Here is a 72,089-nt window from a genome sequence, read left to right on the forward strand (position 1 = left end):
CAAGCAGCAACAGGACTTTGAAGTTCTATAACACTGTCATTACATACATTGACAAGTGGTTTGATTTCTCACCAGAAAATGTAACGTTGAAACTGAAACCAATCGGCCTCTATGAGGAGCTCTCCTTCACTGACCTGGAGCAGGTGGTGGTTGCCCTGAAAATGACAGACAGTCAGTATGGACCAACTCTATGAAGAGTTTTGTGCTAGCCGGGAGGAAATACAGAAAGACAGACAGGATACCACAAAATCCACCAGTGAGAAGTAGGTGGCAGTTTTCCAAAACCTAGATAAAGCCAACTTGATCAACATGTTCAGGATTGTCTCATTTGTCCTCAGTGTGCCAGGCTCAAATGCCTTTGTAGAGAGGATTTTCTCTCTGATGACCATTAAATGGTCAGACTCAAGAAACGGATGCAGCACAGAGCTGATCAAAAATGAACTTCAAATATCTGTGAACTGTGACTTGTCATGTAAGGACTTCTCTCTGGCTATGCAAAAGGGCAAAGGATTGCTTGAAACAGTCGAGCAGAAAAAAGTATCCATGGAAAAAAGTAGACTTGGTGAGTGACTCATGCCCCTCTTTTCCTCTTGCATTTGAAATGTTTAAAACATTTTTTTTTTGCTGTTAAGGGCCAAATTGTGATTTCTTTGATCATTTATTTGGAGGTTTATTCACATACGTTTACATGATGATACAGTTTTAGTAGTTATAGACTAAATGGAATATAAAAATGTTTTGCCTTTCCAATTTAATAAGAATATACACTGTATTCATTCCCACAACACCATACCCACACCGCAGCGGCACCGTGCAATGGCACGCCACCTTTTGTCCCTTATTTGGTAGTGAGAAAGTTGGAAACCCTACTGGTGACACAGCCTATTTCGCTCTAAAAAATATTGGACCAATTAAAAGTGCAATGTCAAATCAAATTCAAACGTTATTTTAAATTGCATTTAAATATGTATTTGCTACAATACTCTTGCATGTTCTGATGGGACAGGAAGCTTGTTACTTTTATGTAAAGTTACAGTAATTAGGCAGCTGAAATCTCATAGCATATCAATTGTCATTTTTCATGAATTGGTTGTTCATAGAGAATGAAACTTGAAAATTAAATCTAAAATGTTTATTTTTTCATTCTATTTACTAGAGCAGTGTGTGCTAGTGCAAAAAGTTAATACAAATAATAAATACCCCCAAAAAGCAACAAAGCCGCTTTCTAACAGTATAAGGCATTACTAGGTACTGTTCATGGTCCTCTCATGAAGATATGTTTAATACAGCCATCCACTTCACATTCAACAGGTTAACAAGTATAAATTCATCATAATTAACGGTATTTAATCTACCTATAAACTCTTCATGCTTTTCCACGTTGTGGTGGTTGTACAACATAACATACCATCGCGTGACCCCAAGTGTACTTCGATATGATGGTTATTATATCAATATTTGCGCTTAAATGCGTTTCTGCCACAATTGTCACATAATCTATTTCGCAGACCCCAGAAATTACTATTTTAAAGATTTTCTTGTCACACGAAATGCATACTCACTCAAAATACATTTCTCCCAGAGCCGCAGATAACATATTTAGGCCTCTACATGGAAGTAAAATGATACCACCACAATGTCAAAAATATAGAAATTAAGAACTTCGTCAACCATCTGCGGATGACTTCGTCAACCATTTTGAAAAGAAGGTTGACGACATCCGATCCTCGTTTGCTAAGTCAAACGACACTGCTGGTCCTGCTCACACTGCCCTACCCTGTGCTTTGACCTCTTTCTCCCCTCTCTCTCCAGATGAAATCTCGCGTCTTGTGACGGCCGGCCGCCCAACAACCTGCCCACTTGACCCTATCCCCTCCTCTCTTCTCCAGACCATTTCCGGAGACCTTCTCCCCTACCTCACCTCGCTCATCAACTCATCCTTGACCGCTGGCTACGTCCCTTCCGTCTTCAAGAGAGCGAGAGTCGCACCCCTTCTGAAAAAAACCTACACTCGATCCCTCCGATGTCAACAACTACAGACCAGTATCCCTTCTTTCCTTTCTCTCCAAAACTCTTGAACGCGCCGTCCTTGGCCAGCTCTCTTGCTATCTCTCTCAGAATGACCTTCTTGATCCTAATCAGTCAGGTTTCAAGACTGGGCATTCAACTGAGACTGCTCTTCTCTGTGTCACGGAGGCTCTCTGCACTGCTAAAGCTAACTCTCTCTCCTCTGCTCTCATCCTTCTAGACCTATCTGCTGCCTTTGATACCGTGAACCATCAGATCCTCCTCTCCACCCTCTCCGAGCTGGGCATCTCCGGCGCCGCCCACGCTTGGATTGCGTCCTACCTGACAGGTCGCTCCTACCAGGTGGCGTGGCGAGAATCTGTCTCCGCACCACGTGCTCTCACCACTGGTGTCCCCCAGGGCTCTGTTCTTGGCCCACTCCTATTCTCGCTATACACCAAGTCACTTGGCTCTGTCATATTCTCACATGGTCTCTCATATCATTGCTATGCAGATGACACACAATTAATCTTCTCCTTTCCCCCTTCTGACAACCAGGTGGCGAATCGCATCTCTGCATGTCTGGCAGACATATCAGTGTGGATGACGGATCACCACCTCAAGCTGAACCTCGGCAAGACGGAGCTGCTCTTCCTCCCGGGGAAGGACTGCCCGTTCCATGATCTCGCCATCACGGTTGACAACTCCCTTGTGTCCTCCTCCCAGAGTGCTAAGAGCCTTGGCGTGACCCTGGACAACACCCTGTCGTTCTCCACCAACATCAAGGCGGTGACCCGATCCTGTAGGTTCATGCTCTACAACATTCGCAGAGTACGACCCTGCCTCACACAGGAAGCGGCGCAGGTCCTAATCCAGGCACTTGTCATCTCCCGTCTGGATTATTGCAACTCGCTGTTGGCTGGGCTCCCTGCCTGTGCCATTAAACCCCTACAACTCATCCAGAACGCCGCAGCCCGTCTGGTGTTCAACCTTCCCAAGTTCTCTCACGTCACCCCGCTCCTCCGCTCTCTCCACTGGCTTCCAGTCGAAGCTCGCATCCGCTACAAGACCATGGTGCTTGCCTACGGAGCTGTGAGGGGAACGGCACCTCCGTACCTTCAGGCTCTGATCAGGCCCTACACCCAAACAAGGGCACTCCGTTCATCCACCTCTGGCCTGCTCGCCTCCCTACCTCTGAGGAAGCACAGTTCCCGCTCAGCCCAGTCAAAACTGTTCGCTGCTCTGGCACCCCAATGGTGGAACAAGCTCCCTCACGACGCCAGGACAGCAGAGTCAATCACCACCTTCCGGAGACACCTGAAACCCCACCTCTTCAAGGAATACCTGGGATAGGATAAAGTAATCCTTCTAACCCCCCCCTTAAAAGATTTAGATGCACTATTGTAAAGTGGTTGTTCCACTGGATTTGTGAGTCGCTCTGGATAAGAGCGTCTGCTAAATGACTTAAATGTAAATCTAAATGTAAATTCCAATCTTATACTACAGGGCTCACTAACTAATCTCTTAATACTCATTCTATTTTTGAATTGCATGTTGTTGGAGGTTCCAGAGGTAGTCGTTGGCAAAGTTCATAATCTGAGTCATGGCGTTCAGTATCAGGATATCCATGTCGTTATCCAGCATCCCCTCCTCGTGGTAGTTCTTCACCGGCAGGATGCAGTTCATGGGAAGGCCTAGCTCATTACTGCAGATCTGCATCTGAAAAACATTGGAGACAAAAAGGGCTGGATCAGTTTTGCTTGAGTGATGATCATTGAATCATGTCAGCACAACCAAGATTTAATGGCTGACTACATTGCAGACATTGTGTCAACCGATGGTTGCGTGCCACATCATCAACTGTGCAGTTGGGCATCAGATTGCCTCATCATATTATATGGTTAGTTGACATGTTAAACACTTGTCCAGGCAATGTGACATTTGTTCAGGTCTGAGGTCATGTGATTTACCTTCTCTTTGATCGCCTTGCTGTAGTAGATTCTCTTCACATCCTTGTTCACCAGCTCACAAGCCTTGTCTGGCATGGTCATGACAAGAACCTGAGGGATTTCTGCCATAGAAATGAATATTTAATGAATAGAAGGACTGGCATAAGTAACACTGTGTCATGTAATAGTGAAAAGTCAAGCGCTACAGCTGAAAGGTGACAACTGATCGCCAGACATAGTTGTAGTTACCATTGAGAAACAGAGTTTAAAGAGCTTACTTACTCAGTCTGCTGGCTGCTGCCCTGACGTTCTTCATCTTGTCTATGACATCCACTGACATGCGAGAGATTTTGTCCGCTGACACAATACTCACCAGGATGTGAGTTTTGTCACTTAAGCTGGGATTCTGAATGAATTCCTTTTTTTGATCCGATAATGGGTGGAAAGGATTGAACTGGCCAAAAAAATATAAGATTTGTTAGTGTGTGTGTGTGTGTGTGTGTGTGTGTGTGTGTGTGTGTGTGTGTGTGTGTGTGACATCTGCATTACCTCATAGCCCTCTGGTAGATGGCCCTTCAGAGCATTGATGATGTCATCAGGGTGCAACCCATTTTTTTGTGTTTCCAGACCCATGACATCATTGAATGCAAAGGGAAGACGTTTTTCTCCTGAACAGCCTTGAATGTAGTGTGTGTCATACTGAAAATAAATGTTTTATTTAATAACATGTATCTTTTTTTTCTATGGAAAGGATAAATACCCTCACACTCAGAAACATGAAAAGCATCCCAAACTGAGGCTCAGAATCAACAAATATATATATATACAGTGTACAAAATATTAGGAACACCTGATCTTTCACCTGAACTCTACCTACAGTACATGTACATATTACCTCGATTACCTCGACTAACTGGTGCCCGCGCACATTGACTCTGTACTGGTACCCCCCTGTAAATAGCCTCGCTATCGTTATTTTACTGCTGCTCTTTAATTATTTGTTACTTTAATTTGTACTTTTTTATTTATCAATTTTTTTCCTTAACACTTATTTTTTCTTAACTGCATTGTTGGTTAAGGGCTTGTAAGTTAGCATTTCACTGTAATGTGACAAATACAATTTGATTTGATCTTTCCATGACATACAGTAGACTGACCAGGTGAAAGGTATGATCCCTTATTCATGTCACTTGTTAAATCCACTTCAAGCAGTGTAGATGAAGGGGAGGAGACAGGTTAAAGAATATTTTTAAGCCTTGAGACAATTGAGACATGGATTGTGTATGTGTGCCATTCAAAGGGTGAATGGGCAAGACACAATATTTAAGTGCCTTTGAACGGGTTCTGGTAGTAGGTGCCAGGCCTACAGGTTTGTGTCAAAAACTGCAACGCTGCTGGGTTTTTCACGCTCAACAATTTCCCGTGTGTATCAAGAATGGTCCATTACCCAAAGGACATCCAGCCATCTTAGAACAACTGTGGGAAGCATTGGAGTCAACATGGGCCAGCGTCCCTGTGCAATGCCTTGTGGAAAATGCCCTGACTGTTTTGAAGGCTGTTTTGAGGGCAAAAAGGGGTGCAACTCTGGTTGATTGTGGAGGCTGGTTGATTGTGGAGGCCAGGTCATCTGATGCAGCACTCAATCACTCTCCTTGGTCAAATAGCCCTTACACAGCTTGGAGGTGTGTTTTGGGTCATTGTCCTGTTGAAAAACAAATGATAGTCCCACTAAGCGCAAACCAGATGGGATGGCGTAGTGCTGCAGAATGCTGTGGTAGCCATGCTGGTTAAGTGTGCCTTGAATTCTAAATAAATCAGCAAAGCACCATCACACCTCCTCCTCCATGCTTCACGGTGAGAACCACACATGCGGTAATCATCCGCTCACCTACTCTGCGTCTCAGAAAGACACGATGGTTGGAACAAAAAATCTCAAATTTACCAAAAGACAGATTTCCACCGGTCTAATGTCCATTGCTCCTGTTTCTTGGTCCAAGCAAGTCTCTTCTTGGTGTCCTTTAATAGTGGTTTCTTTGCACACAATTCGACCATGAAGGCCTGATTCACGCAGTCTCCTCTGAACAGTTGATGTTGAGATGTGTCTGTAACTTGGATTTTGTGAAGCATTTATTTGGGCTGCAATCTGAGGTGCGGTTAACTCAAATGAAGCAGAGGTAATTCTGGGTCTTCCTTTTCTGTGGCGGTCCTCATGAGAGCCAGTTTCATCATAGCACTTGATGGTTTTTGCGACTGCACTTGAAGAAACTTTCAAAGTTCTTGAAATGTTCCGGATTGACTGACCTTCATGTCTTAAAGTAATGATGAACTGTCATTTCTGTTTGCTGATTTGAGCTGTTCTTGCCATAATATGGACTTGGTCTTTTACCAAATAAGGCTATCATCTGTATATCAACCCTACCTTGTCACAACCCAATTGATTAGCTCAAACGCATTAAGAAGGAAAGAAATTCTACAAATTAACTTTTAACAAGGCACACCTGTTAATTGAAATGCATTCCAGGTGACTACCTCATGAAGCTGGTTGAGAGAATGCTGTCATCAAGGCAAAGGGCGACTACTTTGAAGAATCTGAAATATAAAATATGTTTTGATTTGTTGAACACTTTTTGGTTACTACATGATTCCATGTGTTTCATAGTTTGTCTTCATTATTATTTTACAATGTAGAAAATAGTAAAAATAAAGAAAAACCCTTGAATGAGTAGGTGTATCCAAACTTTTGACTGGTACTGTAAGTTTTCAGACCCTTTACATAAAATTGATTTAGGGCACAATACCCCGAAATGTGCATAAAGTAAAAATGCAAGACCAACGTTTCGTTTTTTAACTCAAAGGATATAACTAAGCAGTAGAATACGTATTATAAACTGGGTGGTTCGAGCTCTGAATGCTGATTGGCTGACATCCGTGGTATATCAGACCGTATACCATGGGTATGTCAAAACATTTATTTTTACTGTTCTAATTATCTTGGTAATTTATTATAGCAATAAGGCACCTCAGGGGTTTGTGATATATGGCCAATATACCAGGTCTAAGAGCTGCGTCCAGGCACTCTGTGATGCGTCGTGCCTAAGAACAGCCCTTAGCCGTGGTATATTGGTCATATACCATACCTCCTCGGGCCTTATTGCTTAAATATAACATTTCTACTGTGTACATTTCTACTTTGTATTCTACTGTGTAGTTACATGCTTTGCATTTATCTAGTCTTGATAATGTACCTTTTCACATAAAAATATGTAAATGATATACATTTATGCATCTGAGTCTCCATATTTTATTTGAAGTTTCCAACAGTCTGAGTGTATTTATTCTTTCCATGGTCCTACTTATGCAAACCTACACCCCTGTGATTGACTACATTTTGCATTTAAAACAGCGCAGACAACCTCTCTTTGTTCCTGTATGTCCCTCTTCATGTCTCTGTTCTGCCTGTGTGTAGCTCATGAAATACTGTGTCTTAGTGTACCAGGATATATTAGGGAGCCATATTCCATACCTGCATTGTGTCTGTGTTAAATGTATTAGGTACTGCAGCTTACTGTCATGGTGAAGCTTGTGCCAGAGGTAGAAGCTACCAGGGCACCACCTGTTATCCGATTTTGGAAGACATTGTTGACTGAGTTGATGAAGCTGGACTTTCCTGCACCGACTGGTCCATATAGCAGGCATCTGAGCTGGCCCACGTCAGGATCACTCAGTTTAAAGCTCCTCAGTTCATCCACCATGTGGTCTCTGTCTCCTTTACTGTGAGAGACAATGAAGAGTACCTGTTACTTCTTGCTTTGTTAAACTGGCCACTGTTTCCAAATGCTAACCCTTTTAGCATTTGTCGGACGGGTTCAATGCAAATCAGTGGTACCGATATTAGCATGTTTTTGCATGATTGTGGATTTGTGCCACAAATGCTTAACATTTTGCATTTTGAAACAGTGGCCATAGACTGCTTATAATTATATACAGGGAAATTGTATCAAGATAACACCAAGACTAATTTAAGATGGTGGGAAAACTGATATCAGCAATTTAGTATAGCACACCATTCACACAACCCATGATAGTGATTGTAATTATAACCTAAACGTTTGTTTTACTTTCTCTCTTTCTCCTTCATATCGGTCAGTCAGTACAGTACTTACCTCCAACATGTTTTCCTCCATTGTTGGTCAAATTCTGTGTGACATACATGGAACACATTTTGATTAAATGAGTTCATTACTGTTTTCCACATTCCAACACCCCCCCATCTCTTACTTTCAAAAGAATTTGAAGATTTTGATTACAATGACACAATTAATGAGAGTAGGCTACAGTCAATGATACAGGGTATGTACTATATATGTAATGCCTTGGGGCTGTGGTCAATGCATGCGCTAAAATGGTGTCTGCAGGTTCCCAGAACAAGTAAAAAGAATTGGGACCGATGCACTGTGCTTGAACAGAATTTTTACTCACACCTGATATTCACTATCAGGGGTTGACTGTATTTTACAGATATGTCATATCTCTCTTACCCTTTGGTGGGGGTGGTGGTGGGGGTGGTGTTGGTGTTGGGGGTGGTGGTGGTGATGGTTTTGATTCTTCTCCACCCATGTTTGCTTTTCTGAGGGGGAATATAACAGTGTTGGGGTCAATTCCAATTTAATTATTGAATTCACTCATGAAGTGGAGAATTTATATTGAATTAAATTAGAATTTCAACAATCTTTCAAGTTATTGAATTGGAATTAGGCTGCATTGACTTTTATTGGAATTTAAACGGAATTGTAAAACATTTAATCTGTGGAATTGAATTAAATTGGAATTCAGTATTATTACATTTCCCAGTTAATGCAATGTATCAAACATTGACTGCAGGATTGGTATTTCTATAGTTCCAGTATAGTTAGGCTGTCTGAACAGTCACATGATAAGTCTGAAAGCCTGAGGGAATTGAATTTGAATTTGTGGAATTGTGACGTAATATTGAATTGGGAATTGAATTCTTGGAATTGACCTAACATTGGAATGGAGAGAAATGTAGTTCTCTGAGTTCAAAGACTGACCTGGAATTTTAATTGAATTAAATCAAATTTCCAGATATAATTTAATTATTTCTAATTGAATTTGTGGAATTAGAGGCCCAGTGCAGTCAAAAATGTGATTTTCCTGTGTGTTATATATACTTCCACACTATGAGGTTGGAATAATACTGTGAAATTGTGAAAATGATAATATCCTTTTAGTGTAAGAGCTGTTTTAAAAGACCGCTTGAAATTTCAGCCTGTTTTGGTGGGATGGAGTGTTGGCCTCCTTGGTGACATCCCCCAGGAGGTAAATTAGTCAGTAGACCAATAAGAAATAGCGTTCCAAACCTTTCTGCCAATAACAGATAGTTTTCACCTCTCCACTCAGTCCACTTCCAGACAGTCCTATCAACATTTTTGCTTGAGAAATTGCTCTTTGCTAAGAAGCTGTGTTAGTTTAAACATTTCAATTGATAAATCACAGAAAGGTACTTAATTTTTAGCCAAAAATGATTTGCTAGTGAGATAAAAACGGCTGCATTGGACCTTTACCTCAACCCTGGAACATAAAAATACTATTTGGGTTGAATAGTATGTCATGTCTGCACTGCAGCTATTAAGGCTAGGTGGATACCAGTATTACAATATGTTTTCCAATGCAAAAATGAAAATACGAAGCAGACCAAACTCTTTGGTCCTTTAAATACCTGCTGTATGTAAGATAGTGTGCTACAGCTTGAAAAATAGATACATGTGACTCTGGATGGCAACATTATGATGTTTGTTTCCAACATTAGGGCTGTTTTCAAAAATAAGTTTAATCCACTTCATGTTTTGTTTCCTTGCCACGATACTAAGGAATATTGTGATATTGGTATCGTCAAGGCCCTAGTAGCTACACTACATGGCCAGATGTATGTGGACACCCCTTCAAATTAGTGGATTCAGCTATTTCAGCCACACCCATTGCTGACAGGTGTATAAAATTGAGCACACCGCCATGCAATCTCCATAGACAAACATTGGCAGTAGAATGGCCCATACTGAAGAGACAAGTGACTTTCAACGTGGCACCGTCATAGGATTCCTCCTTTCCAACAAGTCAGTTTGTAACATTTCTGCCCTGCTATAGCTGCCCTGGGCAACTGTAAGTGCTGTTATTGGGAAGTGGAAACGTTTAGGAGCAACAACGGCTCAGCCGCGAACTGGTAGTCCACACAACCTCACAGAATGGGACCACAAGTGCTGAAGCTTGTAAAAATCATCTGTCCTCGGTTGCAACACTCACTACTGAGTTCCAAACTGCCTCTGGAAGCAACATCAGCAGAAAAACGGTTAATTGCGACCTTGATGAAATGGTTTTCCATGGCCGAACAGCCGCGCACAAGCCTATGATCACCATGTGCAATGCCAAGCGTCGGCTGGAGCAGTGGAAACAAATTCTCTGGAGTGATCAATTACCCTTCACCATCTAGCAGTCCAACGGATGAATCTGGGTTTGACGGATGCCAGGAGAACGCTACCTGCCACAATGCATAATGCCAACTGTAAAGTTTGGTGAGGGAGGAATAATGGTCTGGGGCTGTTTTTCATGGTTCGGGCTAGGCCCCTTAGTTCTTGTGAAGGGAAATCTTAATGCTACAGCATAAAATGACATTCTAGACGATTCTGTGCTTCCAGCTTTGTGGCAACAATTTGAGGAAGGCCCTTTCCTGTTTCAGCATGATAATGCCCCCATGCACAAAGCGAGGTCCATGCAGAAATGGGTTATCGAGATCGGTGTAGAAGAACTTGACTTGCCTGCACAGAGCCCTGACCTCAACCCCATCGAACACCTTTGGGATGAATTGGAATGCCAACTGCGAGCCAGGCCTAATCGCCCAACATCAGTGCTCGACCTCACTAATGCTCTTGTGGCTGAATGGAAACAAGTCCCCACAGCAATGTTCCAACATCTAGTGGAAAACCTTCCCAGAAGAGGGGAGGCTGTTATAGCTGCAAAGGGGTACGCCATATTAATGCCCATGATTTTGGAATGAAATGTTCGACAAGTAGGTGTCCACATACTCAAGGATCGTAAACTGTTGCAAATGATGTTAAATGCAGTAATACAATCAGTACATGTACAACATACGTGGAACTGTCCTTTAACTGCACTCATTGATGTCTGTTTTTTTACTCTTTTTGCAGTTCTACAATGAGAAAAGAAGGCAGTTCAGCCTGGTAAAGAGTTCTCCTTATGAGATGGTGGAAAAGGTAGCTTCAGACATCGAGAAGCTACTGGCCAAGAAACGCAAAGCACTTGATGTAAGTCAACAATTTGACTTCTATTTATTTCACAAAAAACATAACATTTAGTGTCAGTTTGACAGACACAGATTTAGCTCGGTCCTGGGCTAAAAAGCAGTGAATCTCCATTGAAAATGCTTCTTAATCCAGGATTCCCTACTGGATATTTCACACAAAATGAACACATTGCGTTCGCAATACTAACATATTCCATGGCAAATGAAATTACTTGATAACCTGTTTCCAATACTTTTTGTATCTATACTGAACAAAAATATAAATGCAACATGCAACAATTTCAAAGATTTTACTGAGTTACATTTCATATAAGGAAATCAGTCATTTGAAATATATTTTAGGGCCTAATCTATGTATTTTACATGACTGGGCAGGGGCACACCCACTGGGGAGCTAGGCCCAGCCAATCAGTTTTTCCACACAAAAGTGCTTTATTACAGACAGAAATACTCCTCAGTGTCATCAGCTGTCCGGGTGGCTGGTCTCAGACTCAGACAATCCCGCAGGTGAAGAAGCCGGATGTGGAGGTCCTGGGCTGGCATGGTAACACCTGTTTTGCGGTTGTGAGGCTGGTTGGACGCATTGCCAAATTCTCTAAAACAACTTTGGAGGTGACTTATGGTAGAGAAATTAACATTCAATTCTCTGGCAACAGCTCTGGTGGACATTCCTGCAGTCAGCATGCCAATTGCACGCTCCCTCAAAACTTATGGCGTTGTGTGACAAACTTCACATTTTAGAGTGGCATTTTGTTGTCCCCAGCACAAGGTGCACCTGTGTAATGATCATGCTGTTTAATCAGCTTTTCGATATGCCACACCTGTCAGGTGGATGGATTATCTTGGCAAAGGAGAAATGCTCACTAACAGGAATGTAAACAAATCTGTGCACAAAATGTGACCGAAATAAGCTTTTTGTGCATATGGAACAATTCTGTGATCTTTTATTTCAGCTCATGAAACATGGGACCAACACTTTACATGTTGCGTTTATATTTTTGTTCAGTATATTTAGGAACAAAAAATGCACCCCAAACTAGCTTTTCAGGTGTTTGTGAAAGCAAAGACGGGTGGAATGCATTTTTAACAAGTTATAATTCAATTTGTGTTACAGTAAACATTTGTTATTGTATAATTATTGTATAGTTTTAATATATGTCCAGGGAACTGCCCCATAATGTAGAAGATGTATAGGAACAATAGAAGACAATGTTACAGATTTCCTTTGTGCACAAATTATAGGCAGCTTCTACAAACATTGCAGTATAGCAATTCGATTTTTCCTTTTGCAATGCAAATATTGTACTGTATATCGATCAGGTCCTCTAGCAATTTCTCCTATCAGCAGAATAAATTGTTTTGTATTGTTTATAAAAGATAAAATACAAAATGTGAATAGACTTACCTTGTTGGTACTAGTTCCTCCTGAGGCTGAGATTCTGATATAGTTCTGAAGAAAGGATTTCACCAGCACCTATTTATACCTGCACAGTAGAAAGTGAAATTCAAGTGAGGAGGACTGTCTAGCTCTTCTATTTCTCTAGCAATTTCTTGTAAATGGGGCCATTATAGTAATTGAGGGACCATAGTTTTACTTTCAATATAACTCTTTCACTTTTTGTTTACAAATAAGAGCATCAGGTGGTTATGTGGTTTAGACAGAAAGACAAACACCCAGCTCTTATAGTCTTCTAAACCCATTACATTTCTATGAAGTCAGGCTGTTTATGAACACAATTGTTTATCTTTTATCAATGACATTACAAGTGAGAGGAGGTCAGTGAACTATTAACAAATATTTACAGTATTATATTATGCAAACTGCTGTCATAATATGCTTATGTTTCTCATAATACTTGTGTGGTTAATTTGTCCTGAAACTCCCAGTACGTATAGAGTTCATCCAGGCTACTTTAGAAATGGGCTTCTGAGGTGAAATAGAACCAGAACCACCATTGTCCTCCGTCCTCCGCGAGCACTATGAGGTAAAATAGAGCTAGCAACCAGTATAGCAACCAGCATAGCAATAGATGCTTTGGTTCATTGTGTAGGCCGGTCAGGATTTGACAGGTTCTAGTAACGGCCCTAGCAACAGACGCTAACAGCTAATTGAATCCCGTTGTGACCCAGGGGTGGAAACCATTTGGCAGTGGACACTATTTCACATAGCAGGCCTTGTTATAAATAATGTGAATATCATTTTTTAGATATCCCTCCCATTCAACTTGGCCTATTGAAAATAAAGGGCAGGACCTTTGTTTTCTCTGTTCTCTAACCTGAACTCTTGAACTTGCAGAGGCTGGCCAGTGAAGCAGAATGTGTCCAGCGAGACCATCCCTGGCACGACAGCGTCAAGGTAACACTACTGTAACACACCCTACCAGCAGACTGTCTGCATTTGTAATGTATAAAAGATTCAGCAGGGGGTCATGATACTAAGCACATCCCCTATTGATGTAATGATTATATCAACAGTAAATGTTCACCCCACCATCATCATGCACTCCTCTAAGTCATCAATGACCTCACCGCTGCTAGTACTGGTGCCCTCAACATCCTGATTCTCCTTGATCTTAGTGCCACCTTTGACACTATGAGCCATCATATCCTACTCAGCAAGCTGGAGGGTCTGGGTGTTGAGGGCACTGTAGTCTCCTGGCTACAATCCTACCTCACCAACCGGACCTCCTACATCTCCCTCAATGGCCACATCTCAGACTCACTGCAGTTACACTGGGTGTCCCCCAAGGCTCTGTGCTGGGCCTCTTACTCTTCACCATCTACATCCCCCTTTGGTCAGATCCTCCGTCACTTCAACCTTAACATTCACTACTACGCTGATGTCACACAGATCTACCTAGGCACCAATTCCGTCCTCAACCCACCTCTGACCCACATTGAATCATGCCTCTGCAATAAAAACCTGGATGCAACAAAACTTACTATCTCAACAGTGCTAAAACGGAACTCCTCCTCATAGGCACCAAATCCATCCTCATTAATGTGCCGGAGTTAGGGAGCAGGAGTAGTCGTGACAGCTGGCTTCTGCAGATTCTGCTGTTACGATCCTTGATTTGCCGGTAGGTAATAGGCTACACCAGGGGTAGGCAACCTTTTCCATTTGGAGTGCCAATTTATCTTACCATTTCTACCGATCTGCATGGCAGTTATAATTTTCATATGCACATTTTTGTGGAACAGTTTCATTTAATTTATAGTAAAGTCTTTGTATCTCAAAATCATTAACATGTGGTTAATCAAAATTCTAAAAGTAACTTCTATGGCCATTGACAACTATGTAAAAATAGCCTACATAAAGATAACAAATAAAAACCTTGCAGCCTGCAGGTAGAAAATATCCTGATAAAAGAAAATATCATAAGTTACATTCGCTTCGCATGGCTTGTCTGCAAGGAACTTGAAACATTGTATCAACTATTAACTTGGGTCCAGCATGAAGCTCACACTAGTAACTTGCAACATTGGATTAAGTATTCTGGGCCCTCTATTTGCGTCAGGGATAAGAAGTAATCAGGTAGGCCTATTTTATGACATTTCCACCAGAGCATTACTATTTTTTCACATTCAGGCTAAGTGGTTATCAAAAGAGAGCTGGAAAGATTTTTCAAATAGGCTACGTTGAAGACCTATTGTCATTCTCAATGGATCTAAAAACAGACTTTGTTTACTTGCTATTTGAGGTGAAGAAAAAAATTACTTTGAGAAGCTCCACTGTGGTGGTAAGTTTAAAAAAAGTATATATATTTCACCTTTATTTAACCAGGTAGACAAGTTGAGAACAAGTTCTCATTTACAACTGCGACCTGGCTAAGATAAATCGGTCGACCTCTATAAGAGGAATGGTAGATTAATTAGGGCCGATTTCAAGTTTTCATAACAATCGGTAATCGGTATTTTTGGCCGCCGATTTAAAAATTAAATAAAAAAGGAATAAAAAAGGAATAAAAAAAAAACATATATATATTTTTTTTAATGCACCTTTATTTATCTAGGCAAGTCAGATTAAGAACACATTCTTATTTTCAATGACGGCCTAGGAACGGGGGTTAACTGCCTTGTTCAGGGGCAGAATAACAGATTTTTACCTTGTCACCTCTGGGAATAGTTTTTGCAACCTTCCAGTTACTAGTCCAACGCTCTAACCACCTGCCTTACATTGCACTCCATGAGGAGCCTGCGTGGCAGGCTGACTACCTGTTACGCGAGGGCAGCAAGAAGCCAAGGTAAGTTGCTAGCTAGCATTAAACTTATCTTATAAAAAACTATCAATCTTAACATAATCACTAGTTAACTACACATGGTTGATGATATTACTAGTTTATCTAACGTGTCCTGCGTTGCATATAATCGATGCGGTGCCTGTTAATTTCTCATCGAATCACAGCCTACTTTGACAAACGGGTGATGATTTAACAAGCGCATTTGCGAAAAAAGCACTGTCGTTGCACCAATGTACCTAACCATAAACATCAATGCCTTTCTTTAAAATCAATTCACAAGTATATATATTGCCTGCTAACATGAATTTCTTATAACTAGGGAAGTTGTGTCACTTCTCTTGCGTTCCGTGCAAGCAGTCAGGGTATATACAGCAGTTTGGGCCGCCTGGCTCATTGCGAACTGTGTGAAGTCCATTTATTCCTAACAAAGGCCGTAATTAATTTGCCAGAATTGTACATAATTATGACATAACATTTGAAGGTTGTGCAATGTAACAGGAATATTTAGACTTAGGGATGCCACCCGTTAGATAAAATACGGAACGGTTCCGTATTTCACTGAAATAATAAACGTTTCGTTTTCGAAATTATAGGTTCCGGATTCAACCATATTAATGGTCACTAGGCAAAAATGGTAGACATAAATGCAAAAGAGCTTGCCTATGCAGAGTAAGATGATGGCAAGGTTTTGCAAATCAGCCTCAACCACCTGAAAATTGATATTCATTCGATGTTTCTTCACAGTGGGATAATTTGTAGAATCAAATGTCACATGGACATATTCAAACCCACAGGATTTGGGAAACATAGATCAGTGGTGGCTAACCGTCTTGGAGAGCTACCTCTAGTCAGGATTTTCTACGGTCCTATTTTAAAGGAATAGTTAATGTTTGTTTCTTATGGACAAGGAGAGACTGCAGTCCATCCTATGGCTAGCCACTGCCACCAACCGTTAATATGTGAAACGGCAGTCGTATATAGGGGAACCAAGGCGCGGCGTGTTGAGTGCTCATGATTATTATTTAATGAAAAAATGAAGCACTTTACAAAGGAACAAAAACGACAGCAAACAGTTCCGTCAGGCAACAACCGCAAAACGGAAAACAACTACCCACAAAAAAACATAGAAAAACCCCAACTTAAATATGATCTCCAATTAGAGACAACACGAACCAGCTGCCTCTAATTGGAGATCATCCCTAAACTCAACATAGAAATAGAAAAACAACTAAACATAGAAACAACAAACATAGACTGCCCACCCATATCACACCCTGACCTAACTACACAGAGAAAAAACAGCTCTCATAGGTCAGAGCGTGACAATATGAGCATAAAATAAAAATGTAATTCAATGTTCCCCAGTTAGAATACTCTAAATTTCATGCCCAAATAATCTCAAAGTATCTTCTAACCAAGTGGTAAAATGTTGAGTGTGTATTCAACTTCAAAAAGAATCCTGAATACATCTGACAGGGATGCACCGATATGACATTTTTGGCCAATACCGATATTTTCCTTGCCAAAATAAAAACAACACCAATAACAGATATAAAAAAAATAGCAGCCTTTTAAGCATTCTAGTACAGTTAAATAGTTGAAACACACAAACTGATCAAAAGGTTATTTTGTTGGCATTTCCGTATGTCCCCATCAGTAAAACATAATCAAACCTATTTATTTCACTTACTTGCTGTGCCGTTTCATTGTTCATTTGTTCAGTAATTTCATTCTCAACCAGGATTTCATCATACATGTCAAGCAGTAAAGTTTCAGCTCTGTCTGTCCGTGGCCTCTTCTGTCGTGGGTCCTCTTCCTCAGTGTGCACTGTCACTGTGTCCATTTCCATCTTGTCCAGCTGTGTCTGTAACAATTCACGTAAACTCTTTGACCCTATGATCAATCGGCTACACAGCTGATGCCCCCTGGACTGTTTCAATAACACGGTACCTCATTTTGTTTACCTGTCGGCCCCAGCCTCGAACTCAGGTCCTGTATGTACCTAACTGACCCGCTCTGCCCATTCATTGACATTTACCTGTTGTTGTCTTAGCTCTCCTGATCAACACCTGTGATTGCTTTATGCCTCTCTCTAATGTCAATATGCCTATGTCTACTGATGTCTTGGCTAGTTTTATATTGTTTTATTTCACTGTAGAGCACTCAGTCCCGCTCAAAAGGCCTTAGATAGCTCTTTCGTCCCACCCCACACACATGCGGAGACCTCACCTACGTTAATTGATGCCTCGAGACGAAACCTCTCATCTCTCAACGCATAGGTTTACCTCCACTGTACTCACATCCTACCATACTTTGTCTGTACATTATACCTTGAATCTATTCGCCCAGAAATCTGCTCCTTTTATTCTCTGTCCCCAACGCACTAGACGACCAGTTCTTATAGCCTTTAGCCGTACCCTTACCCTACTCCTTCTCTGTTCCTCGGTGATGTAGAGGTTAACCCAGGCCCTGTAGCCCCCAGTTCCACTCCTATTGCCCAGGCGCTATCATTTGTTGACTTCTGTAACCGTAAAAGCCTTGGCTTCATGCATGTTAACATCAGAAGCCTCTTCCCTAAGTTATTTTTTTTTACTGCTTTAAGCACACTCCACCAATCCTGATGTCCTAGCCGTGTCTGAATCCTGGCTTAGGAAGGCCACCAAAAATTCTGAAATATCCATCCCCAACTACAACATTTTCCTCCAAGATAGAACTGCCAAAGGGTGTGGAGTTGCAATCTACTGCAGAGAGACAGCCTACAGAGTTCTGTCATGCTATCCAAGTCTGTGCCCAAACAGTTCGAGCTTCTACTTTTAAAAATCCACCTTTCCAGAAATAAGTATCTCACTGTTGTCGCTTGTTACAGCCCCCCTCAGCCCCCAGCTGCGCCCTGGACACCATATGTGAATTAATTGCTCCCCCATTTATCTTCAGAGTTTGTACTGTTAGGTGACCTAAACTGGGATATGCTTAACACCCCGGCCGTCCTACAATCTAAACTTGATGCCCTCAATCTCACCCAAATTATCATGAAACCTACCAGGTACAACCCCAAATCCATAAACACGGGCACCCTCATAGATATCATCCTGACCAACCTGCCCTCTAAATACACCTCTGCTGTCTTCAACCAGGATCTCAGCGATCACTGCCTCATTGCCTGCGTCCGTAATGGGTCCTCCCTAATCTTACCTCATTTGCACACACTGTATATAGACATTTCTATTGTGTTATTGACTGTACGTTTGTTTATTACATGTGTAACTCTGTGTTGTTTGTGTCGCACTGCTTTGCTTTATCTTGGCCAGGTCGCAGTCGTAAATGAGAACTTGTTCTCAACTGGCCTAACTTGTTAAATAAAGGTGAACTAAAAAATAAAAAAATGTTACGTGTATTATCACGTAGCACTTTGTTCTTGGGGATTTTCCCGTTTCAAACATGTTCTCAAATGCCATTGAAATGGCAGCAGCGGTATGAGAACCAGCACATTCTTGAGCATGCAATACGGCTTTCCTCAGTACGAAATCCTCGTCGACCCACTGTGCTGTCAGACTCAGCATGCTCATGGGGCTGACATCGCTGGTCCAAATGTCAGTCATGAAGCTAATAGCAGTGACGCCCATAGCAAGTAGCTCATGGATGTGCGTTTCAACAATACCGTGTAACTCCGGTAGGGCAACATTTGAAAAATAGCGCCTACTTGGTAGTGTGTACCGGAACTCGAGGTGCTCATCCACGACAGAGAACGGTTGATTGTCAAGGGCAATTGTTGTGTATTGATATTCTAGTTTTGTCTTCCTTCTTCCTGTGAAACGCATTAAACAATGCCCACGTTGATTTCTACTCCCGTCTCATGTCCTGTCCTTATATTAGTTGTATAAGTCAATCAGTGTGCTATACAACATCAATGAATTCCATTATTTTGGCCTTAAAGGATTTCGCCTTTGAATTGTCTCGCTGAAATTCTTACTCTTTCAAATGACTGCTTGACTTGAACTTGTTTAGTTGTTGGAAGTGTGCACTTAGATTTTTCAGCTTTTGTTCTACATAGTGTCATGACGTTGGCCTCTTTTGGTACAGGGAGGACAGTTGACTCCCCCCCAATCCACCCCTTGTGTAAAGGGTTGTAAAAACTCTAAAATTCCACGAGAGTCTCTGGCCACATGGCCCATAGAGAGACACAGGAAATTCTTCTAACTCATAGAATTGGAGAGCCAAACGACATTTTGTGTTCTGGACAATATAGCCATATTACCATAAAACTGTTTATATAATAGCATCATAATGGTTGTATAGAATGTATTAATAAGGATAAAGCTTTTGTAAGACATTGAGATGCTATGTACTGATGTAATGTGATAGAATTGTATTTCTGTAACCAAATCTAACTCAGTCATAGGCACGCCCCAGGGACACATACAGGACCAGGCGTCATTTGACAAGCCTGTTCGATGGGCACTATAAAACACCCCCTGATTTACATTTCTTGAGACCAGGCCTACACTCTATGGCCAGAGGTTTGACCATCCAAGTACTCTACTGAAAGTGAACCATACCACGTGGTTAACTTTTAGACTATTGATACCGACAGAATAAGAACAAGTCTTTGATATTAATTATTAGTCTGCAGCTAAGTAAATTATATCATCGAACGCGAAGACCAACGAAACAACCATTCTATGACGACATTAATGAATGTCGCTCTGAAAGATCCATTCTAACCAAGAGAGAGAGAGAGAGAGAGAACGCGGACAAAACTCCCCAACAGAACAGAACTCTCGAACAAGGATCACGACGACACATGAGCGTAAATATGTATTGATTGCAATTGTTCCCGAATGAGTGAGCCTTCAATTGTCAATTGTTAATATTAATGAACTCTGTGTAACTTCTCAGCTGACCGTTTATGACCCATTGTTCAACAGGCCGACCTGCCTGTTTAGCCCACAAGTGCACATTCCTCTACCAATCCTTTGTGACGATAATTACTGTTGGTATGTTTTCTGTTAATTACTTAGTGTAGTAAATAAATGATTTTAAGACAATTGATGTATGGATGATTTTAGTAAAGACTGGGTTCGTGCAGATACAACAATTTACGACGTTTGGAATGAGACTGGACTCGAGGTAAAATACACCATTTAAACCAGAAGATAATCGGCCTATACTATAATAGAATATAATATTATAGTACAGGAAAGTTATATTAGGAAAATTATAGCTTTGTAATCTGAATATTCTCCTTGGTGCCCCGATCTCCTAGTTAATTACAATTAAACGATTAATCAGTTTAATCGCGTGATAATAATTACAGGGAGCTAATTGATAAACATATCTTCCGTTTAATGGTACCCCAAAGACACGACAATAGTCACTGAACGTCTGGGGGTGATGCACTTTTCTAATGAATAATTAGGTTTGTGGTATTGAAAGATTTCATTTACATTTTAGTCATTTAGCAGACGCTCTTATCCAGAGTGACTTACAGTAGTGAATACATTTCATACATTTTTTTTTCTTTTCGTACTGGTCCCCCGTGGGAATCGAACCCACAACCCTGGCGTTGCAAACACCATGCTCTCCCAACTGAGCCACACGGGCTTCTCCCCTCCTCTGGAAATAATTGTCACACCTGCTCCCGCTCTCCCTCCCTGGTGCTTGAGGGTGCCAGGCTGCCTTTCATTACTCACACCTGTCACCATCATTGGACTCACCTGGACTCCTTCACGTTTTGATTGCCTTCCCTATATCTGTCTGTTTCATCCGTGTCAGCATTATTGTCTTTTCCATTTCCCCTGTCCAAACACTGTCTGTATTCTCTTCATGTCCGTGGTTATTAAATATTCACTCCCTGTACCTGCTTCTCATCTCCAGCGTGGATCCTTAAAATAATAGCAGCTCAAACGTTGCATATGGCCTTTTTGTTATCTTCCTTTGAAACTTAAATAGATCCACACAGCAGACATTGTGGGCTAGGTTAGAAATGCTGTGTTGTACGTGTAACGCTGTATTTTTCGTTGCGTCATTACGTCATCTACCTAAGTTATACAGGTATGAACGTCAGCTTTGACATCGGTTTTGCACATTGGTGTTAAACTATACAGTGGCAAGAAAAAATGGGAACTCTGGAAATACCTGGATTTCTGAATAAATTGGTCATAAAATTTGATCTGAACTTCATCTAGGTCACAACAATAGACAAACACAGTCTGCTTAAACTGAAAACACAAACAATTATATGTTTTCATGTCTTTATTGAACACATCGTGTAAACATTCACAGTGCAGGGTGGAAAAAGCATGTGATCCCTTGGATTTAATAACTGGTTGTCCCTTTTGGCAGCAATAACTTCAACCAAACGTTTTCTGTAGTTGCGGATCAGACTTGCACAACAGTCAGAAGGAATTTTGGACCATTCCTCGTTACAAAACTGTTTCAGTTCAGCAATATTCATGGAATGTCTGGTGTGAACTGCTCTCTTGAGGTCATGCCACAGCATCTCAATCGGGTTGAGGTCAGGACTCTGACTGGGCCACTCCAGAAGACGTATTTTCTTCTCTTGAAGCCATTCTGTTGATTTACTTCTGTGTTTTGGGTCGTTGTCCTGTTGCATCACCCAACTTCTGTTGAGCTTCAATTGGCGGACAGAGTCTAACATTCTCCTGCAAAATGTCTTGATAAACTTAGGAATTCATTTTTCCATCGACGATAGTGTTGGATTCTGGGTGAAACTTTGAACATTGTTATACTCAGAAGTATTTGAACATTAGTTAAAAAGAGACAAGAAACCGTTGAAGGCTCATATCACTTAGCTCCCTGCTTAGCAATAATTATGCAATGTTTAGCGATAAGGAGGAGACTCCACCCAAAGTGGGGTATGAATACTACCACGGGGGAAGCCATATCTGTGTTTGAAATACAGCTGTATCGACCTTTTGGGAAGAATTAAACTTGGTTAAGCTTTTCTAGTGTCTGTGAGTTATTTACTCTGAAAATTAGAACCTGCAAGCTGTCCAAGGCCCTGAGGCAGCAAAGCAGCCCCAAACCATGATGCTTCCTCCACCATACTTTACAGTTGGGATGAGGTTTTGATGTTGCCAGTAGCGCTGTGGAACCTTCAGGTGCACTTTTGCAAACTGCAGACGTGCAGCAATGTTTTCTTGGACAGCAGTGGTTTCTTCCGTGGTGTCCTCCCATGAACACCATTCTTGTTTAGTGTTTTTACGTATCGTAGACTCGTCAACAGAGATGTTAGCATGTTCCAGAGATTTCTGTAAGTCTTTAGCTGACACTCTAGGATTCTTCTAAATCTCATTGAGCATTCTGCACTGTGCTCTTGCAGTCATCTTTGCAGGATTGCCACACATAGGGAGGAGAGTAGCAACAGAGTTGAACTTTCTCCATTTATAGACAACGAGCCTACCAGACGAGCTAAACTACTTCTATGCTTGCTTCGAGGCAAATAACGCTGAAACATGCATGATAGCACCAGCTGTTCCGGAAGACTGTGATCACGCTCTCTGCAGCCGAATTGAGTAAGACCTTTAAACAGGTCAACATTCACAAGGCCGCAGGGCCAGATGGATTACCAGGACGTGTACTGCGAGCATGTGCTGACCAACTGGCAACTGACATTTTCAACCCCTGTCTGAGTCTGTAATACCAACATGTTTTAAGCAGACCACCATAGTGCCTGTGCCCAAGAACACCTAGGTAACCTGCCTAAATGACTACCGACCCGTAGCACTCATCTCTGTAGCCATGAAGTGCTTTGAAAGGGTGGTCATGGCTCACATCAACACCATCATCCCAGAAACCCTAGACCCACTCCAATTTGCATACCGCCCCAACAGATCCACAGATGATGCAATCTCTATTGCACTCCACACTGCCCTTTCCCACCAGGACAAAAGGAACACTTATATGAGAATGCTATTCATTGACTACAGCTCGGCGTTCAACACCATAGTACCCTCAAAGCTCATCAATAAGCTAAGGACCCTGGGACTAAACACCTCCCACTGTAACTGGGTCCTGGACTTCCTGACGGGCTGCCCCCAAGTGGTAAGGGTAGGTAACAACACATCCGCCACGCTGATCCTCAACACAGGGGCTCCTCAGGGGTGCGTGCTCAGTCCCCTCCTGTACTCCCTGTTCACCCATGACTGCTCGGCCAGGCACGACTCCAACACCATTATTACATTTGCTGATGACACAACAGTTGTAGGCCTGATCACCGACAACGACGAGACAGCCTATAGGGAGGAGGTCAGAGACCTGTCAGTGTGGTGCCAAGACAACAACCTCTCCCTCAATGTGATCAAGACAAAGAAGATGATTGTGGACTACAGGAAAAAGAAGACTGGGCACGGCCCTATTCTCATGCAGTGGAGCAGGTTGAGAGCTTCAAGTTTCTTGGTGTCCATATCACCAACAAACTAACATGGTCCAAGCACACCAACACAGTCGTGAAGGGGGCACGACAAAACCTATTCCCCCTCAGGAGACTGAAAAGATTTGGCATGGGTCCACAGATCCTCAAAAGTTTCTACAGCTGCACCATCGAGAGCATCCTGACTGGTTGTATCACTGCTCGGCCTCCGACCGCAAGGCACTACAGAGGGTAGTGCTAACAGCCCAGTACATCACTGGGGCCAAGTTTCCTGCCATCCAGGACCTATACCAGGCAGTGTCAGAGGAAGGCCCTAAAAATTGTCAATGAGTCCAGCCACCCTAGTCATAGACTGTTCTCTCTGCTACAGCATGGCAAATGGTACCGGAGCGCCTAGTCTAGGTCCAAGAGGCTTGTAGACAGCTTCTACCCCAAAGCCATAAGACTCCTGAACATCTAGTTAAATGCCTACCCAGACTATTTGCATTGCCCCCCCTCTCCCTCTTTATACCACTGCTGCTCTCTGTTGTCGTCTATGCATAGTCACTTTAATAACTCTACCTACATGTACATACTACCTCAAGTTACCGGTGCCCCCGCACATTGACTCTGTATCAGTACCCCCCTGTATATAGTCTCACTATTGTTATTTCACTACTGCTCTTTAATTACTTTTTACTTTTATCTCTTATTCTTATCCGTATTTTTTTTTAACTGCATTGTTGGTAAGTAAGAATTTCACTGTAAGCATTAAACATTTCACTGCGCCGACTATACACCTGTTGTATTCGGAGCATGTGGCTAATAGAATTTGATTTGTCTTACTGTGGACTGATGAATATCAAGGCTTTTAGAGATACTTTTGTAACCCTTTCCAGCTTCATGCTAGTCAACCATTCTTAATCTTAAGTCTTCTGAGATCTCTTTCGTTTGAGGCATGGCTCACATCAGGCAATGCTTCTTGTGAATAAGCAAACTCAAATTTGTGAGTGTTTTTTATAGGGCAAGGCAGCTCCAATCTCGTCTCATTGATTGGACTCCAGGTTAGCTAACTCCTGACTCCAATTAGCTTTTGGAGAAGTCATAAGCCTAGAGGTTCACATACTTTTCCAACCTACATTGTGAAAGGTTTCAATTATGTATTCAATATAGACAAGAAAAATACAATACTTTGTGTGTTATTAGTTTAAGCATGCTATGTTTGTCTATTGTTGTGACATAGATGAAGATCAGATCAAATTTGATGACCAATTTATGCAGAAATCCAGGTAATTCCAAAGGGTTCACATACTTTTTCTTGACACTGTACATAGAGCTGATTCCAATGTTGGCATTTTTAGCTAATATCGGCCGATTTCGATATATGCTTACCGATATTTTGTGCATCCCTACATCAGACCTGTGATTTAAAAAATAAAATAATTGTTTACAATTTTTATTCCACCCTGTTCATTGGCCAAAGCCATTGGAAAATATGTAGAATTGCAGGAAATTAGATTTGTTTTTGTTTTTTGTGGAAGGAGCTTAATCCATGGAAAAGTTAGCTTGCTAGTTAGCTGGCTTTTCTGTAAACTAGCTTGACATGCTAGAAAGTAATTGAAACAAGTTGAGAAAACAGTAACTTGAAGAAACGTGGTGTATTATCTTCTGAAGCAGTTTGGTTGTCCTGTCTTCATTATAGAAGTTATATTTTGCTATCTCACAAAACAAATGCGATCTCTTTGACGAGACCTTTAGTCAGTGAATTAAGCCGTCTCCTATGTAAATACTATTTCTGCCATACATGCCTTCAAACTACAGTAAACCCCCTTAAGTATTCCCTTTCCTAAGGAAATATTTGAGGTGCTCTATGCAAATGATTACCTAAGGTACTGTAATCAGGCCCTGGAACTCCCTCTGTGACTCTGAGTCCATCACCACCTTTCAGTTCCACCTAAAGCCCCACCTCTTCACCATGGCCTACCCATAAGCCCCCCCCCCACCCTCCCCACACACACACACTCTCTCTCACGCACTGCTGAGTCCTACACACATTGACATTCCACTTTTTTAGCCCATTGAAGCAGGACAGGGCCTGTGGACTCATCCCCCATCCTCCCTCCCTCCCTCCCCCGCCCCACCACCCCACCCCAGCCATCCCAGCAGCAGTGACTCCCTCTGTGAGCCTCACCACCACTGGCTCACTCGCTGTGTACGAACCAGCAGAGCTCACAAATAACAACTCTTCCCATCCTTATGCACCAACAAAAAATTGTTCGGTTGGATGATTCAGTGGGTTTGACCACACTGTCGTATTGTCGTGGGTGTATTATGTATATGAAATACAGGGGTGTAGTTTGTGGCGTTCTGGAGTAGTGGAAACGCGTTCTCTGGAGTGATGGATCACGCTGGCAGTCCGACTGACAAATCTGAGTTTGGCAGATGCCAGGAGAACGCTACCTGCCCCAATGTATAGTGCCAACTGTAAAGTTTGGTGGAGGAGGAATAATGATCTGGGGCTGGTTTTCATGGTTTGGGCTAGGCCCCTTAGTTCCTTTGAAGGAAAATCTTAACGCTACAGCATACAATGACATTCTAGACGATTCTGTGCTTCCAACTTTGTGGCAACAGTTTGGGGAAGGCCCTTTCCTGTTTCAGCATGACAATGCCCCCGTGCACAAACCGAGGTCCATACAGAAATGGTTTGTCGAGATTGTTGTGGAAGAACTTGACTGGCCTGCACAGAGCCCTAATGTCAACCCAATCGAACACCTTTGGAATGAATTGGAACGCAGATTGCGAGCCGACCTCACTAGTGCTCTTGTGGCTGAATGGAAGCAATATTCCAATATCTAGTGGAAAACCTTCCCAGAAGAGTTGAGGATGTTATATCAACAAAGGGGGACCTCCATATTAATGCCCATGATTTTGGAATGAGATGTTCGACGAGCAGTTGTCCACATACCTTTGGTCATTTGGTGTATCTGGACATTCAAAGACTTTCTGGACTTCCCTTTGTTGCTGCAATAACACTCTCCTGCTCCAACATCCTAACCAATAACAAGTTATTACTACTGATAATGGGATTATGAAATCATAAACGGACTCATTATGCAACTAAAATGAGCTCAAGTCAAATAGTCTCCAACAGAATAATGGGCAAATTTTGCACAATACAGTGGGAAAAGCTCTTTTGAGACTTAACCAAGAAGACAGCTGTAATCGCTGCCAAAGGTGTTTCTAACATGTATTGGCTCAGGAGGTGAATACTTAATAAGGTATATTAGTGTTTAATTTTCCATTCATCTTTTAAAAATATATATAATTTTTCTTTCAATTTGACATTACAGAGTATTTTGTGTAGATCGTTGGCAAAAAATTGCAATTAAATCCAGTTTAATCCCACTTTGTAACGCAACAAAATGTGAAAAAGTTCAAGGGTGTGTAGACTTTCTATAGGCACTGTAAGTGAGACCAATCCGTCTTCTACATGGTCTTCCCCTTCAGCCCCAGTGATTCTAAATGAGCTGAACTGGACCCAGGCGCTGGAGAAGGTGTTTATGGAGAACAGTCAAGAGGATCCTTCACTACTCTGGCAGGCATTTGGTAGCGCCACTGGGGTCACCCGCTACTACCCAGGTACATGATGTCCATATTACAGGAATACATGATGTCCATATTACAGGGATACATGATTCCCTTATTACAGGACATACAGGATGCCCTTATTACAGGAATATATGATGTCCTTAATACAGGAATACAGGATGTCCTTATTACAGGCCATACATGATGCCCTTATTACAGGAATATAGGATGCCCTTATTACAGGAATACATTATGTCCTTATTACAGGAAAATATGATGTCCTTAATACAGGATGTCCTTATTATAGGAATACAGGATGCCCTTATAACAGGACATACAGGATGCCCTTATTACAGGAAAATATGATGTCCTTATTACAGGAATACAAGATGTTGTTATTACAGGAATACAGGATGTTGTTATTACAGGATATACAGGATGTCCTTATTACAGGAATACAGGATGCTGTTATTACATTAATACAGGATGCCCTTATTACAGGAATACAGGATGTCCTTATTAGAATTATAGGATCTCTTTGGTCCTTTCCTTCACGACAATGCAATATACTGTAAAGCAATAAAAGTTGACTTAAATGTGAATGGTTATATGGTTATATGAATGGTTGGAAATATGCTGGGTTGTGAAACTAAACTGAAAGTCTGCACAATTGAAGTGTTCCATAATAACCCCCCTCTGTCTCATATTTTCTGCGTCCCAAATGTCACCCTCTTCCCTTTTATAGTGCCTTATTTTTAAATAGTGTTCCCTTTGGGACATAGACAGTGTTCCACTCTTGCCTGCTTTATTCGTCACATACTTACATTCTGTATTAATCATTCACTTGCTGTGTTTTGTATTAATGTTAGCACACACGCTTTCTGTTTCTCTTTCTAGAAGACGAATGTCCCGCGAGCTCACTGCAATAAAATAATCATGCTGTTCACTGATGGAGGAGAGGATCGAGCTCAGGACATCTTTGAGCAGTACAACTGGCCCAACAAAATGGTCAGTTTCTCAGAAACTAAACACACACACAAAACACATGAGCTGAAATTTCAATCACTTTTTCATTGATGACTTCATTCTTGGAACCCATAAATGCTTCACTAGGGTTTAAAAAATTCCTCCTGCTTATTTCCTCCTGATTACAGGAATCTTCCAAATGGGATTTCCTGTCAAATGATACCACAATGGAAACCACAGTTGGCCGTGTATCTCTGTGTTAATGTCCCTGAATAAAGATTAATGGGTTCTTTGAATTATCTTTCTTCTTAGGTGCAGGTCTTTTCATTCTCTTTGGGGCAGCACAACTATGATGTCACACCCTTGCAGTGGATTGCGTGTGCCAATGAAGGTGAGTGGGATCGGTGCAGGGGCTATTTTTCCTAACCAGCATCAGTGAAGATCCCTCTTGTCCAAAAATAGATGCAGTAGGGGGTTGTAACAAAATTGCCGTTTTCATTTCCTTGTGCGCTAATAAACATGACACTTGTCTGCTTAAGAGAAGTTACTGTAGTCCTTCAGTTTATAACCCCTAGCCTAGTTTATAAGCGCCTGATACACAACCTCCATCTTCACTCTCCCTCATCTGTGCCATAATTGTGAGCTCTGTTTCTCATCCTATCTCTCTTTTTATCCCTCTCTCTCTCTGCTCTCCCTCTAGGTTTCTATTTTGAGATCCGCTCCATCTGTGCCTTAAGGATTAACACCCAGGTGGGTTTGTCTAGTGCCTCTTACACAGCTGATCCTGGGTCAGCCAGTTCTCCTCCTGGCACTGCTTCCTGGAATTGTTGTTGTTTACCGGAGACTGACTCTAATGTAGCGTTTATATTATTACCCTGAGGTTATTACTGTGACAGCTGGATGACAGGCAAAGATATAAAGTTGGACAAACTTTATTGAGCATCTTTCCATCAGCAACAGCATGTAGTCATGTGAAATACTTTTCAGTTTCCTGTGTAACATCAGCATGGTAGCGTCCCAAATGGCACCCTATTTTCTACATAGTGCACTACTTTTAACCAGAGCCCTGTTTTCCCTGGTCCAAAGTAGTGCACTATAAAGGGAATAGAGTGCCATTTGGGACAGAAGCTTCAGAATGTGTAACATCAGTATTGCTACACAGCTGATGCCTGACTGTTTGCTATTCCTGTGTGTTGTTACCAGGAGTACCTGGATGTGCTGGGCCGCCCGATGGTCCTGGCAGGCAGCCGTGCCAAGCAGGTTCAGTGGACCAATGTCTATCAGGATGCCTTGGTGAGGTCACCTAGCTCAGAACATTCAGCTATACCTAATCTATAGCCTGAATGCCAGTCTGTTTGTGCTATCATGCCAACTTCATTGCAGTCAGTCACTGTTTGGAATGACATTGAGTGACAAAGAGTTGGCATGATAGCTCAAACAGACTGGCACTCATGCTAATTCATCTACATTGGACTTAAAGGGCGACTGCACTTCCTGCTTTGGCCAAATTCTTTATCAATGCTCATTAAGAAATGCTAGCGGCCATGACTGAAGGCAAACAAGAGTTGTCTTGGGGGTGTGGTTTGAGGTGGGTCTTTCTTGGGTTTGTCTTTGCCAGTCAATCACAACAAACAATGAAAGTAGCTAGCCATTTCGAGTTGAAACATTGAAAGCAAGCTGGCAACATGCATCAAACATGTCGTCAGGTTTGCTTGATTAGGAGCTAGCTAGCTAACGTTAGCTAGCAGGGATAAAACCGTTCTTCAGGTTCAACGATAGCTATGCAAATCCATCTCTGACATTACCAATAAGCAAGAGGCTATGTATTTATATTTTATTTAGTTACATCACAGTATCACAGCCTAGTATCATAGCGGCATAGCCAATAATGACATGTAGCTGTTTGACGGTTGACAGCCCAAGAAGAAACTAGTTGGATGTAATCCATATCCTGGCCATATTCCCAAGATTGTTGAACAACTTTCTGGAAGCCCATTTCCTCTAGAGTAGCTACTAACCACACGTCTTGTCTGGGGAAGAGGTTCCAGTGGGCGAGTTTGTTTTGCGCAGTGGTGGAAAAAGTAGGCTACCCGATTTTTATACATGAGTAAAAGTAAAGATACCTTGATAGAAAATGACTCAAGTAAAAGTGAAAGTCACCCAGCAAAATACTACTTGAGTAAAAGTCTAAAAGTAATTGATTTTAAATATACTTAAGTATAGAAAGTAAATGTAATTGCTAAATATAAAATGTATCAAAAGTAAAAGTAGAAATCATTTCACATTCTTTATATTAAGCAAACCAGACGGCACCATTTTCTTGTTTTTTTTATTTACAGATAGCCAGACTCACACTCCAACACTCAGACATCATTTACAAATGAAGCAATTTATTTTAGTGAGACCACCAGATCAGAGGCAGTATGCATGACCAGGGATGTTCTCTTGATAAATGTGTGAAATTGACCATTTTCCTGCCCTGCTACTTTGGGTTTGGTTTGCTGCTATTGTTGTTTGCTTGGGACAACGTTTCCTCTCCTTGTGCGCAGTCGTCCATGTCACCTCGTGTTTTGTACAGATGACTCAAATCAGTCAACGGAAGAAGGCCAACGTTGTACAACATTTTGTCTGCTACATGAAAAAAATGATCTCTAAATGTTTATATATGATATTTGGTGATTAAATGCTATTGATATTTTTCACTTCAGCTCTTTGTGATTTGTGTTCCTTTGATTTAATGCTATTGTGGTGTGCAGTGCATTTGATAACTTCTGTTTTATAGTACTGTAAGTTTTATGACTAACCTCCACAATTGAAATATTACACACACACACACACACACACACACACACACACACACACACACACACACACACACACACACACACACACACACACACACACACACACACACACACACACACACACACACACACAGTGTACAAAACATTAAGGACACCTTCCTAATATTAAGTTGCACCCCCCCTCCCCTCTTTTCCCTTAGAACAGCAAGGTGTCGAAAGCGTTTGACAGTGATGCTGGTCCATGTAGACTCCAATGCTTCCCACAGTTGTGTCAAGTTGGCTGGATGTCCTTTGGGTGGTGGACCATTCTTGATACACACGGGAAACTGTTGAGAGGGAAAAACACAGCAGCGTTGCAGTTCTTGACAAAAACCGGTGCACCTGGCACCTACTACCAGAACCCATTCAAAGGCACTTACATAGTTAGTCTTGCCCATTCACCCTCTGAATGGCACACATACACAATCCGTCTCAATTGTCTCGAGGCTTAAAAATCCTTCCTTAATCTGTCTCCTCCCCTTCATCTATACTGATTGAAGTGGATTTAATAAGTGACATCAATAAGGGATGATAGCTTTCACATGGATTCACCTGGGCAGTCTATGACAGGCAAGTGTCCTTAATGTTTTGTATACTCAGTGCATACATACATACATACTCTCAGAATGGCAGACTAAGGCCTAGTTTTCTGTGACATTTTAGAGGCAGAAAGTATGAATAGGAAGGCCCCACTCACGCACCCACACACCCATGAAGAAGTTTTACTTACACTCACATGGAGCACAAAGAAGAATGAACAGAGAGAAATTGACATTTTTGGGACTGGAATTTATTAAAATAATAATTAAAGGTTAAAGGCTGACTAAAGAAATGTAGTAAAATGGTTAAGAATGAGATGTTGGCTTTAAGGTACAGTATATTTGGACTATGTCTATTAGGCTTGGAGGATAAGGTCTTAGGCTGATAGTGATATGTTAGAATGTTGAAATAAGAGGATGGTGGGATGTTGGATGTTTAAGATGTAACTGGAGTAATTGAATTGGGTTAGAGTGAGATTAGAATTGAGTGAAATTAGAATAGTAAATGGAATAAGAAGTGTTCATGTTTAAAACTAGTAATGGTGATGATATGTAGCTAAAAGTATATTAAGGGTGCAAGCTTGACTGAGAACAACCCCAGCCAGCAAAGACTGTTAGAAGGAGGCAGGAAATCCTGTGGATGCGAGGGGGGAGGAGCTTGTGGTTTTAGAAAGCCTAGGGTGTGACGGTAAAAGTGGGGGTTAGTGGGTGGCTGAAAAATAGTTTGCAGTTGCAAGTGCAAAAATAGGTGTTAGGCAGAGAATAATGATAGATAGGGGTGGGGCATTTCAGACCCCTTCACTTTTTCCACCTTTTGTTGTTACAGCCTTATTTTAAAATGGATTAAAGAAAAACATTTCCTCATGAATCTACCCACAATATCCCATAATGACAAAGCAAAAGTTATTTTTTAGAAATGTTTGCAAACTGAAATATCACATTTACATAAGTAGTTAGACCCTTTACTCAGTACTTTGTTAAAGCACCTTTGGCAGCGATTACAGCCCGATTCTTGGGTATGACGCTACAAGCTTGGGGTCTGAATACTGTTAAACAAATATATTTTAGATTCTTCAAAGAAATCCTTCAAGACGGTTGGAAAAGCATTCCTCATGAATCTGGTTGAGAGAATGCCAAGAGTGTGCAAAGCTCTCATCAAGGCAAAGTTTGGCCACTTTGAAGAATCTAAAATCTATTTTAATTTGTTTAACACTTTTTTGGTTACTACATGATTCCATGTGTTATTTCATAGTTTTGATGTCTTCACTATTATTCTACAATGTAGAAAATAGTACAAATAAAGATAAACCCTGTAATCAGTAGGTGTGTCGAAATTTTGGACTGATACTAATGTATATATATACACTGCTCAAAACAATAAAGGGAACACTTAAACAACACAATGTAAGTCCAAGTCAATCACACTTCTGTGAAATCAAACTGTCCACTTAGGAAGCAACACTGATTGACAATACATTTCACATGCTGTTGTGCAAATGGAATAGACAACAGGTGGAAATTATAGGCAATTAGCAAGACACCCCCAATAAAGGAGTGGTTCTGCAGGTGGTAACCACAGACCACTTCTCAGTTCCTATGCTTCCTGGCTGATGTTTTGGTCTCTTTTGAATGCTGGCGGTGCTTTCACTCTAGTGGTAGCATGAGACGGAGTCTACAACCCACACAAGTGGCTCAGGTAGTGCAGCTCATCCAGGATGGCACATCAATGCGAGCTGTGGCAAGAAGGTTTGCTGTGTCTGTCAGCGTAGTGTCCAGAGCATGGAGGCGCTACCAGGAGACAGGCCAGTACATCAGGAGACGTGGAGGAGGCCGTAGGAGGGCAACAACCCAGCAGCAGGACCGCTACCTCCGCCTTTGTGCAAGGAGGAGCAGGAGAGGCACTGCCAGAGCCCTGCCAAATGACCTCCAGCAGGCCACAAATGTGCATGTGTCTGCTCAAACGGTCAGAAACAGACTCCATGAGGGTGGTATGAGGGCCCGACGTCCACAGGTGGGGTTGTGCTTACAGCCCAACACCGTGCAGGACGTTTGGCATTTGCCAGAGAACACCAAGATTGGCAAATTCCCCACTGGCGCCCTGTGCTCTTCACAAATGAAAGCAGGTTCACACTGAGCACGTGACAGACATGACAGAGTCTGGAGACGCCGTGGAGAACGTTCTGCTGCCTGCCACATCCTCCAGCATGACCAGTTTGGCGGTGGGTCAGTCATGGTGTGGGGTGGCATTTCTTTGGGGGGCCGCACAGCCCTCCATGTGCTCGCCAGAGGTAGCCTGACTGCCATTAGGTACCGAGATGAGATCTTCAGACCCCTTGTGAGACCATATGCTGGTGCGGTTGGCCCTGGGTTCCTCCTAATGCAAGACAATGCTAGACCTCATGTGGCTGGAGTGTGTCAGCAGTTCCTGCAAGAGGAAGGCATTGATACTATGGACTGGCCCGCCCGTTCCCCAGACCTGAATCCAATTGAGCACATCTGGGACATCATGTCTCGCTCCATCCACCATCCACCACAGACTGTCCAGGAGTTGGCGGATGCTTTAGTCCAGGTCTGGGAGGAGATCCCTCAGGAGACCATCTGCCACCTCATCAGGAGCATGCCCAGGCGTTGTAGGGAGATCATACAGGCACGTGGAGGCCACACACACTACTGAGCCTCATTTTGACTTGTTTTAAGGACATTACATCAAAGTTGGATCAGCCTGTAGTGTGGTTTTCCACTTTAATTTTGAGTGTGACTCCACATCCAGACCTCCATGGGTTGATAAATTGGATTTCCATTGATTATTTTTGTGTGATTTTGTTGTCAGCACATTCAACTATGTAAATAAAAAAGTATTTAATAAGATTATTTCTTTCATTCAGATCTAGGATGTGTTGTTTAAGTGTTCCCTTTATTTTTTTGAGCAGTATATTATTTTTATTTTTAAATTTACCCCTTTTTTTCTCTCCAATTTCATGGTATCCAATTGGTAGTACTTACAGACTTGTCACATCGCTGCAACTCCCGTACGGGCTCGGGAGAGGCGAAGGTAGTAGCAGGGGTACAGAATCGAGGCTGGTAACATACACAGGGTGAACGAGCGATACGTCCTGGAAGTGTAGTTTCAGCGACTCTCAATGTGAGAGGCGAGTAAAGTCTGAGTGACCCCTTGAAGTGTAGTGTTGCATCGTTCCACTTTTAACCAACGTTTAGTTGGCTTCAAAGCCCTTTTGAGATCATCGAACAATGTTTGAGAGATGAGTGATAATGTCGCACCCGAATCAATTAGCGCATGACAAGTTAAGCAGTCCTCCAGGACCGTTTCCAGGTATGGGCGTTTAGATTCGTGTTTAGTGGACATATTCCCCACAAAGTGGAGTGGTCGTTCGCAACGACATGATGTGCCATTTCTATTCAAGGTGGAAGCAGATCGCTTTTCAGATTTTGTGTGGGCTTGGCTTTAACGAAGCGTTTGACCTTTTTCTTCGCAACCTTTGTATCAGAGTCTATAGACAAAGCCCTGTTTCTTGATCAAGCGGGCCCTGGATGGGTCTCGAATGAGAGCGGGAGAAATTGGAATTTTACTGTCCTTGCTATGGGTGTTAATTCCTGCGGACCTGGTGTCCGGTAATTCCCTGTCTAGTCCTTGTGACTTATGTTTTACCCTTTTCTCAAATGTTTCTCGCTTTAGTTCTTCACGTAGTGGAACTTCTGTAGAACATTGGTCTACGTTTTGATCGTCCTTCAACCCTTTGTTACCCTTGTGCTCTGACACTTTGTGTGAGTTGGGTGCAGGAACGTAGGCAACAGGTCGATTGTAGCGGTAGTCGTTTTGATGGCGACGTACTTTACAGTTATTTCGACCGCGGTGGTTATTGGATTCGTGGTTTCGTGGTAGAAACCGTTGTTGTGCGTCATCTCTCAACGCTCCAATACCTGATAATGCACCTTCTAACTGGAGTGGGTTCTCCTGGTCAAACTTCAAAACCGAGTGGTCAGGGCTCTTAACGTTGTGAACTTTTGATGCCTCAAAAGCTGTGCTTGCAAGCTCTCTGAGTTGTAAGATAGGCAAGCCAATGTGGCTGCAGGGCCCAAGTAGGTAATGAAGGTGGGATACATGTTCAACAGAAACATTTGTTTGAATGGTAACAACTCTTCCATTCCTGTTTCAGTGAGTAGGCCAAAGTAAGCTGAACGAAGCCTATGATAGTAAGCTTGTGGGTGTTCGTTCCGAGCTTGTTTGACCGTGTTAGCCAGTGAGCTATCGTGTTTGCGAGTCGCAGAACCACTGAATTCTAATTTCAAAGCTGTGGCAAGTTTAGCGTAGTCATTTAGCACGTGTTGCTGTTGTAGACGAATGAACCTCGTCACGTGTCTATTTGACGTTCGCTTCAACAGGTAAACCCTGTCAGAACCCGTAGCGTTCGGGTAGCCACCCAAAGCGTCCTCTATGTCAGCTAGGAACGTCTCAGTATCGTTTGGCTGACTTGGAACGGGGTCAAAGGTGGGGAAATTCTTGACTAGTTTGTCAAGGTATTCCGCGTAAAGCGGGCGGAGAGGGTTGGCTTCATCCTGTGGGGAAATTGGGGCCGAAAGGCCAAGAGGAGAAGCCAAGCTTTGGCTTTGTTGGCCAAGAGGCGCCATATTACTCAGTGCCGAATGGCCAAGAGGAGAAGACTGAGGGACACTTGAGGGAGGCGATGTCTGAAACCTATTGCCCAAAGAGAGAGCATTGCTTTCAGGGTTTTGTAGTCAACTTGAGCTGAGGTAGATTTTCACATGTTGCTACCAACCTTGTTATAACAACAAAAGGAAACATTTGTCCACATAAAATATTGTTTTCACATATTAGTGTTATTTAACATTTTAACACTGTTAATAATAGGAATACGTGGTTTTGGGTGGATTATCCCTTTAATCTTTGTAATGTTTTGAGCATATGATGCAAAAACAAAGACACATTTCCTTAGAAAAATGTAACAATGATTGACATTGTCCTTGGTTCATCCACCCAGGACTCATCCATGAACATTGAGGAATATACATCACAGGCTTCATTAGGAAATGTGTTGGTAACGTTGTACCCACAATAACAATCTGGACCAGTGGAGGCTGATTAGAGGACTTCGATACAAAACCTAGGAGGCTGGTAGGCCTCACCCCCTTCCATAGACATACATAGTAATTATGACCACTTCCGGAGGGCGTCCTCCAACCAATCAAAGATTTTGCAGTATGAACTGATATGTTGTCCATCCAATCATAGATGTAGGATCAGAGAATGAATCTAGTGTGTTGTATTGGGATTGTGCCACAGAGCATTATGGGGGTTCTATGTGTTGAGAAGCTTTGTGACATTGTTAGATAGAGATTAAGAGTGAAGAGTGATAGTTAAGCATTTTTGGGACATTATTCAATACAAATTAGTTTTTTCAAATTACAGGAGATGGAGGAGGTATATTATACATTGTTTTCTTGGGTTTAGAACTTTATTTGTGTGTCCAGTTAGTGCAATTTAAAAAATGTGCCTTACTAACTTGACTGTATGTTTTTGTTTATTCCATGTGTAACTCTGTTGTATGTGTCAAACTGCTATGCTTCATCTTGACCAGGTCGCAGTTGCAAATGAGAACTTGTTCTCAACTAGCCTACCTGGTTAAATAAAGGTGAAATAAAAAAATGAAAAACTTACCACCTCAGTGGAGCTTCTCAAAGTAATTTTTTCTTCACCTCAAACAGCAAGTAAACAAAGTCTGTTTTTAGATCCATTGAGAATTACAATAGTTCCTCAACGTAGCCTATTTGAAAAATCTTTCCAGCTCTCTTTTGATAACCACTCAGCGTGAAAGTGAAAAAATAGTAATGCTCTGATCCGGTGGAAACGTCATAAAATAGGCCTACCTGATTACTTCTTATCCCTGATGCAAATAGAGGGCCCAGAATATTTTATCCAATGTTGCAAGTTACTAGTGTGAGCTTCATGCTGGACCCAAGTTAATAGTTGATACAATGTTTCAAGTTCCTTGCAGACAAGCCATGCGAAGCGAATGTGACTTATGATATTTTCTTTTATCAGGATATTTTCTACCTGCCGGCTGCAAGGTTTTTATTTGTTGTCTTTATGTAGGCTATTTTTATATACTTGTCAATGGCAATATTAGTTACTTTTAAAATTTTGATTAACCACATGTTAATGATTTTGAGATACAAAGACTTTATTATAAATTAAATGAAACTGTTCCACAAAAATGTGCATATGAAAATTATAACTGGCACGCAGATCGGTAGAAATGTTAAGATAAATTGGCACTCCAAATGGAAAAGGTTGCCTACCCCTGGTGTAGCCTATTACCTACCGGCAACTCGAGGATCGTAACAGCAGAATCTGCGAATGTCAGCTGTCACGACTACTCCTGCTCCCTCCCTCTGGCACTCAACGTCACCGGTCTACTAACCACCGGTCCTGGCAACCCACATTGTGCACACCTGGCAACCATTGCACACATCTGCTCCCCATCATTACGCACACCTGGACGTCATCACCACCCTGATTACTCTCTCTTCACATAGCCCTCAGTAGCCTCTGTCATAAGGCAGTATTGGTTACGTTTAGTATGCATCTCCTGTTTTGTATTATCGTCATTCTTATTATTATTAAACTCACCTTCTAAACCTGCTTCCTGACTCCCTGCGGTGTGGCATAACCAATCAGAGATGCAGTAGGCCTATATACAAATAGATAATTGCCATATATGGATCTGTGCCATTCACTTTGAAATGGACTGTGTTTACAGCATGAGCGATCGTGAAGCTGCCGAAGTTACAATGCTTGTGATGTAGAATATCAGGCTCCAATTTCAAAATAATTTGGAGGCACAGTTGAAAAGTTGCAGATTGATACTCTGGATAAAAGCAGTAATTTTTTTCATTATGTGAGAATTAGGAGGTGTGGCAAGTGAGCGTGAGAAGAGGGTCAAGTGCATGTGTCTCATGTCCAATGTGTGAGAGTTGGCAGCACTGTTAACGTTAAGGTGTTTTATGCAACCAGGCATAAGGGGGGGGGGGGTGACAAAGGTGGTGGAGAGCTTTGTAGGTCCGGAGGAGGATCTTGTATTCAATCCGGTGGGAGACAGGGAGCCAGTGGAGTTCATGGAGGACAGGGGTGATGTGCTGCCAGGACTTAGTGTGGGTGAGAATTCAGGCTGCAGAGTTCTGAACCATTTGGAGCTTATGGAGGGAGCATAAGTTGATGCCTGAGAGTAAAGTAGTCGAGATGGGAGGAGACCTGACTTTGTCAATGTTGCAGAGGTTAAAGAATAAGGATTTGACAGTCTGCTGGATGTGGTGGTCGAAGGAGAGGGTGGAGTCCAGGATGGTACCAAGGTTGCGTGCATGGGGGGAGGAAGAGACAGTGGTGTCGTCAATGGTGAGGCTGCCAACATTGCTGAGGATGGATTTGGTGCTATGAGGAGGAGTTCCGTTTTAGCACTGTTGAGATAGTAAGTTTTGTTGCATCCAGGTTTTTATTGCAGAGGCATGATTCAATGTGGGTCAGAGGTGGGTTGAGGATGGATTTGGTGCCTAGGTAGATCTGTGTGTCATCAGCGTAGCAGTGAAAGTTAAGGTTGAAGTGACGGAGGATCTGACCAAAGGGGGATGTAGATGGTGAAAAGAGCCTTGGGGGACACCCAGTGTAACTGCAGTGAGTCTGAGATGTGGCCATTGAGGGAGATGTAGGAGGTCTGGTTGGTGAGGTAGGATTGTAGCCAGGAGACTACAGTGCCCTCAACACCCAGACCCTCCAGCCTGCTGAGTAGGATATGATGGCTCACAGTGTCAAAGGTGGCACTAAGATCAAGGAGAATCAGGATGTTGAGGGCACCAGTACTAGCAGCGGTGAGGTCATTGATGACTTTGAGGAGTGCATGATGATTGGGTGAACATTTACTGTTGATATAATCATTACATCAATAGGGGATGTGCTTAGTGTCATGAACCCCTGCTGAATCTTTTATACATTACAAATACAGACAGTCTGCTGGTAGGGTGTTACAGTAGTGTTACTTTGACGCTGTCATGCCAGGGATGGTCTCACTGGACACGTTCTGCTTCACTGGCCAGCCTCTGCAAGTTCAAGAGTTCAGGTTAGAGAACAGAGAAAACAAAGGTCCTGCCCTTTATTTTCAATAGGCCTAGTTGAATGGGAGGGATATCTAAAAAATGATATTCACATTATTTATAACAAGGCCTGCTATGTGAAATAGTGTCCACTGCCAAATGGTTTCCACCCCTGGGTCACAACGGGATTCAATTAGCTGTTAGCGTCTGTTGCTAGGGCCGTTACTAGAACCTGTCAAATCCTGACCGGCCTACACAATGAACCAAAGCATCTATTGCTATGCTGGTTGCTATACTGGTTGCTAGCTCTATTTTACCTCATAGTGCTCGCGGAGGACGGAGGACAATGGTGGTTCTGGTTCTATTTCACCTCAGAAGCCCATTTCTAAAGTAGCCTGGATGAACTCTATACGTACTGGGAGTTTCAGGACAAATTAACCACACAAGTATTATGAGAAACATAAGCATATTATGACAGCAGTTTGCATAATATAATACTGTAAATATTTGTTAATAGTTCACTGACCTTCTCTCACTTGTAATGTCATTGATAAAAGATAAACAATTGTGTTCATAAACAGCCTGACTTCATAGAAATGTAATGGGTTTAGAAGACTATAAGAGCTGGGTGTTTGTCTTTCTGTCTAAACCACATAACCACCTGATGCTCTTATTTGTAAACAAAAAGTGAAAGAGTTATATTGAAAGTAAAACTATGGTCCCTCAATTACTATAATGGCCCCATTTACAAGAAATTGCTAGAGAAATAGAAGAGCTAGACAGTCCTCCTCACTTGAATTTCACTTTCTACTGTGCAGGTATAAATAGGTGCTGGTGAAATCCTTTCTTCAGAACTATATCAGAATCTCAGCCTCAGGAGGAACTAGTACCAACAAGGTAAGTCTATTCACATTTTGTATTTTCTATTTTATAAACAATACAAAACAATTTATTCTGGTGATAGGAAAAATTGGTAGAGGTCCTGATCGATATACAGTACAATATTTGCATTGCAAAAGGAAAAATCGAATTGCTATACTGCAATGTTTGTAGAAGCTGCCTATAATTTGTGCACAAAGGAAATCTGTAACCTTGTCTTCTATCGTTCCTATACATCTTCTACATTACGGGGCAGTTTCCTGGACATGTATTAAACTATACAATAACACATTTTTACTGTAACACAAATTTAATTGTAACTTGTTAAAAATGCATTACACCTGTCTTTGCTTTCACAAACACCTGAAAAGCTGGTTTGGGGTGCATTTTTTGTTCCTAAATATACTGAACAAAAATATAAACGCAACATGTAACGTGTTGGTCCCATGTTTCATGAGCTGAAATAAAAGATCACAGAAATGTTCCATACGCACAAAAAGGCTTTTCTCTCAAATTTTGTGCACGAATTTGTTTACATTCCTGTTAGTGAGCATTTCTCCTTTGCCAAGATAATCCATCCACCTGACAGATGTGGCATATCAAAAAGCTGATTAAACAGCATGATCATTACACAGGTGCACCTTGTGCTGGGGACAACAAAATGCCACTCTAAAATGTGAAGTTTGTCACACAACGCCATAAGTTTTGAGGGAGCGTGCAATTGGCATGTTGACTGCAGGAATGTCCACCAGAGCTGTTGCCAGAGAATTTAATGTTCATTTCTCTACCATAAGTCGCCTCCAACATTGTTTTAGAGAATTTGGCGGTGCGTCCAACCGGCCTCACAACCGCAGAACAGGTGTTACCACGCCAGCCCAGGACCTCCACATCCGGCTTCTTCACCTGCGAGATTGTCTGAGTCTGAGACTAGCCACCCAGACAGCTGATGAAACTGAGGATTATTTCTGTCTGTAATAAAGCACTTTTGTGTGGAAAAGCTGATTGGCTGGGCCTGGCTCCCCAGTGGGTGTGCCCCTGCCCAGTCATGTAAAATACATAGATTAGGCCCCAATAAATATATTTCAAATGACTGATTTCCTTATATGAACTGTAACTCAGTAAAATCTTTGAAATTGTTGCATGTTGCATTTTTGTTCAGTATAGATAAATTTTTTATTGAAAACAGGTTATCAAATAATTTCATTTGCCATGGAATATGTTAGTATTGCGAACGCAATGTGTTCATTTTGTGTGAAATATCCAGTAGGGAATCCTGGATTAAGAAGCATTTTCAATGGAGATTCACTGCTTTTTAGCCCAGGACTGAGCTAAATCTGTGTCTGTCAAACTGACACTAAATGTAATGTTTTTTGTGAAATAAATAGAAGTCAAATTGCTGACTTACATCAAGTGCTCTGCGTTTCTTGGCCAGTAGCTTCTCGATGTCTGAAGCTACCTTCTCCACCATCTCATAAGGAGAATTCTTTACCAGGCTGAACTGCCTTCTTTTCTCATTGTAGAACTGCAAAAAGAGTAAAAAAACAGACATCAATGAGTGCAGTTAAAGGACAGTTCCACATATGTTGTACATGTACTGCTTGTATTACTGCATTTAACATCACTTGCAACAGTTTCTGATCCTTGAGTATGTGGACACCTACTTTTCGAATATTTCATTCCAAAATCATGGGCATTAATATGGCGTACCCCTTTGCAGCTATAACAGCCTCCACTCTTCTGGGAAGATTTTCCACTAGATGTTGGAACATTGCTGCGAGGACTTGTTTAGTGAGGTCGGGCACTGATGTTGGGCGATTAGGCCTGGCTCGCAGTTGGCGTTCAAATTCATCCCAAAGGTGTTCGATGGTGTTGATGTCAGGGCTGGCAGGGCAAGTTCTTCTACACCGATCTCGATAACCCATTTCTGTATGGACCTCGCTTTGTGCATGGGGGCATTATCATGCTGAAACAGGAAAGGGCCTTCCTCAACTGTTGCCACAAAGCTGGAAGCACAGAATCGTCTAATGTGACTTTATGCTGTAGCGTTAAGATTTCCCTTCACAAGAACTAAGGTGCCTAGACCGAACCATGAAAAACAGCCCCAGACCATTATTCCTCCCTCACCAAAATTTACAGTTGGCACTATGCCTTGAGGCAGGTAGCGTTCTCCTGGCATCCGCCAAACCCAGATTCATCCTAGATGGTGAAGGGTGATTGATCACTTCAGAGAACTTGTTTCCACTGCTCCAGCCGACGCTTGCCATTGCGCATGGTGATCTTAGGCTTGTGCGCGGCTGCTCGGCCATGGAAAACCATTTCATCAAGGTCTCAATGAACAGTTTTTGTGCTGATGTTGTTTCCAGAGGCAGTTTGGGACTTGGTAGTGAGTGTTGCAACCGAGGACAGATAATTTTTACACGCTTCAGCACTCGTGGTCCCGTTCTGTGAGCTTGTGTGGCCTACCACTTTGCGGCTGAGCCGTTGTTGCTCCTAGATGTTTCCACTTCCCAATAACAGCACTTACAGTTGCCCAGGGCAGCTCTAGCAGGGAAGAAATGTCACGAACTGACTTGTTGGAAAGGGGGAATCCTATGACGGTGCCACATTGAAAGTCACTGATCTCTTCAGTATGGGCCATTCTACTGCCAATGTTTGTCTATGGAGATTGCATGGCTGTGTGCTCAATTTTATACACCTGTCAGCAACGGGTATGGCTGAAATAGCTGAATCTAATAATTTGAAGGGGTGCCCACATACATCTGGCCATGTAGTGTAGCTACTAGGGCCGTGACGATACCAATATCACAATATTCCTGAGTAACGTGGCAAGGAAACAAAACATGAAGTGGATTAAACTTCTTTAGGAAAACAGCCCTAATGTTGGAAACAAACATCATTATCTTGCCATCCAGAGTCACATGTATCTATTTTTCAAGCTGTAGCACACTATCTTACATACAGCAGGTATTTAAAGGACCAAAGAGTTTGGTCTGCTTCGTATTTTCATTTTTGCCATGGAAAACATATTGTAATACTGGTATCCACCTAGCCTTAATAGCTGCAGTGCAGACATGACATACTATTCAACCCAAATAGTATTTTTATGTTCCAGGGTTGAGGTAAAAGGTCCAATGCAGCCGTTTTTAACTCACTATCAAATCATTTTTGGCTAACAATTAAGTACCTTTCTGTGATTTTTTTATTTCTCAAGCTAAAATGTTGATAGGACTGTCTGGGAGTGGTCTGAGTGGAGAGGTGAAAACTATCTGTTATTGGCAGAGAGGTTTGGAATGCTCTTTCTTAGTGGTCTACTAACTAATTTACCTCCTGGGGATGTCACCAGGGAGGACAACACTCCATCCCACCAAAACAGGCTGAAATTTCAAGCGGCCTTACACTAAAAGGACATTATCATAATTTTCACAATTACACCGTATTATTTCAACCTCATAGTGTGGGAGTATATATAAAACACAGGAAAATAAAGTTGACTGCACTGAGCCTCTAATTCCACTAATTAAATCTCTGTAAATTCTATTTACTTCATTTCAAATTCCAGGTCAGTCTTTAAATTCAGAAATAATTAAATTCCTCTCCATTCCAATGTTAGATAAATTCCAAGAATGAAATTCCCAATTCTATTTTAGGTCACAACAATTCCACAAATACAAATTCAATTCCCTCAGGCTTTCAGGCTGATCATGTGACTAATCAAACAGCCTACCTATACTGGGACTATAGAAATACAAGTTGAAAGTATTTAAAACAAATCCTGCAGTCAATATTTGATACATTCCATTAACTGGGAAATGTAGAAATACTGAATTCCAATTTAATTCAATTCCACAGATTAATTGAAATTGTAAAACATTTGAAGTCTAAACAGTCTAATTCCAATTCAATAACTTGAAAGATTGTTGAAATTCTAATTAAATTGGAATTGACCCCAACCCTGTTACATTCCCTCTCAGAAAAGCAAACATGGGTGGAGAAGAATCAACACCAGCACGGACACCATCACCACCAAAGAAGGGTAAGAGAGATATGACATATCTGTAAAATACAGTCAACCCCTGATAGTGAATATCAGGTGTGAGTGCAAATTCTGTTCAAGCACAGTGCATCGGTCCCAATTCTTTTTACTTGTTCTGGGAACCTGCAGACACCGTTTTAGCGCATGCATTGACCACAGCCCCAAGGTTTTACTTATATAGTACATACCCTGTAGGGGCGGCAGGTAGCCTAGTGGTTAGACTGTTGGGCCAGTATCTGAAAGGTTACTGGATCGAATCCTCGAGCTGACAAGGTTAAAAATCTGTCATTCTGCCCCTAAACGAGGCAGTTGACGGCCTACTGGGGAGCAGTGGGTTATTGTAAATAAGAATTTGCTCTTTACTGACTTGCCTAGTTAGATATAATGTAAACCTACTCATTAATTATGTGTCATTGTAATCAACATTTGAAAGTAAGAGATGGTGGGTATTGGAATGTGTAAAACAATAATTTTGTGATTTTAATCAAAATGTGTTCTATGTGTGTCACACAGAATTTGACAAAGAATGGAGGGAAACAAGTTGGAGGTAAGTACTGTACCGACTGACCAAATATGGAGGATGAAAGAAAGTAAAACAAAAGTTTTGGTTATTTTTTACATTTTATTTAACTAGTCAAGTCAGTTAAGAAAAAATTCTTATTTACAATTGCGGCCTACCCCAGCCTAACCCGGGCGACACTGGGCCAATTGTACGCCACCCTATGGGACTCCCAATCACAGCCGGTTGTGATACAGCCTGGAATCAAACCAGGGTCTGTAGTGATGCCTCGCATACTAAGATGCAGTGCCTTAGACCGCTGCACCACTCGTGAGTTATCATTAAAATCACTAACAAGGGTTGTGTTGTGTGAATAGTGTGCTATGCTAAATTGCTGATATCAGTTTCCCACCATCTTAAATCAATTAAGTCCTGGTGTTATATTGATGCAATTTCGCTGTATATAATTATAAGCAGTCTATGGCAACTGTTTTGCATTGAATCTGTGCCACAAATGCTAAAAGGTTTGCATTTGGAAACAGTGGCCGGGTAAACAAAGCAAGAAGTAACAGGTACTCTTAATTGTATTTGACAGTAAAGGAGAGAGAGACCGCATGGTGGATGAACTGAGGAGCTTTAAACTGAGTGATCCTGACGTGGGCCAGCTCAGATGCCTGCTATATGGACCAGTCGGTGCAGGAAAGTCCAGCTTCATCAACTCAGTCAACAATGTCTTCCAAAATCGGACAACAAGTGGTGCCCTGGTAGCTTCTACCTCTGGCACAAGCTTCACCATGACAGTAAGCTGCAGTGCCTAATACATTTAACACAGACACAATGCAGGTATGGAATATGGCTCCCTAATATATCCTGGTACACTAAGACACAGTATTTCATGAGCTACACACAGGCAGAACAGAGACATGAAGAGGGACATACAGGAACAAAGAGAGGTTGTCTGCGCTGTTTTAAATGCAAAATCTAGTCAATCACAGGGGCGTAGGTTTGCAAAAGAAGGACCATGGAAAGAATAAATACATTCAGACTATTGGAAACTTTTTTTTTTTAATGGAGACAAATGTATATCTTTTACAAATGTTTATATGAAACGGTGTATAAAGAAAAGGGACAAGGCAAATGAAAGCACACAAATCTGGCTATAAAGAAAACATAAATTAGTTGATTACATCACATAATCAAGCCTAGATAAATGCCAAGGATGTAACTACACAGTAGAATACAAAGTAGAAATGTACACAGTAGAAATGTTATATCTAAGCAATAAGGCCAAAGGAGGTATGGTATATGACCAATACACCACGGCTAAGGGCTGTTCTTAGGCACGACACATCGCGGAGTGCCTGGACACAGCCCTTAGCCGTGGTATAATGGCCATATATCACAAACCCCTGAGGTCCCTTAATGCTATTATAAACTGGTTAGCAACATAATTAGAACAGTAAAAATACATGTTTTGTCATACTCATGGTATACTGTCTGATATACCACAGCTGTCAGCCAATCAGTGTTCAGGGCTCGAACCACCCAGTTTAAAATATGTATTCTACTGCTTAGTTATATCCTTTGAGTTAAAAACCAAAACGGTGGTCTTGCATTTTTACTTTATTCACCTTTTTGCACATTTCGGGGCATTGTGCCCTAAATCAATTTTATGTAAAAGGTCTGAGTAAAGGGTCTGAATACTTACAGTACCAGTCAAAAGTTTGGATACACCTACTCATTCAAGGGTTTTTCTTTATTTTTACTATTGAGGTAATTGAGGTAATATGTATATGTACTGTAGGTAGAGTTCAGGTGAAAGATCAGGTGTTCCTAATGTTTTGTACACACAGTGTATATATTTGTTGATTCTGAGCCTCAGTTTGGGATACTTTTCATGTTTCTGAGTGTGAGGGTATTTATCCTTTCCATAGAAAAAAAAGATACGTTATTAAATAAAAAATGTATTTTCAGTATGACACACACTACATTCAAGGCCGTTCAGGAGAAAAACGTCTTCCCTTTGCATTCAATGATGTCATGGGTCTGGAAACACAAAAAAATGGGTTGCACCCTGATGACATCATCAATGCGCTGAAGGGCCATCTACCAGAGGGCTATGAGGTAATGCAGATGTCACACACACACACACACACACACACACACACACACACACACACACACACACACACACACACACACACACACACACACACACACACACACACACACACACACACACACACACACACACACACACACACACACACACACACACACACACTAACAAATCTTATATTTTCTTGGCCAGTTCAATCCTTTCCACCCATTATCGGATCAAAAAAAGGAATTCATTCAGAATCCCAGCTTAAGTGACAAAACTCACTGCCTGGTGAGTATTGTGTCAGCAGACAAAATCTCTCGCATGCAAAAGGATGTCATAGACAAGATGAAGAACGTCAGGGCAGAAGCCAGCAGACTGAGTAAGTAAGCTCTTTAAACTCTGTTTCTCAATGGTAACTACAACTATGTCTGGCGATCAGTTGTCACCTTTCAGCTGTAGCGCTTGACTTTTCACTATTACATGATACAGTGTTACTTATGCCAGTCCTTCTATTCATTAAATATTCATTTCTATGGCAGAAATCCCTCAAGTTCTTGTCATGACCATGCCAGACATGGCTTGTGACGTGGTGAACAAGGATGTGAAGAGAATCTTCTACAGCAAGGCGATCAAAGAGAAGGTAAATCACATGACCTCAGACCTGAACAAATGTCACATTGCCTGGACAAGTGTTTAACATGTCAACTAACCATATAATATGATGAGGCAATCTGATGCCCAACTGCACAGTTGATGATGTGGCACGCAACCATCGGTTGACACAATGAAATGTCTGCAATGTAGTCAGCCATTAAATCTTGGTGGTGCTGACATGATTCAATGATCATCACTCAAGAAAAACTGATCCAGCCCTTTTTGTCTCCAACATTTTTCAGATGCAGATCTGCAGTAATGAGCTAGGCCTTCCCATGAACTGCATCCTGCCGGTGAAGAACTACCACGAGGAGGGGATGCTGGATAACGACATGGATATCCTGATACTGAACGCCATGACTCAGATTATGAACTTTGCCAACGACTACCTCTGGAACCTCCAACAACATGCAATTCAAAAATAGAATGAGTATTAATAGTGAGCCCTAAGCTCGGAATAAAGTTCTTAATTTCTATATTTTTTACATTGTTGTCGTGTCATTTTACTTCCATGTAGAGGCCTAAATATGTTATCTGCGGCTCTGGGAGAAATGTATTTCCAGTGAGTATGCATTTCGTGTGACAAGAAAATCTTTCAAATAAACTGAGCATTGCTGTGCATATATGCTACTTTTTAACATTAACACCCAACTGTACAATTGTGTTAGATAAACTAGCATCCTTCACCGAATTTTTTTGATGACCGAAACTAATTTTAAACCTGTCACGTCCTGACCAGTAAAAGGGGTTATTTGTCATTGTAGTTGGTCAGGGCGTGGCAGGGGGTGTTTGTTTTGGGTGTTTTGATGTTTTTGGGGTTTTGTTCTATGTTTTATATTTCTATGTTTATTCTACTTCTATGTTGGTTTTTGGCAATGGCCTCCAATTAGAGGCAGCTGGTTGTTGTTGTCTCTAATTGGAGGCCATATTTAGTTGTGTTCATTTCACTTGTGTTTTGTGGGTGGTTGCTTTCTGTATAGTTGGGTTACCTTACAGAACTGTTGGTTGTCGTTTATTGTTTTCGTTTAAGTGTTCACTTTAGTAAGTAAATAAAGAAGATGATCAATATACCCGCTGCATTTTGGTCTCCTCAATACGACCGCTATGACAAATCCATACTTTGTTTTTGTTTTACTAATATTGCTGTAACATTAATTTGACGTGAAATTATTGTTGTATCTTTTTTTTGTAGCTTTTCTGCTGAAGTTGACTTAATTTCCAGGTAAATTTTAAGTTCCATAAATAATTGTAAAAAATTATGGCTACTGATGACATCGCCATCTTTCTCTCTGTAACCAGGTTTCCATCCAACCATTTCATGGGGATGAATTACCTGACGCACAAAGAAACTCACGATAGGCCTGATGGAAACGGCAAATTTGTCTATAAAATTTCCCGATGTCGACAAAATACACTACACAAGGGTGGATCATTTTTGGGGTCTGTGAAACAGATTATGCGACAATTGTGGCGGGAATGCATTTAAGCGCAAATATTGATATAATAACCATCATATCGAAGTAAACTTGGGAGTCAAGCAATGGTACAGTTGAAGTCGGAAGTTTACATACACATTAGTCAACTACATTTAAACTCAGTTTTTCACAATTCCTGACATTTAATCCTAGTAAAAATTCCCTGTCTTAGGTCAGTTAGGATCACCACTTTATTGTAAGAATGTGAAATGTCAGAATAATGGTAGAGAATGATTTATTTCAGCTTTTATTTCTTTCATCACATTCCCAGTGGGTCAGAAGTTTACATACACTCAATTAGTATTTGGTAGCATTGCCTTTAAATCGTTTAACTTGGGTCAAATGTTTCGGGTAGCCTTCCATACGCTTCCCACAATAAGTTGGGTGAATTTTGTCCCATTCCTCCTGACAGAGCTCGTGTAACTCAGTCAGGTTTGTAGGCCTCCTTGCTCGCACATGCTTTTTTAGTCATGCCCCACAGATTTTCTATAGGACTGAGGTCAGGGCTTTGTGATGGCCACTCCAATACCTTGACTTTGTTGTCCTTAAGCCAATTTGCCACAACTTTGGAAATATGCTTGGGGTCATTGTCCATTTGGAAGACCCATTTGCGACCAAGCTTTAACTTCCTGATTGATGTCTTGTGATGACCCTCCCACTCTGTCTGCCGTATTCTTTCTCTTTGCTCTTGTTTTCCTTATTAGGATGCCAGTGGGCGGAGCTGGGAGGGTCGTCAGCGACATGGGACACACCTGGGCCCGGGTGTGGGCCCGGATAAATACAGCATTTCGCCATTCATTGAGACTCTCTCCATGCAGACACACTGTTCATTTACATTTACGTCATTTAGCAGACGCTCTTATCCAGAGCGACTTACAGTAGTGAATGCATACATTTCATACAATTTCATAATTTTTTTTTTTTTTTTCCTGTGCTGGCCCCCCGTGGGAATCGAACCCACAACCCTGGCGTTGCAAACACCATGCAAACACCATGCTCTACCAACTGAGCTACAGGGAAGGCTGTTAAGGAAGGCTGTTAGAGTTTGGTTGTTGCATTTTTGTGGCCATTTTGTTTGTTTGCTTTGACACTTTTCAACACCCCTCATTATCACATCTATGCACACAACCACTCACTTACACTGCTGATTACTGGCTACACACACCATTGTTAAATGTATTTAGGTTACTTCAGTTAATAAATATATATTTTGTTATTCCTTATCTCCATGTTGTCTCTCTTTTTGTTACGAACTTCGAGCCGGTTCGTGACAGTCTTGAGATGTTGCTTCAATATATTCACATAATTTCCTGCCTCATGATTCCATCTATTTTGTGAAGTGCACCAGTCCCTCCTCCAGCAAAGCACCCCCACAACATGATGCTGCCACCCCCGTGCTTCACGGTTGGGATGGTGTTCTTCGGTTTGCATGCCTCCCCTTTTTTCCTCCAAACATAACGATGGTCATTATGGCCAAACAGTTCTATTTTTGTTTCATCAGACCAGAGGACATGTCTCCAAACCGTAGTCTGGCTTTTTTTTATGCCGGTTTTGGAGCAGTGGCTTCCTTGCTGAGCAGCCTTTCAGGTTATGTCAATATAGGACTTGTTTTACTGTGGATATAGATACTTTTGTACCTGTTTCCTCCAGCATCTTCAAGGTCCTTTGCTGTTCTGGGATTGATTTGCACTTTTCGCACCAAAGTACGTTCATCTCTAGGAGACAGAACGCGTCTCCTTCCTGAGCGGTAAGACGGCTGCGTGGTCACATGGTGTTTATACTTATGTACTATTGTTTGTACAGATGAACGTGGTACCTTCAGGCGTTTGGAAATTGCTCCCAAGGATGAACCAGACTTGTGGAGGTCAACAAGATTTTTTTCTGAGGTCATGGTTGATTTCTTTTGATTTTCCCATGATGTCAAGCAAAGAGGCACTGGGTTTGAAGGTAGGCCTTGAAATGCATCACAGGTACACCTCCAATTGACTCAAATGATGTCAATTAGCCTATCATAAGCTTTTAAAGCATGACATCATTTTCTGGAATTTTCCAAGCTGTTTAAAAGGCACAGTCAACGTAGTGTATGTAAACTTCTGACCCACTGGAATTGTGATACAGTGAAATAATCTGTAAACAATTGTTGGAAAATTTACTTGTGTCATGCACAAAGTAGATGTCCTAACCGACTTGCCAAAACTATTGTTAACAAGACATTTTTGGATTGGTTGAAAAACTAGATTTAATGACTGTAACCTAAGTGTGTAAACTTCCGACTTCAACTGCATGTCATGTTGTACAACCACCACAACGTGGAAAAGCATGCCGAGTTTATAGGCAGTTTAAATACCGTAAATTATGAACTTATGCTAGTTAACCTGTTGAATGTTAATGTGAAGTGGATGGCTGTATAAAACATATCTTCATGAGAGAGTACCTAGTAATGCCTTATACTGTTAGAAAGCGGTTTTGTTGCTTTTTTGGGGTATTTATTATTTGTATTAACTTTTTGCACTAGCACGCACTGCTATAGTAAATAGTATGGAAAAATAAACATTAGATTTAATTTACAAATGTAATTCTCTATATGAACAACCAATTCATGAAACATGACAATTGATAAGCTGAGATTTCAGCTGCCTAATAACTGTAATAATTTTGTATAAAACTAATGGTCGGAAAATCTGACAAATTTCCTGGTGCACTGCTCTCATTCATTGATGTCTCTATCCCCCTGTGAAGAACACAAGGCTGTTTTGTATCACATCTTCAAATTGTGTTCAAGTTTTTTAAATTAAATTCGATATAGAATGATGAGACTTCCTATGGCTACAGTAGACTCTCAGCTTTGCAGCGCTTTGCAGTTTGTGTATCTATGATGTACCGTCCACCACAAATTGACAGACAGGAAAAGGGTCATCGCTGACTGGACTAACTTTAACCTGATTCTCCTAACCAACTATGTTAATTCTCCTAACCTGCTGCGTAAGTTGTATCTTTTTCGAAGTGGCGTGTTTTTAGGGAATCTCGATTCAAAAAGCCCCACCGGTGACGTCTCTGGTAATTCCTTTGTCTCCGTCTTTCTGGCAGATGGACGCCTTCTTGGCATATTGCTGCCACCGCTGGTTTGAGTGCACACTGCACTCTCAACCCAAAGTAAAGATTGTGACTGAAACTAACCAGTAACCTTAAATAAAAGTAACAACCTTCCTGTCCCATAAGAACATTCAAGAGTATTGTAGAAAATACATATTTAAATGCAATTTAAAATAACATTTGAATTTGATTTGACATTGCCCTTTTAATTGGTCCAATATTTTTAGAAAGAAATAGGCTCTGTCACCAGTAGGGTTGCCAACTTGTACTGCATTAGCATCGAATAGCCCCCGTGATATGCAACTTTTCAGGGAAGTTAGGAACTTATCGGCAGACTCAACAGCCTTGGTTTCTCAAATGAGTGCCTCGCCTGGTTCACCAACTACTTCTCAATTAGAGTTCAGTGTGTCAAATCGGAGGGCCTGTTGTCCGGACCTCTGGCAGTCTCTATGGGGGTACCACAGGGTTCAATTCTCGGGCCGACTCTTTTCTCTGTATATATCAATGATGCTGCGGTTGATTCCTTGATCCACCTCTACGCAGACGACACCATTCTGTATACATCTGACCCTTCCTTGGACACTGTGTTAATGTATATAAACAAAGTGCATATAAATGTAACAATTCAAATCGAATACAATCTGAACAACATAATAATAGAATATTGCACCACAACAAACAAAAATAAATAACAATGTGCAAAACTGCAGCATCCCACTTAAAACATTAAACTGGTCCCTCTTTTCTCGCTCTTCTTTATGCCATTTTATAACCAGCAGCACACAGCAATGCTGACCATATTTTGCTTTTATGAGAGATTTGCATTCAGAAATGCAAGCTGCCTCACTTTCTAGGGGCTAATGCGGTTTCTTCTCTCAGTAATTGTTTGTCCCGTTTTCGAGAAGACCCTCTGAGGGAACGGATGTGGCCGCTATGCAGAGTCTCCCTGTCATGACTTTAGTAAGCCGTGGGTAGACAGAGGCCTTGTTCTTCCACCAGCTCAGAGGATCTGCAGATCTTTGGAGGGGCTCCTCCAAATAGGATCGGACTGAGGGATTCCTTCATGCTGCATCCCCAGTTGCTGTTTCGTCAAACAGCATCCAAACAGCAGACGTTTGTGGCACTACTGCTGGTGCTTCTGCTCCCTCTTCTTCCTGTTGCCCTGGTGCCTGAGCCAGCTGACTGCTGGGGCTGTCCCTCCCTGCTGCTGAGGTTATTCTTTGAAGAGCCTCAATCGCTCTGGCATCACTGAAGGCTAACTTCTTAAACCTGGGGTAAAGTGCAGCAGTTTCTGATAGCATGTGATTATATTCCATTCTGTGGAACTTTCTGTCCATTGATGAACGTAGGGTGTCCATCAACTCTGTCACATGTCCTGTGGTTACCTCCCATTCCTCATGGGTCAGAGCATCAACAGGTGCATTGACAATGGCCAGAGTAGAGATGATGGCATCCTTTGACTCAAGAAACCGCTTCAACATATAAAATGTTGAATTCCACCTTGTAGTGCAATCGTGTTTAGGCCTCAGCTCAGGCATCCCCATCTGGCGTTGTGTAGACTTTCGTTTTTCAGCACCTACTGTGCTGCTGTGGAAGTATTCCACAGCTGCTTTCACTTTGTCCACAGTGGGCTTCATCACCTTCAGAGCATATCTTACAATCAGGTTGATTGTGTGGTTAAGACATGGATGATGGGTCCATTTAAAAAATGTCATGGCTTTAGTTATGTTAGCTGCATTGTCGCAAACACAACAGACTACTTTTCCATCTACAGTGAGGGAAAAAAAGTATTTGATCACCTGCTGATTTTGTATGTTTGCCCACTGACAAAGAAATCATCAGTCTATAATTTTAATGGTAGGTTTATTTGAACAGTGAGAGACAGAATAACAACAACAAAAATCCAGAAAAACTCACGTCAAAAATGTTATAAAATGATTTGCATTTTAATGAGGGAAATAAGTATTTGACCCTCTCTCAATCAGAAAGATTTCTGGCTCCCAGGTGTCTTTTATACAGGTAACGAGCTGAGATTAGGAGCACACTCTTAAAGGGAGTGCTCCTAATCTCAGTTTGTTACTTGTATAAAAGACACCTGTCCACAGAAGCAATCAATCAATCAGATTCCAAACTCTCCACCATGGCCAAGACCAAAGAGCTCTCCAAGGATGTCAGGGCTGGAATGGGCTACAAGACCTACACAAGGCTGGAATGGGCTACAAGACCATCGTCAAGCAGCTCGGTGAGAAGGTGACAACAGTTGGTGCGATTATTCGCAAATGGAAGAAACACAAAAGAACTGTCAATGTCCCTTGGCCTGGGGCTCCATGCAAGATCTCACTTCGTGGAGTTGCAATGATCATGACAACGGTGAGGAATCAGCCCAGAACTACACGGGAGTATCTTGTCAATGATCTCAAGGCAGCTGGGACCATAGTCACCAAGAAAACAATTGGTAACACACTACGCCGTGAAGGACTGAAATCCTGCAGCGCCCGCAAGGTCCCCCTACTCAAGAAAGCACATATACATGCCCGTCTGAAGTTTGCCAATGAACATCTGAATGATTCAGAGGACAACTGGGTGAAAGTGTTGTGGTCAGATGAGACCAAAATGGAGCTCTATGGCATCAACTCAACTCGCCATGTTTGGAGGAGGAGGAATGCTGCCTATGACCCCAAGAACACCATCCCCACCATCAAACATGGAGGTGGAAACATTATGCTTTGGGGGTGTTTTTCTGCTAAGGGGACAGGACAACTTCACCGCATCAAAGGGACGATGGACGGGGCCATGTACCGTCAAATCTTGGGTGAGAACCTCCTTCCCTCAGCCAGGGCATTGAAAATGGGTCGTGGATGGGTATGCCAGCATGACAATGACCCAAAACACACGGCCAAGGCAACAAAGGAGGGGCTCAAGAAGAAGCACATTAAGGTCCTGGAGTGGCCTAGCCAGTCTCCAGACCTTAATCCCATAAGAAAATCTGTGGAGGGAGCTGAAGGTTCGAGTTGCCAAACGTCAGCCTCGAAACCTTAATGACTTGGAGAAGATCTGCAAAGAGGAGTGGGACAAATTCCCTCCTGAGATGTGTGCAAACCTGGTGGCCAACTACAAGAAACGTCTGACCTCTGTGATTGCCAACAAGGGTTTTTCCACCAAGTACTAAGTCATGTTTTGCAGAGGGGTCAAATACTTATTTCCCTCATTAAAATGCAAATCATTTTATAACATTTTTGACATGCGTTTTTCTGGATTTTTGTTGTTGTTATTCTGTCTGTTGTTACACTGTTCAAATAAACCTACCATTAAAATTATAGACTGATCATTTCTTTGTCAGTGGGCAAATGTATGCCTATATACCTATGTATTTGTTTATGAATTAAAATCAGTAATTCGATAATGTAGACCAAGTATTCCCAAACTGGGGTACGCATACACCCAGGGGTACATGATTTAAAAAATAAGATAATGATCTTCACATTTTCAAACAGTCCATTTATATTTTCCAATGGGGCTATACATTTGGGTGAGGTTTTTTACTCGCCTGAGTAGACTCGTTTCACTGCTAAAAATAAAATTAAACCATCTAGTGTTCAGCGAAATAACAACACAATGTCAAATACAGGTAGCCTAGTCAAATAATTAACATCCAATCACATGAACCATTACTCTCTCGTGGGAATTCCACTAACGGTCCGTATGTAGCCAAAAGTAGCTGCTGCTCATGTTGGTATGTACTCATGGCGCAAAAGCCATGACAGGGATACATAGTGGAGTGGTAACGCGCGTGCAAGCAGTTGCTCACGACGCCACTTGGGTACACTGCAGCATCCAGTGAGAGGCTCTTGCTGCCAAGGGAATGCCTGACAGCTTGAAAGAGGTTTTGGACACTACAGTGAAAATTGTTAACTTTGTTAAAGCATGGGGGGGGGGCACACAATGCAAATAGTCCGGGTAGCCATTTGATTACCTGTTCAGGAGTCTTATGGCTTGGGGTTAAAAACTGTTGAGAAGCCTTTTTGTCCTAGACTTGGCCCTCCGGTACCGCTTGCCATGCGGTAGTAGAGAGAACAGTCTATGACTGGGGTGGCTGGGGTCTTTGACAATTTTTTGGGGCCTTCCTCTAACACCGCCTGGTGTAGAGGTCCTGGATGGCAGGCAGCTTAGCCCCAGTGATGTACTGGGCCGTACGCACTACCCTCTGTAGTGCCTTGCTGTGAGAGGCCGAGCAATTGCCGTACCAGGCAGTGATGCAACCAGTCAGGATGCTCTCGATGTTGCAGCTGTAGAACCTTTTGCGGATCTCATGACCCATGCCAAATCTTTTTAGTTTCCTGAGGGGGAATAGGCTTTGTCGTGCCCTCTTCACGACTGTCTTGGTGTGTTTGGACCATTCTAGTTTGTTGTTGATGTGGACACTAAAGAACTTGAAGCTCTCAACCTGCGTGCTCGGTCCTCAATTTCCTGTAGTCCACAATCATCTCCTTAGTCTTGGTTACGTTGAGGGATAGGTTGTTATTCTGGCACCACCCGGCCAGGTCTCTGACCTCCTCCCTATTGGCTGTCTCATCGTTGTTAGTGATCAGGCCTACCACTGTTGTGTTGTCTGCAAACTTAATGATGGTGTTGGAGTCGTGCCTGGCCATGCAGTCGTGGGTGAACAGGGAGTACAGGAGGGGACTGAGCACACACCCCTGTGGAGCTCCAGTGTTGAGGATCAGCGTGGCAGATGTGTTGCTACCTACCCTCACCACCTAGGGGCGGCCCGTCAGGAAGTCCAGGATCCAGTTGCAGAGGGAGGTGTTTAGTCCCAGGATCCTTAGCTTAGTGATGAGCTTTGAGGGTGCTATGGTGTTGAACGCTGAGCTGTAGTCAATGAATAACATTCTCACATAAGTGTTCCTTTTGTCCAGGTGGGAAAGGGCAGTGTGGAGTGCAATAGAGATTGCATCATCTGTGGATCTGTTTGGGCAGTATGCAAATTTGAGTGGGTCTAGGGTTTCTGGGATAATGGTGTTTATGTGAGCCATTACCAACCTTTCAAAGCACTTCATGGCTACGGACGTGAGTGCTACGGGTCTGTAGTCATTTAGGCAGGTTGCCTTTGTGTTCTTGGGCACAGGGACTATGGTGGTCTGCTTGAAACATGTTGGTATTACAGACTCAATCAGGGACATGTTGAAAATGTCAGTGAAGTCACCTGCCAGTTGGTCAGCACATGCCCGGAGCACATGTCCTGGTAATCCATCTGGCCCCGCAGCCTTGTGTATGTTGAACTGTTTAAAGGTCTTACTCACGTCGGCTACGGAGAGCGTGTCGTCTGGAACAGCTGATGCTCTCATGCATGCCTCAGTGTTGCTTGCCTCAATGTGAGCATAGAAGTGATTTAGCTCGTCTGGTAGGCTCGTGCCACTGGGCAGCTCGCGGCTGTGCTTCCCTTTGTAGTCTGTAATAGTTTGCATGCCCTGCCAAATAAGACGAGCGTCGGAGCCGGTGTAGTATGATTCAATCTTAGCCCTGTATTGACGCTTTGCCTGTTTGATGGTTCGTCGCAGGGCATAGCAGGATATCTTGTAAGCTTCCGGGTTAGAGTCCCACACCTTGAAAGGGGCAGCTCTACCCTTTAGCTCAGTGCGAATGTTGCCAATAATCCATGGCTTCTGGTTGGAGTATGTACGTACAGTCACTGTGGGGACGACGTCCTCGATGCACTTATTGATAAAGCCAGTGACTGATGTGGTGTACTCCTCAATGGCATCGGAAGAATGCCGGAACATGTTCCAGTCTGTGATAGCAAAACAGTCCTGTAGTTGAGCATCTGCTTCATCTGACCACTTTTTTATAGACCGAGTCTAGACTGGTGCTTCCTGCTTTAATTTTTGCTTTTAAGCAGGAATCAGGAGGATAGAGCTGTGGTCGGATTTACCAAATGGATGGCGAGGGAGAGCTTTGTACGCGTCTCTGTGTATGGAGTACAGGTGATCTAGAATTTTTTTCCCTCTGGTTGCACATTTAACATGTTGATAGAAATTTGGTAGAACTGATTTAAGTTTCCCTGCATTAAAGTCTCCGAACCACTAGGAGCGCCGCCTCTGGGTGAGTGGTTTCCTGTTTGCTTATTTCCTTATACAGCTGACTGAGTGCGGTCTTAGTGCCAGCATCTGTCTGTGGTGGTAAATAATCAGCCACGAAAGGTATAGCCGAAAATTCTCTAGGCAAGTAGTGTGGCCTGCAATTTATCACAATATACTTCAGGCGAGCAAAATCTAGAGACATCCTTAGATTTCGTGCACCAGCTTTTGTTTACAAATATGGACAGACCGCCCCCCATCATTGTATGATTTTTTTGTGTGCAAATGAACTCAAGCTTACAGGCAATGTCAACTATGATATAGCGAAGCACCTGAGTGAGTTGGGTGCACAATTACACAGGTACTTTCCCGAAATGGATGACACAAACAACTGGATTCGTTATCCCTTTCATGCCCTGCCTCCAGTCCACTTACTGATATCTGAACAAGAGAGCCTCATCAAAATTGCAACAAGCGGTTCTGTGAAAATTGAATTTAATCAGAAGCCACTGCCAGATTTCTGGATTGGGCTGCGCTCAGAGTATCCTGCCTTGGCAAATCGCGCTGTTAAGACACTGATGCCCTTTGCAACCACGTACCTATGTGAGAGTGGATTCTCAGCCCTCACTAGCATGAAAACTAAATACAGGCACAGACTGTGTGTAGAAAATGATTTAAGACTAAGACTCTCACCAATACAACCCAACATTGCAGAGGTATGTGCATCCTTTCAAGCACACCCTTCTCATTAATCTGTGGTGGGTTATTCACAATTTTCGATGAACAAATATGGTTTTATATGTAAGATGGTTAAATAAAGAGCAAAATTATTTATTATTATTATATTATTATTTGTGCCCTGGTCCTATAAGAGCTCTTTGTCACTTCCCACGAGCCAGGTTGTGACAAAAACTCACACTCATTCTTATGTTTAATAAATGTATTGTATAGTGTGTCTGTGGCAGACTTACAATGATGGCAAAAAAACATTTGAAAGTGTGCTGACCCTGGTGCTAGAGGGGGTACGCAGCTGGAGGTTGAATGTTTGAAGGGGTACGGGACTATAAAAAGTTTGGGAACCACTGATGTAGCAGCCGAAGTTGACTAATTTGCCATGAGTGAGATTTTCTATGTGAATTTCATTGCCCCCTGGTACAACCTCTAGATGGGGGACTGGGGGTCCTCCATCAGGAACATTTTACTGTTTTATAGCTAATTTCCTGAAATTGTAAGTATTTTTACATGGCTTGGGCCTGTGACCAGGGTGGAAAATAAAAACCACAGGTCAGGTGTATTCAGGATGCTTTGAACATTAAATGAACACTGAATATTTGATGACTTTGTTACTTTGAGATTTTGGGGGGACGAAATTTAAAGAATGCTAATATTTTTGTAAACATATTTTTTAAGTGGTTTGACACGTTGTTCAGACAGTAATTAAATTAGATAAAGTGACAGGCAAATGCTAGAAACAGATGGAAGGTTGGACACAGCGATTGATCCCTGTTCTCAGGTGGAAAGATGTAAGCAACATTTTTATATTAAGGGTTGATAGCAGTTAGTAACCAAATCATAGATTGATTGCAGTGTCCTTGTCCATAGACTGCTTTCAAGGTAAGGACACAAACATTTTGTATTTTGTAATTTGGGTGAATTATCTCTTTAAAATAGGGCTAATTTTTCAAAATCACCCAACCTTCAAGAAATATTTTACGAATATCAATAGTCAGGTGGTTTATACCTACTAGTTGAAGATCCATGCCATCATCGTCTTACTCTACACAGATCAAATGTGATGCGTTTAGGAGTTGCGAGTCCCCCTACCAATCTCTCCGCTTAGCATGTACACAATACATAAATGTCAAAAATTATATTTGATTCCTGGAGCATTTAATAACCAATGCTTATTTGTATGACTTATTCATGACCGCTCATGACTGCCTGCAAAAATGCATAGCCTCATACAAATCATTTTTAAAGACACAAGTAGACATATCAGATTTCAAATATGTGATTACACTGGCAAAATTGTGAAGAATAAATAATAAAACAAGTGTGGAGAATAACAGTAATGTTCTTGCTCCCAAGCACAGTAATTGCTCTAGCGCTGCCTTTCTTAAAGAATGGTTCGCGACCGGATCTGTTATTAATGGTGGATCGAGACGTGTCAGAGTAAATTGATAATTATTTAATGAATTACTGGAATAGATTTTGGCCAAGAGCAACTGCACTCTGTTCAGTGCGCTCTCTGCTAAGCAGCGATGTCTCTGCTCAGTTTGGCAGCTGCGCGAGCCGGTGGAAGATGCCGGTGTCTTTTTTCGGTAGTTTTCTTGAAGATCACTCCGCGACCCACACGGGGCAGTGCTGTTGTTCAGCAGCAGATGATGCGCTGTCAGCCACTGCACTGGCTTGTCATGCACATTCGCCGCAGTCATCGAATGTACTTATGCTAGCCACAGGTTCTGACTGAGCTCAATTGTCATTAAACGCAAATAAGGCGACCAGTTTATCTCTCTTGGTTTAATACAAAATTGGAGAAATAACGAGGAGCGCCCACAATGTGTTTTGTGCTATAAAGTGCTTAGTAAAGAGTCTCAAAACGACAGGTCCTGACCAAACAGCCACAGCATAACGGTAAACCCAGGGAGTTTTTTCAGAACAGGGCAGAATGCTTCAGGAAACAATGCTTTGGCAGTGGAAATGTAAGTCAGCTAGCAAGGCATTGTTGTCATTTTATAACAGGTGATGATAAACAGAAATAAGGGAGTACTATCTCATAGTAGTCGATGTGAGTTTCTCTTTCAAACAATCCCCATGTACACAGCTAATAATGTAGCTAGCTAGCTAACGTTAGCCAAAGCAAGCTATCTAGCTACTGATAGTGCAACCCTAGTAACAGTACAGATGAAGATTGAAAAAAACTGTTGCTGTTAAAATACAAGTAATAATCTATTCTGAACTGGAATACACTGATTGACACAAGATGCTTTTTGAGGCAAACACACTCACATTTCTGGGTTGCTCATCTACAGTAGAAATCAAATGAAATGTTATTTGTCACATGCGCCGAATACAACAGGTGTACAGTGAAATGCAGTTTTAAGAAAAATAAGTGTTAAGTAAAAAATAGATAAGTTAAATAATAATTAAAGTGCAGCAGTAAAATAACAGTAGCGAGGCTATACACAGGGGGTACCGGTACAGAGTCAATGTGCACAGGTTAGTCGAGGTAATTGAGGTAATATGTACATGTAGGTAGAGTTAAAGTGACTATGCATAGCGGTGTCCTGCCTGGCAGAGAAAGCAGTACAGACGTTCTGATCCAGTTTGGCACCACATACCTATGCGAGTCAGTCTTCTCAACTCTGGCATACTTAAGAAACAAGTAATGAAACAGACTCAATGCTGAGCATGACCTCAGGGTTGCGCTGTAAAAAAAAAAACGGAGCCCAGAATAGACCTGCTTGTTGAAAACTTCAACCAGTCACACACCTCTCATTAGGACTGTGTGTGTTTGTGTGTGTGTGTGTGTGTGTGTGTGCGCGTGTGTTTTCCAGTCTACATCTGTGTGATGTGATCAATCAGTTTATTCCAGTTCAGAATACAAATGATTCATTATATTTTAACAGCAACAGTTCCAACTTATACTTTTTTTCAACAATAATTTCTACAGTAAGATGTACTGTAGTCATTTTTCATCTGTACTGTTACTTAAGGTTGTATTGAGTCTCTGTGTGTGTTCTGTTATACATCTGTGTGATGTGATCAATGAGTTCAGAATTAAAATGATTTATTGTATTCTAATAGCAACAGTTCCCACCTAGACAGATATGTAAGAGTGTTTTTAAGGGGGGGAAATAAACATGAATAGCTTTTTATATGGGTATTTAACTTAATTGTTATTTGTCTATGTTGCATTTGTTAATGGGCATAAGAGCAATGAAATGTACCGACTTGTACGCATGTTATCGTAAGCTTGCAACTCAATATTAGGAAAGTGTTTTTAGGCCATATCACCCAGCCCTTCTTGGTTTCCTCCTCTGTTCATTGTGACTATTAGGTTTTTTTCTCTCTCTTTTGCAGTTCAATAATCAAACGTTTGGTGGCTCGCCTGTCTGCAACAAGACCAAACCTTGGAAGCCTGCTCAGGTACATTAAATACAGGCTAACATGTCAAAAGCTTGGTTTGTATTGATCTGTGTCGTGGACGAATCAGAATTAGTTGGGTAACATAGATAATTAAGATGTTTTATTAGTATAATATGCTTATTTGAGGTACTTGTCATTAGAAAGTGTCCATTGGACTCTGGTGTCTTTTCAGTTGCATGTCTACCTTAGCTGGGGCTCAGACACTTGGGGCCCAGAGAGGGGAGAGGTCAGACTTGTCGTCATGGGAATGTGTCTTTACCTATGCTTAAACCATGTGAAGGGATGGCGTGATTACTGGGGAACCAATGACTTGTCTCCACAATGTCTGTGAGCAAGTCACACCCTCCTTTTCCTTATTGTGGGGAGGTTTATGGCAGTGTCTGGGACCATGGTCTTTTAGATCTCACACTTATCCTGTGATAATATATGGCCTAGAGGCTCACTCCCTCCAGTGAGCCTGTCCAGGAGTGGGGTCAAGAGGGGGTTTGCTTGAGATGGGAGTATCTAGAGTTGACAATTGATATATGCCATTGGATGAAATAGTTCTGTTCAATACCGTACCAGGGAGGGACAGTTCTAAGGAGACCAGATACTGGGCTATACCATTAATCCTGTTGACATAGCAGTTACTGTCTGATGTGTTTTATGGATATCTGTCATACAAAACGTAACCTTTGTGAACTGTTACTAAGTATCTGTGGTTTGTCAATGTACGTTGAAGGGGCTGTATCGTTGCTATAAAAGATCCCTGAGCCATTCTGTAAGCACCTCATTAAATTATTAATTCGAGAGAATGCATTGGTGGGGTCAAGAACTTTTGCAAAAGTATCTTAATTAAGTATTAAAGATGTAGTTTAACTCGGACTGGTGTGTTTGTAACTCCTCATTTGGTAATGCGGAAATTAGCCACCACATCTGTTTGTTTCTTTATTTCCTTTATCATTTCAGCATGATGTGCCTAGGAAGCCTGTTCGGGTAAATGGGTCTTTCTCTAAATAAAGGGGCCATTGTGTGACATTAGGGTCAACATTGAAACCTCAAGATTGAAAGCAAAAAATTCCAACTGTTTACAAATAGTTTCAGACTTTGCCACACTTACAGTGAATGTAGTCTTTACAATTATAGCCCCCCCCCACACATAACTAGATCAGTGCGATACACATTGTAACCATTTACACAAATATCCTTATCAAGAACAGACTTTTTAAGCCCGGTTTCAGAACACACAATTACATCAGCATCAGTTGATTTAGCCCCACATCCTAGCCCCACATCCTAACTCCATACATTTTAGACAACAGGCTGCGTACATTTAAATGAAAAATACCAAGACTAGATCTAGATTTAAAGTCAGAGGGAGTTTGGAGAAATTGCATATCAGGGCCAGGATTAGGTTGCTCGTTACCTGATTTCATCAAAATAAGAATAACTAGGCATCTCTGTTTAAAAATCTTCCACGGCTTCTCGTTTTTAAGAGACCTACTACTGCAAGCGAATTCTACAAGTGAGTTTCCAGACAATACAAAACAGTCATTTAAAACCACTGGATTTTGGTAGTGACACAAGTTCGTACTGTTCAAATCATGACACAAATGCATCGGCTCTTGGACGAGTGGACCGAGTGAGAAAGAGCGAGTTCCCACCGATACAATGTCTAATGGAGAGGAGAGCATATTGTCAGATGTACTCACCCAGCGACAATGTTCGTTTTCTCCAGAATTAAGTAAAAATCAGTGCGAAAAGCAATTCCACGAAAATTGACATTTTCTCTGAGAGATGTAAGAAATAGAGGCCAAGGAAAGGTAAGGAGAGAGAGGAACTGTGTGTATGTATGAGTCTGTATGTGAGTGTACGCGCGTGTGAGTAGATTGAGAGAACGGGTTGGGGATTGTTGAGCTGCCGCTGACAGCCAGGTGGAGAGCGAAGAGGAGCAGCTTGGACGAGACTCTCCGCGGAGGGAAAGCACCCAGGCCAGCCAAAGAGAGGGTTTTACTTTGGTACACTTCGAATAGGGAAGTGCAAATAGCGATAATAAAAAATTATCCAAGTTGAGGGAGACCCGAGATCTTTACACCAGCAAAACTAAATAATTTGCACTAAGGAAAGTGTAGATTTGCTCCACCATAAACAAATAGTTTAAGTCACAAACGACTTGACATGCTACCATCTTGGACACAGGATCTGCATGCTGTGTATATATGTGTGTGTATGTATGTGTCTGTGTGTGTGTGTGTGTATACAGTATCAGTCAAAAGTTTGGACACACCTACTCATTCCAGGGTTTTTCTTTATTTGTACTATTTTCTACATTATAGAATAAAAGTGAAGACATCAAAACTATGAAATAACACATATGGAATCATGTAGTAACCAAAAAAGTGTTAAATAAAATACATGTTAGATTCTTCAAAGTTGCCACACTTTGCCTTGATGACAGCTTTGCACACTCTTGGCATTCTCTCAACCAGCTTCATGAGGTACGTAGTCACCTGGAATGCATTTCAATTAACAGCTATGCCTTGTTATGGGCAGGTGGGACGGTAGTGAAATTGCAGAGCGCAAAATTCAAACTACAGTATTATAAATATTTAACTTTCATAAAATCACAAGTGTAATACATCAAAATAAAGCTTAACTTCTTGTGAATCTAGCTGCTGTGTCAGATTTCAAAAAGGCTTTACGGCGAAAGCACACCATGCGATTATCTGAGGACAGCGCCCCGCATACAAACACATGAAAAACATATTTCAACCAGGCAGGTGCGACACGAAAGTCAGAAATAGCGATATAAAAAATGCCTTACCTTTGATGATCTTCTTCTGTTGGCACACCAAAAGGTCCCAGTTACATCACAAATGGTTTCCCTCCATCAAAATGCATCCAAAATGAATCCCAAACGTTACTAATAAACTTTTCCAAACAAGTCAAACAACGTTTATAATCAAACCTTAGGTACCCTAATACATAAATAAATTATCAAAGTTAAGATGAAACTCTTTCTAAAGACTGTTGACATCTAGTGGAAGCCCTAGGAACTGCAATATGGGAGGACTTGGCCTTATAATAAAAGTGATAGCCATTGAAAATAGTGGTAGGCTGAAATAAATAAAAAATTGGGATGGTTTGTCCTCAGGGTTTCGCCTGCCATATCAGGTCTGTTATACTCACAGACATAATTTTAACAGTTTTAGAAACTTTAGAGTGTTTTCTATCCAATGAATATCCTAGCTTCTGGGCCTGAGTAACAGGCAGTTTACTTTAGGCACGCTTTTCATCCGGACGTGAAAATACTGCCCCCTATCCAAGAGAGGTTAAAAGTTAATTTGTGGAATTTTTTTCCTTAACCTGTTAGGGCTAGGGGGCAGTATTGACACGGCTGGATAAAAAACATACCCGATTTAATCTGGTTACCACTCCTACCCAGTAACTAGAATATGCATATACTTATTACATATGGATAGAAAACACCCTAAATTTTCTAAAACTGTTTGAATGGTGTCTGTGAGTATAACAGAACTCAAATGGCAGGTCAAAACCTGAGAGATTCCTTTACAGGAAGTGGCCTGTCTGACCATTTCTTGAACTTCTTTTCCATCTCTATCATTTACTAAGGATCTCTGCTCTAACGTGACACTTCCCACGTCGTCCATAGGCGCTCAGAGCCCGGGAAAAAACAGAATGTCGTCATTCCAGCCCCAGGCTGAAACACATTATCGCCTTTCTCAAGTGGCCGATCAAGGGACACTGGGCTTATGCGCGTGACCCGACCGCCCCGCCTTTGGGATTTTTTCCTCTGTTTGCCGAAAAGGAGATTCCCTGTCGGAATATTATCGCTTTTCTACGAGAAAAATGTCGTAAAAATTGATTTTAAACAGCGGTTGACATGCTTCGAAGTACGGTAATGGAATATTTAGAATTTTATTGTCACGAATTGCGCCATGCGCGCGACACTTCTTTACTATTTCGGATAGTGTCTGGAACGCATCGAACAAAACGCCGCTATTCGGATATAACGATGGATTATTTTGGACCAAACCAACATTTGTTATTGAAGTAGCAGTCCTGGGTGTGCATTCTGACGAAGACAACAAAAGGTAATCAAACTTTTATAATAGTAAATATGATTATGGTGAGTGCTAAACTTGCCGGGTGTCTAAATAGCGAGCCCGTGATGCCTGGGCTATGTACTTAGAATATTGCAAAATGTGCTTTCACCAAAAGCTATTTTAAAATCGGACATATCGAGTGCATAGAGGAGGTCTGTATCTATAATTCTTAAAATAATTGTTATGCTTTTTGTGAACGTTTATCGTGAGTAATTTAGTAAAATGTTAGCGAATTCCCCGGAAGTTTGCGGGGGTATGCTAGTTCTGAACGTCACATGCTAATGTAAAAAGCTGGTTTTTGATATAAATATGAACTTGATTGAACAAAACATGCATGTATTGTATAACATAATGTCCTAGGGTTGTCATCTGATGAAGATCATCAAAGGTGAGTGCTGCATTTAGCTGTCTTCTGGGTTTTGGTGACATTATATGCTGGCTTGAAAAATGGGTGTCTGATTATTTCTGGCTTGGTACTCTGCTGACATAATCTAATGTTTTGCTTTCGTTGTAAAGCCTTTTTGAAATCGGACAGTGTGGTTAGATTAACGAGAGTCTTGTCTTTAAATAGCTGTAAAATAGTCATATGTTTGAGAAATTGAAGTAATAGGATTTTTAACGTTTTGAAAATCGCGCCACAGGCTGCCAGTGGCTGTTACGTAGGTGGGACGCAAGCGTCCCACCTAGCCCATAGAGGTTAATGTGTTTGAGCCAGTCAGTTGTGTTGTGACGAGGTAGGGTTGGTATACAGAATATATCCCTATTTGGTAAAATACCAAGTCCGTATTATGGCAAGAACAGCTCAAATAAGCAAAGCGAAATGACAGTCCATCATTACTTTAAGACATGAAGGTCAGTCAATCCGAAACATTTCAAGAACTTTGAAAGTTTCTTCAAGTGCAGTCGCAAAAACCATCAAGTGCTATGATGAAACTGTCTCTCATGAGGACCGCCACAGGAAAGGAAGACCCAGAGTTACCTCTGCTGCAGCGGATAATAAGTTCATTAGAGTTACCAGCCTCAGAAATTGCAACCCAAATAAATGCTTCACAGAGTTCAAGTAACAGACTCATCTCAACATCAACTGTTCAGAGGAGACTGCGTGAATCATGCTTTCATGGTCAAATTGCTGCAAAGAAACCAATAAGGACACCAATAATAAGAAGAGACTTGCTTGGGCCAAAAACACGAGCAATAGACATTAGACCGGTGGAAATCTTTCCTTTGGTCTGAGGAGTCCAAATTTGAAATTTGTGGTTCCAACCGCAGAGTAGGTGAACAGATTAACTCTGCGTTATGTGGGAACTTTTAGCTACATATCATCACCATTACTAGTTTTAAACATGAACACTTCTTATTCCATTTACTATTCTAATTTCACTCAATTCTAATCTCACTCTAACCCAATTCAATTACTCCAGTTACATCTTAAACATCCAACATCCCACCATCCTCTTAATTCAACATTCTAACATATCACTATCAACCTCATCCACAGGTACACCTCCAATTGACTCAAGTTATGTCAATTAGCCTATCAGAAGCTTCTAAAGCCATGACATCATAAGACCTTATCCTCCGAGCCTAATAGACATAGTCCAAATATACTGTACCTTAAAAAAACATATCATCCTTAACCATTAACATTCAACATATTTAACCTTTAATTATTATTTTAATAAATTCCAGTCCCAATGAATTTCATATTTTCTAAGGTCAATGTCAATTTTTCTCTGTTCATTCTTCTTTGTGCTCCATGTGAGTGTAAGTAAAACTTCTTCATGGGTGTGTGGGTGCGTGAGTGGGGCCTTCCTATTCATACTTTCTGCCTCTAAAATGTCACAGAAAACTAGGCCTTAGCCTGCCATTCTGAGAGTATGTATGTACAGTTGAAGTCCGAAGTTTACATACACTTATGTTGGAGTCATTAAAACTCGTTTTTCAACCACTCCACAAATTTCTTGTTAACAAACTATAGTTTTGGCAAGTCGGTTAGGACATCTACTTTGTGCATGACACAAGTAATTTTTCCAACAATTGTTTACAGACAGATTATTTCACTTATAATTCACTGTATCACAATTCCACTAAATTGACTGTGCCTTTAAACAGCTAGGAAAATTCCAGAAAATTATGTCATGGCTTTAGAAGCTTCTGATAGGCTAATTGACATAACTTGAGTCAATTGGAGGTGTACCTGTTGATGTATTTCAAGGCCTACCTTCAAACTCAGTGCCTCTTTGCTTGACATCAAGGGACAATCAAGTCTGGTTCTTCCTTGGGAGCAATTTCCAAACTCCTGAAGGTACCACGTTCATCTGTACATACAACAGTACACAAGTAAAAACACCATGGGATCACGCAGCCGTCATACCGCTCAGGAAGGAGAAGCGTTCTGTCTCCCAGAGATGAATGTACTTTGCTGCGAAAAGTGCAAATCAATCCCAGAACAACAGCAAAGGACCTTGTGAAGATGCTGGAGGAAACAGGTTCAAACGTATTTATATCCAGAGTAAAAACGAGTCCTATTTCAACATAACCTGAAAGGCCGCATAGTAAGGAAGAAGCCACTGCTCCAATACCACCATAAAAAAGCCAGACTACGGTTTGCTACTGCACATGGGGACAATGATCGTACTTTTTGGAGAAATGTCCAAAATCTGCTGAAACAAAAATAGAACTGTTAGGCCATAATGACCATTGTTATGTTTGGAGGGAAAAGGGGAAGCTTGCAAGCCGAAGAACACCATCCCAACCGTGAAGCACGGGGGTGGCAGCATCATGTTGTGGGGGTGCTTTGCTGCAGGAGGGACTTGTGGACTTCACAAAATAGATGGCATCATAAGGGAGGACAATTATGTGGATATATTGAAGCAACATCTCAAGACATCAGTCAGGAAGTTAAAGCTTGGTCGCAAATGGGTCTTCCAAATGGACAATGACCCCAAGCATACTTCCAAAGTTGTGGCAAAATGGCTTAAGGACAACAAAGTCAAGGTATTGGAGTGGCCATCACAAAGCCCTGACCTCAATCCTATAGAAAATCTGTGGGCAGAACTGGAAAAGTGTGTGCTAGCAAGGAGGCCTGACTCAGTTACACCAGCTCTGTCAGGAGGAATGGGACAAAATTCACCCAACTTATTGTGGGAAGCTTGTGGAAGGCTACCCGTAACGTTTGACCCAAGTTAAACAATTTAAAGGCAATGCTACCAAATACTAATTGAGTGTATGTAAACTTCTGACCTACTGGGAATGTGATGAAAGAAATAAAAGCTGAAATAAATCATTCTGTCTACTATTATTCTGACATTTCACATTCTTAAAATAAAGTGGTGATCCTAACTGACAGGACATTTTTACTAGGATTAAATGTCAGGAATTGTGAAAAATTGAGTTTAAATGTACAGTCGTGGCCCAAATTTTTGAGAATGACACAAATATTAATTTCCACAAAGTTTGCTGCTTCATTGTCTTTAGATATTTTTGTAAGATGTTACTATGGAATACTGAAGTATAATTACAAGCATTTCATAAGTGTCAAAGGCTTTTATTGACAATTACATGAAGTTGATGCAAAGAGTCAATATTTGCAGTGTTGACCCTTCTTTTTCAAGACCTCTGCAATCCGCCTTGGCATGCTGTCAATTACCTTCTGGGCCACATCCTGACTTATGGCAGCCCATTCTTGCATAATCAATGCTTGGAGTTTGTCAGAATTTGTGGGTTTTTGTTTGTCTACCCGCCTCTTGAGGATTGACCACAAGTTCTCAATGGGATTAAGGTCTGGGGAGTTTCCCGGCCATGGACCCAAAATATCGATGTTTTGTTCCCTGAGCCACTTAGTTATCACTTTTGCCTTATGGCAAGGTGCTCCATCATGCTGGAAAAGGCATTGTTTGTCACCAAACTGTTCCTGGATGGTTGGGAGAAGTTGCTCTCGGAGGATGTGTTGGTACCATTCTTTATTCATGGCTGTGTTCTTAGGCAAAATTGTGAGTGAGCCCACTCCCTTGGCTGAGAAGCAACCCCACACATGAACGGTCTCAGGATGCTTTACTGTTGGCATGACACAGGAATGATGGTAGCGCTCACCTTGTCTTCTCCGGACAAGATTTTTCCGGATGCCCCAAACAATCGGAAAGGGGATTCATCAGAGAAAATGACTTTACTCCAGTCCTCAGCAGTCCAATCCCTGTACCTTTTGCAGAATATCAGTCTGTCCCTGATGTTTTTCCTGGAGAGAAGTGGCTTCTTTACTGCCCTTCTTGACACCAGGCCATCTCCCAATAGTCTTTGCCTCACTGTGCGTGCAGATGCACTCACACCTGCCTGTTGCCATTCCTGAGCAAGCTCTGTACTGGTGGTGCCCCAAACCCCGCAGCTGAATCAACTTTAGGAGACGGTCCTGGCGCTTGCTGGACTTTTTTGGGCACCCTGAAGCCTTCTTCACAACAATTGAACCGCTCTCCTTGAAGTTCTTGATGATCCGATAAATGGTCGATTTAGGTGTAATCTTACTGGCAGCAATATCCTTGCCTGTGAAGCCCTTTTTGTGCAAAGCAGTGATGACGACACGTGTTTCCTTGCAGGTAACCATGGTTGACAGAGGAAGAACAATGATTCCAAGCACCACCCTCCTTTTGAAGCTTCCAGTCTGTTATTTGAACTCAATCAGCATGACAGAGTGATCTCCAGCCTTGTCCTCGTCAACACTCACATCTGTGTTAATGAGAGAATCACTGACATGATGTCAGCTGGTCCTTTTGTGGCAGGGCTGAAATGCAGTGGAAATGTTTTTTGGGGATTGAGGGACTTTGCAATGAATTGCAAGTCATCTGATCACTCTTCATAACATTCTGGAGTATATGCAAATTGACATCATACAAACTGAGGCAGCAGACTGTGAAAATTCATATTTGTGTCATTCTCAAAACTTTTGGCCACGACTGTTTATTTCAACTTCCGACTTCAACTGTATGTATGTATGCACTGAGTATACAAAACATTAAGGACACTTGCCTGTCATAGCCTGCCCAGGTGAATTCATGTGAAAGCTATTCAT

At 41.8% G+C, this 72,089-nt stretch overlaps 3 protein-coding genes across 6 annotated transcripts; 2 read left to right on the plus strand and 1 right to left on the minus strand.

The window, feature by feature from the left end:
• Positions 1-3,301: 3,301 nt before the first annotated feature.
• Positions 3,302-12,776, minus strand: LOC123725515 (interferon-induced protein 44-like). Of its 2 annotated transcripts, XR_006758015.1 has the most exons (7): positions 12,698-12,776; positions 8,495-8,583; positions 8,120-8,153; positions 7,523-7,727; positions 4,506-4,655; positions 3,978-4,410; positions 3,568-3,726 (listed from the first exon to the last, which is right to left on the minus strand). XR_006758015.1 is itself a non-coding variant. In XM_045691453.1 (4 exons), the coding sequence occupies exons 1-4, from the start codon at positions 4,587-4,589 to the stop codon at positions 3,544-3,546; spliced, it is 540 nt and encodes a 179-aa protein (XP_045547409.1). In that variant the 5' UTR covers positions 4,590-4,838; the 3' UTR covers positions 3,302-3,543. The 2 variants fall into 2 exon arrangements, 1 of the variants encoding a protein (XP_045547409.1); XM_045691453.1 differs by lacking the exons at positions 7,523-7,727; positions 8,120-8,153; positions 8,495-8,583; positions 12,698-12,776 and having other exon boundaries at positions 3,302-3,726; positions 3,978-4,078; positions 4,239-4,410; positions 4,506-4,838.
• Positions 10,893-32,226, plus strand: LOC123725647 (voltage-dependent calcium channel subunit alpha-2/delta-2-like). The gene is made up of 9 exons (XM_045692119.1): positions 10,893-11,293; positions 13,589-13,648; positions 27,412-27,543; positions 28,390-28,500; positions 28,771-28,849; positions 29,159-29,208; positions 29,662-29,751; positions 31,463-31,517; positions 32,201-32,226. The coding sequence occupies exons 4-9, from the start codon at positions 28,429-28,431 to the stop codon at positions 32,224-32,226; spliced, it is 372 nt and encodes a 123-aa protein (XP_045548075.1). The 5' UTR covers positions 10,893-11,293; positions 13,589-13,648; positions 27,412-27,543; positions 28,390-28,428.
• Positions 32,227-40,760: 8,534 nt separating this feature from the next.
• LOC106565178 (interferon-induced protein 44) lies at positions 40,761-48,751 on the plus strand. 3 transcript variants are annotated; one of them, XM_014132022.2, is made up of 8 exons: positions 40,761-40,858; positions 44,812-44,873; positions 45,387-45,420; positions 45,968-46,172; positions 47,347-47,496; positions 47,684-47,855; positions 48,016-48,116; positions 48,373-48,751. In XM_014132022.2, exons 2-8 carry the CDS (start codon positions 44,822-44,824, stop codon positions 48,553-48,555), a joined length of 897 nt encoding a protein of 298 aa, XP_013987497.2. In that variant the 5' UTR covers positions 40,761-40,858; positions 44,812-44,821; the 3' UTR covers positions 48,556-48,751. The 3 variants fall into 3 exon arrangements, with proteins under 3 accessions (XP_013987497.2, XP_045547408.1, XP_045547406.1); XM_045691452.1 differs by lacking the exon at positions 44,812-44,873 and having other exon boundaries at positions 40,782-40,858; XM_045691450.1 differs by lacking the exons at positions 40,761-40,858; positions 44,812-44,873; positions 45,387-45,420 and adding an exon at positions 45,494-45,702.
• The last annotated feature ends 23,338 nt before the right edge of the window (positions 48,752-72,089 follow it).

The sequence above is a fragment of the Salmo salar genome, chromosome ssa12 (genome assembly GCF_905237065.1).
Source record: "Salmo salar chromosome ssa12, Ssal_v3.1, whole genome shotgun sequence".
Lineage (NCBI taxonomy): Eukaryota > Metazoa > Chordata > Actinopteri > Salmoniformes > Salmonidae > Salmo > Salmo salar.

Bases quoted from the DNA above. Each gene is read 5' to 3' on its own strand.
- LOC123725515 (XM_045691453.1), bottom strand. From the start codon at position 4,589: ATGGGTCTGGAAACACAAAAAAATGGGTTGCACCCTGATGACATCATC. The intron at 4,411-4,505 runs GTAATGCAGATG...TTTTTTGGCCAG, and splicing joins ATCTACCAGAGGGCTATGAG to TTCAATCCTTTCCACCCATT. The intron at 3,727-3,977 runs GTAAATCACATG...AATGTTTTTCAG, and splicing joins GCAAGGCGATCAAAGAGAAG to ATGCAGATCTGCAGTAATGA.
- LOC123725647 (XM_045692119.1), top strand. From the start codon at position 28,429: ATGCTGTTCACTGATGGAGGAGAGGATCGAGCTCAGGACATCTTTGAG. The intron at 28,501-28,770 runs GTCAGTTTCTCA...CTTTCTTCTTAG, and splicing joins ACAACTGGCCCAACAAAATG to GTGCAGGTCTTTTCATTCTC. The intron at 29,752-31,462 runs GTGAGGTCACCT...CTTTTCCCTTAG, and splicing joins ATGTCTATCAGGATGCCTTG to AACAGCAAGGTGTCGAAAGC.
- LOC106565178 (XM_045691450.1), top strand. From the start codon at position 45,596: ATGGGACTCCCAATCACAGCCGGTTGTGATACAGCCTGGAATCAAACC. The intron at 46,173-47,346 runs GTAAGCTGCAGT...ATGTATTTTCAG, and splicing joins GCACAAGCTTCACCATGACA to TATGACACACACTACATTCA. The intron at 47,497-47,683 runs GTAATGCAGATG...TTTCTTGGCCAG, and splicing joins ATCTACCAGAGGGCTATGAG to TTCAATCCTTTCCACCCATT.